At 34.1% G+C, this 57,341-nt stretch overlaps 3 protein-coding genes and 1 long non-coding RNA gene across 9 annotated transcripts in view; 3 read left to right on the top strand and 1 right to left on the bottom strand.

Moving 5' to 3' along the window:
* LOC125679522 (CD63 antigen-like) overlaps positions 1-20,829 on the top strand; it is a 21,448-nt gene extending 619 nt beyond the window's left edge. Inside the window, exons 3-11 of one of the 4 annotated variants that reach the window (XM_056156443.1) lie at positions 7,444-7,548; positions 7,878-7,958; positions 8,081-8,311; positions 10,506-10,580; positions 13,051-13,164; positions 13,591-13,791; positions 14,268-14,363; positions 14,892-14,956; positions 16,709-20,829. In XM_056156443.1, the coding sequence (XP_056012418.1) occupies positions 7,893-7,958; positions 8,081-8,311; positions 10,506-10,580; positions 13,051-13,164; positions 13,591-13,791; positions 14,268-14,363; positions 14,892-14,956; positions 16,709-16,724 (864 nt within the window). In that variant the 5' untranslated portion in view covers positions 7,444-7,548; positions 7,878-7,892 and the 3' untranslated portion in view covers positions 16,725-20,829. Of the gene's footprint in view, positions 1-7,443; positions 7,549-7,877; positions 7,959-8,080; positions 8,312-10,505; positions 10,581-13,050; positions 13,165-13,590; positions 13,792-14,267; positions 14,364-14,877; positions 14,957-16,708 lie in introns of all 4 variants that reach the window. The other 3 variants (XM_048918799.2, XM_048918800.2, XM_048918798.2) reach the window with 3 other exon arrangements.
* Positions 20,830-29,273: 8,444 nt separating this feature from the next.
* Positions 29,274-40,715, top strand: LOC125680181 (early growth response factor homolog 1-like). The gene is made up of 2 exons (XM_048919622.2): positions 29,274-29,321; positions 35,037-40,715. Exon 2 carries the CDS (start codon positions 35,061-35,063, stop codon positions 36,243-36,245), a length of 1,185 nt encoding a protein of 394 aa, XP_048775579.2. The 5' UTR covers positions 29,274-29,321; positions 35,037-35,060; the 3' UTR covers positions 36,246-40,715.
* A 2,182-nt stretch (positions 40,716-42,897) lies between these two features.
* On the top strand, positions 42,898-56,822 carry LOC125680180 (A-kinase anchor protein 17A-like). Of its 3 annotated transcripts, none has more exons than XM_056156442.1 (7): positions 42,898-43,017; positions 48,387-48,528; positions 49,814-50,454; positions 50,636-50,784; positions 51,919-52,159; positions 53,371-53,568; positions 55,454-56,822. In XM_056156442.1, the coding sequence occupies exons 2-7, from the start codon at positions 48,402-48,404 to the stop codon at positions 55,871-55,873; spliced, it is 1,776 nt and encodes a 591-aa protein (XP_056012417.1). In that variant the 5' UTR covers positions 42,898-43,017; positions 48,387-48,401; the 3' UTR covers positions 55,874-56,822. The 3 variants fall into 3 exon arrangements, with proteins under 3 accessions (XP_056012417.1, XP_048775578.2, XP_056012416.1); XM_048919621.2 differs by having other exon boundaries at positions 55,436-56,822; XM_056156441.1 differs by having other exon boundaries at positions 42,913-43,017; positions 48,391-48,528; positions 55,436-56,822.
* LOC125660024 (uncharacterized) lies at positions 45,248-46,804 on the bottom strand. Its single transcript, XR_008800560.1, has 2 exons — positions 45,784-46,804; positions 45,248-45,451 (listed from the first exon to the last, which is right to left on the bottom strand). It is a non-coding gene; the product is annotated as an uncharacterized LOC125660024 (long non-coding RNA).
* Positions 56,823-57,341: the final 519 nt, after the last annotated feature.

Genomic DNA, 57,341 nt, shown 5'->3' with positions numbered 1-57,341 from the left:
ATTTATCTGTATCTATAGTTGACTAAAACATCTTGGTATATTTGACTGGGCACTATAAGTGTATGTCATCAAGTCCTATTGGTGAAAAGATGAAGATAAGGAAAACAAAATTAAGAGTTAGGCAAACTCGGATCTCCGGGTATATCAGAGGCGGGATCAGATGCCTAACAGCAGTAAGAGTCCTGTGGGTGTGTTTGACTGAGTGTTGTGTGTGTAGTTGACTGAGTGTTGTGGGTGTATTTGACTGAGTGTTGTGGGTGTATTTGACTGAGTGTTGTGGGTGTATTTGACTGAGTGCTATGGGTGTATTTGACTGAGTGTTGTGGGTGTATTAGATTGAGTGCTGTGGGTGTATTTGATTGAGTCCTGTGGGTGTATTTGATTGAGTGCTGTGGGTGTATTTTACATGCTTCCTGTGGGTGTATTTGACTAAGTGCTGTGGGTGTATTTGACTGAGTGTTGTGGGTATATTTGATTGAGTGCTGTGGGTGTATTTGATTGAGTGCTGTGGTTGTATTTGAGTGTGTGCTGTGGGTGTATTTGACTGAGTGTTGTGGGTGTATTTGACTGACTGCTGTAGGTGTATTTGATTGAGTGCTTAGGGTGTATTTGACTGAGTGTTGTGGGTGTATTTGACTGACTGCTGTAGGTGTATTTGATTGAGTGCTGTGGGTGTATTTGATTGAGTGTTGTGGGTGTTTTGATTGCGTCCTGTGGGTGTATTTGACTGAGTCCTGTGGGTGTATTTGAATTAGTGCTATGGGTGTAGTTGATTGAGTCCTGTGGGTGTATTTGAATGAGTGCTGTGGGTGTATTTGATTGAGTGATGTGGGTGTATTTGATTGAATCCTGTGGGTGTATTTGACAGAGTGCTGTGGGTGTATTTTACTTGCTTCATGTGGGTGTATTTGACTAAGTGCTGTGGGTGTATTTGACTTGAGTCCTGTGGGTGTATTTGATTGAGTGCTGTGGGTGTATTTGATTGAGTGCTGTGGTTGTATTTGACTGAGTGTTGTGGGTGCATTTGACTAAGTGTTGTGGGTGTATTTGACTGTGTGCTGTGGGTGTATTTGACTGCGTGCTGTGGGTGTATTTGACCCCTCTGTGTAGTTTCACTTAGCTTATGTCTTTGACTAGATCTAATTCATGTAGATGTATTTGACTGAGAGCTGTTTGCTATTTGACTAAGACATCTTGATGTATTTAACAAGTACTGGTTCATCTAACTAGAAGGTAATTTGTGAAACATGAAGAGAAAAATTCTCTACTTCAGGAATTTTTTTACCCACATAAATGTGGTCAACAATTTCGTTTAACCTCAGCAGGTCACAAATTCTATGGTCGTTATATCAATCTCGTTTGACAATAAAACCTACCATTGGGTCAAATGGTGTCTGACGTGCTTCATACCAATTGTTAGGTCGTTCTTTATACACTGATTTTCACTACGGATTGCTCCGTTTGCCTGATCAAGATATACATATAGGGTTCACGATGGGTGTAACCGATCAACATGGGATGCTTACCCCTACTACACATCTGCTCCCACCTCTGGTGTGTCCAGGGGTGCATATTTGTTCAACTCTTAATGTTGTATTCCTCATACTAGTCATGAGATTGATCACTGTTAGTTATCTTCACCGTTTCATCTTTATGAATTTATCCTCCAGTTGTGTTTGAAGAATGCATTCCAAACTAAGCATATTTTAGAAATATGACAGGTGTCGATGACAAACATTTTGGCAAAGAATTGATTTGTACTACATAAACTGTGCTGCACGTTATCTGTGTTGTACTACATAAACTGTGCTGCACGTTATCTGTGTGTACTACATAAACTGTGCTGCACGTTATCTGTGTGTACTACATAAACTGTGCTGCACGTTATCTGTGTTGTATTACATAAACTGTGCTGCACGTTATCTGTGTGTACTGTCGTAAATGATTGATCATGGGGAAAATGGATTTAAATATCTATCCAGTTTGTTTTATGCAGAACATGAAATATGCTTAAATGCTGCAACATCTGTGTGAATTGATCGTGTTTTAAAATATAATCATTTTCTGCCTGTACTCAATTTAAAGTAATGCCCAGACCCGGTTGTGTCAACGCTTCATTAAATACCGTTGTATTAAACCTTCATTAAACTCACATTAGTTAATATGACATTAAATATCAAAACTCTCATTAAACCAACATTAACGATTAGTACCAATCCCATAATGTAATATCATGTTTACTTCCTGTTTATTACATTGTCTACTGTATTTTGTTTACGTGCATTCTTAGTGATTACAACACCGGCTTTGATGAAAGGTCTAATGATCAAAAAAATATAATGCAGAAATCAAGGAGAAAATTTCGACAGTAGACCGATTCGCGGGGTATAAAGAACTTTACCGAAAGAATTTCGGCGATATGTCGTTGTTTCCTTATGTTTTTTCATACCATTCCAGTCAGATTCTGGCGTTGATTTCACAAGACCAGAGGTTTTGCTTCTATTGACGATCTTCAGTCTTGCAAATTTTTATTGTCTCATTATCTGATTGGCTTGCGTCATCTTTTTAAAAAGGCTACACACTTCAGATACTCATGTTAGCCTAAATAATCAAATTTCAAATTAAGAATATTTTTAAAGTTCTATAAACTTCTATCAAAACTAGATTTTTACCATGGAATAATTTAGGTTGTCATTAATTCCTTCAATTATTTTCGTTTTTGAAAGCAAGCGCTTCCATATGTTTTCATTCATTGCAAAGAATACAGTGTATATTCCTTCAAACTTATCTACAGGGTATACAGTACATGGTTTTTTTTTTAATTTCCTCTCTTCACAGACAATTTTCTCAAATTACATTACATGAATTCATAATTACCAGTGTGATCACAAATTGTTTGAACATTGATACAATGATAGCCTTTTCTGTTAACGAATGCAAGCTCATTCTCTATGTTTTCGGATCTATGGTTCTTGGATTCTAACAGTGTTCCGTCTATAGATCAGATACATGTACAGTCTATCCCTCGTGGAAAACCAGCTACTTTGGGGAACAAAATCCTTCTTCGTGTTAAGATCCTCGCCATACGGCCATTTAATATCTTGAGGTGTATGATCGAGTCACCAACGCCTGTGAAACATAATAATCATTGTTAAACCCACCCATTCCGATTTCCACGCCTAACTAGCAAAAAACCATAAGTCAATTAAAATCTTAATTCAAAAGAAAGTCAAAGTTTAACATACTATTTTTTGTTTAACCCCCTCCCACACCATCCGATGATCACCTCGTTTTGAAAGTACATTTTTCACATGCAGTGCCTACCAAATATGTACGAACTATTTTGATACATGGTTAGGAATGTTCACATCTGAACCTATATGAATTAGAGATATATCCACTTCTGAAATTATAGTGTAATATAAATTTTTGAAAGTTTTTACTTCTAAAAACATAATAACATATAATATCACGGCAACCTTAGTATAAAGATATTAAAAGTGTCAGGTTTTAGGTCAGGTTATATGCATATCTTGATAGGGGGGGGGGGGGGTGTTGTTCTTTAAACTACATTGTGCGATCCATTTGCTTTTGTGTGTGCTATAGATGTATATCTTTAATTTGAATTGATGTGTGCATTTACCACACATATAACAAAAGTCGCCCTCTTGTTCATTGTTGTTAGATCCGCCTCGTCGTACGTATTATGACACACGAAATGACGTCACTCCTCGACTATGTATACAGAAATCGATTAGTATACATACATGTAGGCCTACATGTTTTCATATCTTTTGTTTGGAGTATTATACATTGTATTTAGCTGTTGTTCTCTGGACAGTGCGTGTGACCCATTTGATAGTCATCCACAGTTTTGCCGATTGACGCTTTGCGGAAAGGGTACTATCGTGTTTTTATATCATTCGAATTTCCTCGTCAGTCTCATTTTGGAGTAAAATTCGCTCGCGGAAGACTCCATCGTTTCATCACCTGCCCAACTTTCCAACCGCTATGTTAACCGTCATATTTAATGACCACTTAATGTACCCCCCAAACGAACATTAAAGTTGATGAATTTAATGTGCGGAATCGTACATTAAAACAATGATACAACAGAACTTAATGTCACGTTAAATATTTTGAATTTAATGAGGCTTTAATGCTCATTTACATTTTTCATTATACATAAATCAATTAATCTGATTTTAATCAGATTATGTTACCAAAGACAAGGTCACTGATAAAAATTATAGAACTTCCTGTCTACGTCATCAATCGTGTGAAGAAGAGACTATCGAAGTTTTGAAAAATTTGGTTCACCGAACGTTTATGGCCAAGTGATATGAAATGGCATTAAATCTAACTGAAAGTCACTAGTAAACTTTTGGTGAAGACCACCAGTAATCTTAAATCCTCTTCTTAACTATAGCTTTGTTATAAATATACAAGAGGCATATATTTGGTACGCAGAGTAATCATGAAATCAAAATGTGTGGTAACCTTAAGTCAACGTCCTTCAGCAAATGCCAAGGTCACCAATTTTAAAAGAAAAACCTGCGATAGATGTGATAGAGAAAACATTGCTATTCATACTTGATACAAGGAATTAGAACGCATGTTTTATTTAGTATTCTGAAGTCACGTTACGCCCATCTTGTAAAATATCTTACATATTTTCCCTCATTTAAGGTACAAGTAGTATCACACAAACAGATACGTAAATATTTTCTCAAGTTCAAACTCTTTGAAACTTTAATATTTTGTTCTAAAGAACCAAGCCTCTTATTGTGCATGTTATAAAAGAAATCTATCCTATCATTTTGTCTCCACATAGTTTCAAATATAGGGTATCAGACCCCAGTTACAAGAATGTTAAATTAACTTTCTTGATAAGAATGTGCCCTATGTAAAAATTATCTATATATATTTTACAAAAATTGATAATACGTTTTGTACAGTTGATCTTTTTGTTAATAAACCTCGACAAAATATACGATACAACATGCATGGTTCGTCAATAGGAAATCTTAAACGTGGAATTGCTATATATTAAGATCTCTTAAGGTAGTTCTACCATCATGAGACTTATCAAAATTCAACGTTCAAAGTAAAAAGGATAATTGATTCCCATTTGACATAGGTTAATTTAAGCAATAACAGAAGAAAATATATATTTGGCAGATTTTTAAAGAAGTCAGAAACACAAAAACAAAAGTTTAAATTAACATCAGAAAGTCACACATTTCCATAAAATAGCATGATAACAATACATAAAAATTGTTTAAAATGACAAAATTTTATTTCAACCGTTTCTAAAAACGGCTGCCTTATAAATATACATGTATATGAATTAATTGTAGATATGAAGGAAATCATTGTATAATAAACACACAATAGAGAAATACCAGCATAACAGTTTTTGTCCTTGACAACAATTTTGTAATATAGATAATTGATTATTCATAGAAAATATAAATCGTTTTCATATCAAATTGTTTGCGAGGTTTTTTTTATGAATACCCAGTGAATAAAATTGCTCCTTAATATATATTTCTATCATGTACACATTAATTTAATGAAATAAAGATTTTGTAAAAACCTATGACGTAACAGGAGAGTGGAATCACTTTAAAAAGAAATGTGTAATTCAAATTGTGAAAAAACTAATACATGTATAATGTACTCTTAACATATAATGAGAAACATAAGAGAAACGTGATACATTACATAACATATAACGATCTTCATTATATGTTAAGAGAAACATGTGTCCAAGTATCAGTATTCAGATATTGATGCAAGGCGAAGATAACGAACAATGATCAATCTCATAACTCCTATAAGCAATACAAAATAGATAGTTGGGCAAACACTGATCCCTGGACACACCAGAGGTGGGATCAGGTGCCTAGGAGGAGTAAGCATCCCATATTGACCGGTCACACCCGCCGTGAGCTCTATATCCTGACCAGGTAAACGGAGTTATCCGCAGTCAAAATCAGTGTGCCAAGAACGGCTTAACAATCGGTATGAAACACGTCAGACAGCATTTGGCCCAATACGAGGTTGTACTGACGAACTAGATCGTTATAACGACCATAGAATTTGCGAAATGCTGACTTCAATCGAGACTGTTGAAACCCCTGTACCATCAACTTGTTTGTCAGTAGCTTACCTCGATTTAAAAACTGACTATACGCAGAACAAGCTCTTGCATATCGAATCAGTTGAGATATATAAACACCATATGCAGGTGATAATGGAATATTGCTACACAAATATGGGAAGTTGACGATGGAGAAGCTGAAATCATCCCGTTTGTCATATACATTTTAAAATAAAGAAAATCCAACCTAGGATTTTTAATATTTTTGGACTTTTGAGAAAATATGATTTGGGAAAAATGACAAATAAGGCGAATGACGCATAGTTGGCCTTTAATCTTAAGATATCACCTTGATCTTCATTATATGTTAAGAGAAAGGTAGGCTTATACATGTGTCCAAGTATCAGGTCTCTACTAGCTATACAATTAAAGTTACCTGTTACTTTATAATATACAGTTAAATCTCACAAAGATGAAATACATGCATTCAAGATTTAGACTCCCAGACCTCCAACACATTGGATGAAAGGTGAAGATAACGAACAGTGATCAATCTCATAACTCCTATAAGCATGTATCGCATATATATTTTTCAGAATATATCAAATACATGCCCTGGCTTATATTAATGGCAAAACATTATTGAATATTAGTATTATGGAAATTTCACTTAGTAAATTAATGAAGGAAAGGTGAAGATAGCGAACAATGACAATCTCATAACTCCTATAAGCAATACAAAATAGATAGCTGGGCAAACTGATTTTACTGGTGTTTGGTATGTTATTGCATGTAATATTTGATTACATACAAAAAATTCGTCACCCGGGTCAATCAAGGATGTACGGAGATTTACTCCGTGTTACATTCCATAGAAGCTTCAGCTTGCGTCGTCAAAGTGTATAGAATACAACCCGGGTTGCATTTCCATACACCCTTGAAAACTAATATCTTTCCAACGTAGCTTGTGAGATAATTTTTATTGGTTGACAAGCCGGGTGTATATGTTCATGTGAAAATAACGTTATACTGGTCCAATCCCAGGTTAATTCCGGGTGCGGCCTCAATGTTTATTGAATACAACCCTAATGTTGTATCCAATTATAACTTTACATTCATCCGAATATATCACTAAATATTTAATCTCCATTTTCTTACTTCTTGCACAAGCAAAGCGTTTTTAGACTTTTTCAAGTTAATTTTAGACACGGATATTTTTTATTCACAAAAAGTAAAACAAAATAGGTAACTTCCGAAACTGTGTGTTAATCTTGGTTATATTTTATCAATGGGACTTCCCCGCGATCGATTTTGACTAGCGTTTGTTACCGTTTCAGGAATGCATGTTTCCTGAAGTGTCTAGAGCTTTCGGGATATCGTTTTATTACTGCACATGATTTAAACCTGTGTATTCCAATTTCTGACCGCTTTTTACTGGAGAGGTAACGGTTTAAAGATAATTCTATTTCTGGAGGACTGTTAATGTGTGTATACATGGAATGTGTGAACTAAATCTCTGAACAGCAGATATTATGTCACACGTTGTGTAAATATAATACACCATTCTTGATAGCCATAAGTTTTGCATATTTCAACATCAGATAAACGAAAATGTTTAATGTGCGCAAGACGAACTAAAGATGTCATTTCTTTTGTAATAAGTATTTGATCCAGTACTCCTCTTTTAAATTCTAGTACTAACTCATATAACTTTTATATAGTAAAAATATATTAAAACCACATAAATATCCTCATTTTGTTTTCCAAACAGATTACAATATTCAAGATGACTCTCAATTGTGGTGGGAAAATTGGGCGGCTGTTTCTGATGTCCATTAACATTGTATTCATGGTAATTATTTGTCAACTGCATCAACACCTTTCCTAAAAGAAATATTTTGGGAGAAAACAAATTGGAGTACTTTTTAAAAGCAATAGTATGAAACAATGTTAACAGCACGGTTAATGTTTCAGGTCATTGGACTTGGTTTACTGGTAGTTGGTGCGCTGATGAAATCAAATGTATTGGGACTTAAAGACGACATCAAAGCTGTTCTGAACGGTATAGTTGTGAACGACTGGAAGTTGGGAAACCTAGTGGGCAGCCTGACAATTATATTCATCTTCATCGGTGTTTTTCTCTTTTTGGTGGCCTTTCTTGGATTCTTTGGTGCTTTTTTCCAAAATAGATGCGTGCTTGTTACGGTAAGTATTTCAAGTGGATATTGTGTCCGATGAAATAAAATTAAAACCGTTTATCAGCTTTGGTAGTTTAACTATCTGTTCAACATGTGAACTACTTTACAATGGTACATTGGCATTTCGTGATGTATAATACCAGGACAATACCGAACACTGTATCCATAGACGAAAAAGTAAAGATAATGAAGTGTTCAATCTCCTAAATACCATAAAGAATTACACATTTAGACCACAGCAAACACGGACCCCTGGACACACCAGAGGTGGGATCAGGTGCATAAAAGGAGTAAGGACCCCTTATTGATCAGTCATGCACACCTGCTGTGAGCCCTATATCATGATCAGGTATACGGAGTAATCCGTATTCAAAATATGTATGTACAGAGCGACCTAACAATTGGTATGAAACACATCAGACAGCATTAGACCTAACAATAGCTTTATATATATATATATATATATATATATATATATATATATATATATATATATATATCCAAATTAGATCAATATAACGACTATAGAATTCATGAAATGCTGAGTTTAATCAAGGCTATTGAAACCCTTATAAAATCAACGTATTTATCAGTAACCTGTCTCGATTCAAAAACTGTTCATATGCAGAACACACCCCAAGTGCCAAATCAGTTGAGAGACAAAAACCCCATATGCAGCTGAAAATGGAATGTAGCTACATATATGAGGCAATTTGACGATTGAAAAGCTAAAGTAATCCCCTTTATCATAAAGTTGAGTTGTTAGTGTGCCGTTAACCTCTATGTTCAATAGAATATCTGAGTATGAAGCAGATTTGAAAGACTCAGGTGGCTTTTATTTTGATTTCACTGTAATATATCCAATCGACATATGAATTAAAATGAGCATACGTCGTCAATGTATCCAAATGTTGAGTTGAAGGCCACAGTAAGAGATTTTTTCTGAAGTAGAAGCTTTCCAATAATGTCTGCCTCATAAAAATACAAAAAAAATAGGTCAGGTAATAAAGTAATGCAATTCGTGCCCATTGGAATTCCAACATACTGTTGGAAGACCTGATTATTAAAAACTTAGATATTGTTAATAAGAAACTCCGCATCTTTTTAATGAAAAGATGAAGATAAAGGAGAGTGATAAATCGCCTAACTCCTATAAGGAATGCAAAATTAAGAACATACACTCCTGGACATACCAGAGGTGGGATCAGGTGCCTAGAAGAAGTAAGCATATCCTGTCGACCCGTCAAACCCACACTGAGCCGTTTATTTCCATCAAATAAACGGAACTTCAGAGTATTTGTAGGTGGAATCAGAGTAGTGTTTAGCAAATTGATTTTTATGACTGAGAGTATAAATGATGATCTCCCTGGATTTTTTAATTCTGGTTCGTCCCTGGATAGGCATTGGCGGCAAATTAGAAACCTCACTTTACGCAGCTTCTCCGTCGTCAACTTCCCATATTTATCTAACAATATTCCATTACCACCTGCATGAGGTGTTTATGTCCCCCAACTTCCTCGATACGCGAGAGCATGTACTGCGTATGATCAAGTGTTTATATATAAGTCAAGATAGGTTACTAACAAATAAGTTGATGCTACAGGGATTTCAATACACTCATTTAGTCAAAGTCAGTATTTTCAAAATTCTATGACCGTTTTAATATTATTTGCAAACACAACCTGTCATTAGGTCAAACCTTTCTGAATGTTTCATACCAACTGTTAGGTCGTTCTTTATATATGACTTTTGACTACGAATTACTCCGATTACCTGATCAGATGTTACCGGTCAACATGGAAGACTTACACAGATCTTGCCTCTGGTGTTTCCGGGGTCTATGTTTTCCCTACTTTAGTTTTTGTATTCTTAATAGGAGTTTTAAGATAGATCACTGTTTGTTATCTTCACTTTTCAAACTTTAATGGCAAATTATCAAAATGTACACATAAATGAAACAAGGTATAATCAAATGTGTGTATTTGTTGTGAATTTCTATATAATTATATAAACTAAACACTTGCTAAAATCGCAACTATATTGTTATTTTGTATTTCATTGATCAGATAGGCTGAAAAGCACAATACATATATAAAAAAAAAAGAGATAGTAAGAAGGGAGGGGGAAGAGAAGGGAGGAAGAGAGAGATAGGAAAAGAAACGTGTAACTATTATACTTAAATTCTTAATCTTGCATTACAGTACGCAGTCTTGGTACTATTACTGTTACTAATGAAGATAGCGGTTATAATCCTGTGGTATATCATGAAAAATGGCGTAAGTAACAATGAATATCGCCATTTGGTTTACCCAGAGAAATATCGTAAGTATATAGTGGTTTAGTTTATTCTGTAGTTTATCCATAGAAATATCGTCCGTATATAGTGGTTTAAATTATCCTGTGGTTTACCCATAGTAATATCGTAAGTATACAGTGGTTTAAATTACCCTGTGGTTTATCCATAGAAATCTCGTAAGTATATAGTGCTTTAAATTATCCTGTGGTTTATCATGAGAAATGACGTAATAACTAACAATAGTTATACTCCTGTGGTCTACACGGTACCTTGAGGAAAGTGTTACTGAGTCAATACACAAAGTTCCCGAGTTCCAGAAATGTGTGTGATATTTTATATATGTCACATTCCAGAAATGTGTGTGATATTTATATATGTCACATTCCAGAAATGTGTGTGATATTTACATATGTCACATTCCAGAAATGTGTGTGATATTTATATATGTCACATTCCAGAAATGTGTTTGATATTTATATATGTCACATTCCAGAAATGTGTGTGATAGTTTATATATGTCACATTATATATTTTAGAACATCAGAAACAGAGAGCGCGTATCACATTTGCAATATGTATGAAAGCCAGTTTTACTACCAGATCAAAATAGTTGATAAAATTTCAAAATAGTTTTGTTGATAAATGTGAATTCTGACAGGGAAGATATGAACTACAATATGGAAGCACTAGAACACATTCCATGTACAGTATTTCCTTGATAAAATGAGTCATCGAACAAGTTTATGTATGAAAACTAGTATTTATGAAAGCAACTACATTTCTGAAAATAGAAATACACTTGCTTAAGATCACTCAATACATAAAATATCCATGATATATAATTCTACCAAGGTTATTGCAAAGATCAAAATAATGCCGCGATCATCATTCTGCGATATACCTTCATTTTCTCCCTCATGCATAGCTCTTATCCTTAGACGAATTTGACTCCACTTTTTTGGCACTCTGTTTTTCCCTATAATAGTTCTAAAAGTTTATTGTTATTTCCGATTTCAAACATTTCGGTTGAGCATCACTGAAGAGACTTTACTTGTCGAAATGCGCATCTGGTGCATCAAAATTGGTACCGTATAAGTTTTACATTATGACCCCTGGATCGAGGCCTCTGCTGGTGGACTGTTAGTCCCCGAGGATCTCTACAGCCCAGTAGCTAAGTACTTCGTTACTAGCTTGAAAATACGGATGTATATTTAATTGCTGTTATAAAATTTAGAAATTCATTTCAAAATTAAGGATTATCTCCCTCATGCATAGCTCTTATCCTTGGACGAATTTGACTCTACTTTTTTGGCACTCTGTTTTTTCCTATAATAGTTCTAAAAGTTTATTGTTATTTCGGATTTCAAACATTTTGGATGATCATTACTGAAGAGACATTACTTGTCGAAATGCGCATCTGGTGCATCAAAATTGGTACCGTATAAGTTTTACTTCATACGAAATAACTGATTATGAGAAAATTGATACACATCTCACTTGCACTTCTTCATTTTGCTAATACAACAATAGAGTTGACAAACAAGTTAGCCCTCTTCCATGCATGTGTAGTTTTCTTGTCCACGCATGTGTAGTGTTCATGTCCACGCATGTATAGTTTTCTTGTCCATGCATGTGTAGTTTTCTTGTCCACGCATATGTAGTTTTCTTGTCCACGCATGTGTAGTTTTCTTGTCCAAGCATGTATAGTTTTCTTGTCCACGCACGTGTAATTTTCTTGCCCACGCATGTAAAGTTTTCTTGTCCATGTATGCATAGTTTTCTTGTCCACGCATGTGTTGTTTTCTTGTCCAGGTATTTGTAGTTTTCTTGTCCACACATGTGTAGTTTTCTTCGACTGTGTAATCAAAGCAGTTGACATAATCTGTCAACATCAAACTAAATAGTTTTCAAAATATTTCTAATATACCCTACCACCTCACCTTCTTCGTCAGAAAAAACATGTAAGCCTAGTCCGTTTCTAAAACTGCCATGACGTCACGATGACCTAATTTGTTGCTGTATAAGTAAACGGTTGGCTGTTATGTTTCTGAGTCGTTGTAAAATACAAATAAAGTTCTTACTTTCGTGGATGATGCAGGATAAGCTCCTCGGTCTTGAAATATTTTAAAACAGAATTCTTAATCACATATCATTGTGTTTCTTCGTATTTTCACTCAATCATAAATGCATGGAAATATCAATTTCATGAACACCTATTTGGTTGGGGGTTTATAAATTTCAAGTTATTTCATTTAATTTGAATATAGAAGAAGAGCAGAGGAATTTCGTGACATGAACGCGGTTTTAGAAATAATAAACCATATAAATAAGTTCGTGACATATTTCCTGAGTATCGACTATCTTCCTCCATTTTGTCACTCGGTAGTACCTGTAACCCTTTATTTTGTACTTGCATTCCTTGATGAATCACGCTTGGTTGATATTTTCAGATTGAAAATGAGATTAAATCTCATCTTCTAGAGTCCCTGAAGACAAAGTTTGTGGATGATTCGACAGATGGAGGAAACGACATATCTAATGCATGGAATATCATGTTTATGTCAGTAAGTTTGAAATTGTTAAATTTTCTAACGAAAAGAATAGCATGTTTCATTCCGATTGTTAAGCCGTTCTTGGCACACTGATTTGACTGCGGATAACTCCGTTTACCTGATCAGGATATGGGGCTCACGTCGGGTGTGACCGGTCAGCAGGGGATGCTTACTCCTCCTAGGTACCTGATCCCACCTCTGGTGTGTCCAGGGGTCCGTGTTTGCCCAACTATCTATTTTGTATTGCTTGTAGGAGTTACGATATTGATCACTGTTCGTTATCTTCACCTTGCATACTGCAATGTATTGAAATGTATCAATCCTCCATCATTCTCTATTTCGGGTGTAATGACTTCTTCTTTTTTCAAATCTTCTATTTGGAGTATTCGGCACTATTCGGCAATTTACAAATAGTTTCATAATTTTCACTGAATATAGCTGGACTGCTGTGGCGTAAATCCTGTAAACTCTACAACAAATGATTTTGACCAGACTACATGGTGCACGACTAAAGGAGACTGTCAGGAAACCAACGCAGACATTCCTAAGACCTGTTGTATCGGGGTCACAGAGAGTACTTACAAATCCGCCCCGACAAAATGTTATTACTCTCTCCAAAGAGAAACATATAACAAAAAGGTATTAACAATGACTATACGAAACTGACAAGAGAGGGAATCATGCATGGGAAACATTCAAATTTCTCTCTATTCCTCGCTATTTTAGCAATCTCATTCGGACATGTAAAACACACTATGATAAATTAGAATATAAATGTTGCTGAGTTTATAGGTTTTATCAATTTCTTTCACAAAATATGTCAATTGACGAGAGATTAACACATCTTTTATTAATTTTAAAAGAATGCTCTACATACTGTATCAAACTACTCTGTTTTCGTTGGAGCGCATCTCATCTTGCCATTTATGTAAAACATCAGTATGTAAATTGATAATGCTTATTTTAGAGAAAGAGAAAGAGAATGAAAGAGTTCATCTCGTCTTTCAGAGTGAACACTTCTTACGTTTCAAGAAAATGCTTTGTAATATTCTGAACATCTTTTCCCATTAACATTGCATCACAAGCTACTCTGTTTTGATTGTTTTTTTATTAAGGGTTGTTATCAAGCTATAAAGGACCTGTTGAATGACCAGATAACGGACAATGCCCCTCGTGTCCTAGCTGTTGCGATTACTATTTCGCTTTTAGAGGTAAAGATGATGGGAAGCTATTTATGATTGTTCAGAGTTTCCTATATTCTTCAGTCTCCATTGTATACCATTGCTATCTCTACAACAGTTCTATTAATTACCTAATATTAATGAAGTGAACTTACATGCCCATAACAAGATATAATGCACAACAAATGCACTTTCAGATTTTGAAATAAAAGCATGACAGGATATTACCTCTAACCACTTCAAGTGGCGTATTGAATTTGAAATATAGGTCGGTGTGAAGGGCTTGAGATATATCATCACAATAAAAAAAAATGCACTTTAAAAACTGAAAGACATTACTTGTGATTGCATTTCGATCATTTGAATTCTATTTTGATAATAAATTCGTGTTGCACTCCTTTGGTAAGGTTTATTCATACACAGTGATCAGTCTACTTATAAACTTAAAGTTTGTGAGATGTTAACCTTCAGTTTCAGTCAGTAAGAATGTTAAGGGAAAATGGAATAAATGTGAATCTTACAAGATTTACAGTTTATATTGTAGGCTACCTTTTTCAGGTCTTCGCAATTATTTCTGCTTTCGTTGTTGGCAGACAGTCTGGAAAGAATGAAAAGCTACATACGTGAGTAGTTTATTTCTCTTTTGGAGAGTATTTTTCTTTTCAACTTTTTATAAATTGTTTCTCCCAAAATGAAAAATTTACGAGAACTCAAAATCCTGGTATTCATGTGATTAGACGTGCATTTTCTCTATTTGCAATGCACTCCATAATCGATTTTGATCAATTCATAGTCCGTATGTATTTAGCTAGGTCGCTATGGGGCCTGAGTTTATGAAATGGAAGGGTTTTGGCATTGAAAAGATTGTAAAGATGATATTTTAACATTTACTCTGGGTTGCGTATCTAGTCAAGGTAAGGCTCCATGTGTGTTGCATAGATAATCACCTCGATACACTTGAGAATATATGACACCATAATGAAATAATACGTCACGATAATCTACACTTCAGCAGGCATGTTCACGAAGCTATCTTAGGACTAAGATATGTCCTAAGTATGTCCTAGGACACGTCTTAGTCTTAAGTCAGGTTCTCGAAGCTTTCCTAAATTTAGGACACTTCTTAAGTTCATCCTAACTTTAGGACAGCATAACTCTTGTCCTAAGATCATCCTAAGTTTGTATAAACATGGCTACAGTCATAATAGTGAAACGAAGATCTCACAGTGACCTTCAAAAGACATTTAAAGACATTGACAACCCACAATATTATCTAATTTATTCATAGCCTCCTTGTGCTATTGGGAATAGGAAGGACTGTGAGTGGATGAACGAATATATATATATATATATATATATATATATATATATATATATATACGCATGTATCTTCCCAGAAATTTTATCACTCTTCCCTGCTGTATTTGTAACGATGATAGATAGTTTATTAAATTAGATGGGGTTTTTTTTTTCTATCTCATCAAGTAGAACTTCCCCTTCTTACATACGATAACACACTAATCCGCACAAATCACAAATTAAATTCAGACCAGTTGGATTTGTGTCGGCAAAACAATTGTTGAATTATTGGTATCAAAGACCTTGACACGAGTACATATCGATTGTAAGAGCTATTTTAGGGGAAAACAGAGTGTCAGAAAGTGGAGTCAAATTCGTCTAAGGATAAGAGCTATGCATGAGGGAGATAATCCTTAATTTTGAAATGAATTTCTAAATAAATAATGGCCGTATTTTCTCTAGTTGTATGTGTCTAGATTTTAATTGTTTACTCGGAAATATGTCACGAATATCATGTGTATAAATACATGTAAAGGAATAAGAATGTTCCTGAGTAGTCAGGACGTCCTATATGATTTCGTTGAGAAGCATCTTAGGATTTTCCTAACTGTTTTCATGAGTTATATCTTAGGACATATCTTAGGAAAGTTTCGTGAACATGCCTGCAGGTGTCTCCTGTTGGGAAAAATGTTCCAAAGACCCTATTTTTCATTCAAAACAATCCTTTTTTCCAAAAACAACTTCTCAACTTGCAATATTTTTCACTTCGTTATTAAATTCTTATATCTCTACAATAGTCAGTTATAATATAAAAAAAATATTATTGGTGTTTATTGCATCAAAACTGCCAGGACAGTGGCTTCAAGGGAACGTTTGAAACAATTTGGTCTTGTATGAAAGAGAGAAAATTTTCTTTGGGAACTCACTTTTGTCATGTGACTGCATTCTAGCATTGTTCACCACGGACGAAGCTTAATAAAATCTAATATTGCATTATGATATTTCTATGAATCTGTTCATTATCTTCACCTTTCATATATGTATCTTAAAATATGACATGTTATTTCTTTTTTCAGGTCAAAGCCTATCTAAATGTCTTATTTAAAACACCTTTTCCTCTCGATGAACACCATGAGAAGGGGGGGGGTGTAACAGGACGCCTCCACAAGGAGACTGTATTTACAATGTAGGAGAACGCATACAGTCTGCTGGTATTATAGGGTATAAAAACAATGGTAGCATAAGTGATGTTGAATTCATTTATTTCTTTTTATTGTATTTTTATTCATATGTTGATGTTTAACTTCTTTTTTGTGTCAAATTTCTATGTCCCACCTGCAACATTTCAGTTGCCTACTGCAGTGTTGATCCAGAGCAATGAAATAAAAAAGTTTTTTTTATATTTATAACACATTAATACAGATATAATTGAACTGTAAAGTGCAATTTCCTCTTTTATATATCAATTGGAAATGTTTTCGTCTTGTTCGTAACTTTCAAAACAAATTTTACGAACTTGCATAGACACTATCCAGTGACGTATTGACAAGTGCTCGTCTTAAATTCTTGGAAAAAAAGTCCTCATTAGAAACGGGAATCCAGAATACCATTAAAAGGCATTTGATTAAATGGGTTTTCTTTTTCGAGGTTTCCTTTAATATGACTCGTATCTGATTTAGACTTGATACGCAATTGTTTTCCATGGTCTTTTACTGTTCGTTATCTTCACCTTTCACATGTTATCCAAGGCTATTTTTATGCCCATACTTAACAGGATATAAGAAATTGATTACTTTTTATCATCGTCACATCTTGAAATTCATATCAAGTTATTGGCCACATAATCATTGAAAGCTGAGACAAATAAACATGTATCGAATGTACACTAAAACGGCTTTTAGATCAGGACCTCTCGTAATATCTGAAGAGTGCGGAAAACAAAGGAAATCAGAACGGACGGTTAAAAAAGAGATTTGTATCGCCCTAGTTTCAACAGTTGTGACTAGTAATTAAATGCATTGCTAAGACTTTCATTGTAATACAAGCAAATAACGATAACAGATTAAAAAGCTGATTATATACAACAACTTCAAAACAAGTCACTAACAATACATGAAATGAAATGAAAGAATGTAAAATATAAAGAATGCAAAATTAAGAGTTGGGTAAACACGGACCCCTGGACATAACAGAGGTGAGATCAGGTGCCTAGGAGGAGTAAGCATCTATTTTTGACCGATCACACCGTCTATCTAGATCTGGTAAACTGAGTAATCCGTAATCAAACTTAGTGTCACATAGCCATTCCTCACGATAAATTAAAGACTATGCATTTTGACATCATATACAGCTGTTTCGTCACCAAAATGGAGCTCAAAAATATATTTATCTCATTAGTCGTTCAAAATTATTTTGTTAAACACCATTTTCATTCTATATAGTACTATGGCTCGGGTACTCTGAAAACAATATAAAAATGTGCTGGAGTTCCTCATTAACGATTACTACATAGTCTGTGGGGATCAGGTCTTCCAACAATTTGTTTTTAAGGTCATATCCAAAAGACCCGTGATTTTCACTTTTAAATGCAAAGTGGTGACCCGTGATTTTCACTTCTAAATTCCAAGTGTTTAGCGAAGGAGCAATCACTGTACTATATTTACTTCTTAGGTTTGACGCTGCCATGACACGAAGATGGGGGGGGGGGGGCTAAAACTGATGATCTCCCGGTTTCTAAGTAAACGCTCTAGATACCACTGAGCCACCATGACTGAGGACGATCTTTTCATATAATAACCACACTTCGTTATTTTACCATTGGCGTACTTATACGCAACGACATTATCATTCTTACCAATCTGCTTTCCGGATTGAACCAGAACATTTCAGCTGATGGAGAAACCCCACATTTCACTTTCACTTCGTGTTTTGTTAATACAGCAATAAAGTTGATCACTGATAATTCAATTGATAATCATAAGAATTAAGAAATATGTTTTAAACAAATTTGGCGTGAAATCCACATCTAGTGATTGTACTTATACCCCAACTTCCCTTTCAAAAGATGAAAATCTTTGAAACCATGCTTCAAGTTTATATAGACATTTAATAGTCCAGTCAATGAATATGAGTTACCGTACCTATACTGGATTCCTAAACTTCACAAAAACCCTTACAAACAACGATACATCGTTGTATCCAGTAAATGTTCTACCAAGCCCCTATCTTTGCTCCTCACGAAAATATTACCAGCTGTGAAGAAAAACCATAAACTTACTATGGCACAACATAATATGACAGACGTGGTGTAAATCAAATGTGAATTCTAAAACAATTCTTAAGAGCTTTCAGTAAATTTGAAATCACAAAGCTTTTATCAAATCAACAGCATCAAAACGTGCAACTTTTCAACACTTCACACGACCATTCCTCACGATAAAATAAAGGCTAGCCTTTTCGACATCATAAACAATTACTTCTTCAACAAAACTTGATCAATGAAATATTCATATCTGGTGATCAGTCATCCAAAAAATTACTTTCTGAAACACCACTCTGATTCGACACATAAGTATTCTGAAGTTGAAATTTAAAAAAAATAAGCTGGAGTTCCTCATTGACAATATCTTCGTGGTCTTTGGTGATCAGGTCTTTCAACATTCTGTTGGAATTCTCATGGACACGAAATGTAATTCCTTGTTAGCTGACTTGTTATATATTCTTTTGATTCAGAATTTATTTTAAAAGCTTCTAAATGAGAAGAAAAAATATCTTGCTGTGGCCTTCTACTCGACATTTAGATATATCAACGACGTTTTATCCATTAACAATAAGCATTTTCATTCATATGTAGATTCGATATATCCCTGTGACTCGAAATAAAAGACACCACAAAGTCATCCACATCTGCGTCATATTTATATATTGTATTGAAAATAGATATTAATGGCAAACTATCAACTAAACTTTATGATAAACGGGGTGATTTCAGCTTCTATATCATCATCTTCCCATATTTACGTAGCAACATTCTAATATCGCCTGCACATGGTGTTTATATCTCTCAAATGATTCGATACGCAAGAGCTTGTTCTGTGCACGACAGGTTTTTAATTGAGGCAGTCTACTGATAAACAAGTTGATATTACAGCGGTTTCAACAGTCTCGTGTAAAGTCAGCATTTTGCAAATTCTATGGTCGTTATAACAACCTGTAATTGGGTAAAATACTGTCTGGCGCATTTCATATCGATTGTAGGCCGCCCTTGGCACACTGATTCTGACTACGGATAACTCTGTTTACCTGATCAAAATGTATGGCTCACGGTGGGTGTGACCGATCGACAGGGGATGCTTACTCCTCCTAGACACCTGATCCCACCTCTGGTATATCCAGGGGTCGGTGTCAGTCGAACTCTCTATTTTGTATTGCTTATAGGAGTTATGAGATTGATCACTGTTCATTATCTTCACGTTTTCATGCTGCAAAACACATTTTTAAATGCAATTGAAGAATATTGAAAACAACTGACAATTTAAGCCTATTTACGTACTTGTAGTTTTCTTGGACTGTGTATTCAAAGCACTTGATGTAATCCATCAACATAAAACCGAATACCTGAAGCATTTTTCAAAATAGATTTAGTATATTCTACTATCTCACCTTTTTCGTCAGTAAAAAAAAACCATGTAGGTCTAGTCCAATTCGAAAAATTCCATGATATCACGGTAATCGAATTCCTAGCTGTATAAGTAAACGATCGGCTGTATATTTCTGAACCTTAGTAGAATAGAAATAACATTCTTGTTTTCGTGGATGATGCAGGATAACATCTTTGGTTACCAATTATAAAAGCCGTTGCGTTTCAAAAGACCTCGGCTAACACGGCTTTTATACCTCAAAACAACATATCTCGACCTCGGAGGTTACTCTGTATTATCCACGAAACTGCGGAACCTTACTTCTTAATTATACGACAGAAGTTCAAGTACTGCATAGAGCTGGGTATTCTTTACAACAAGGACGATATGTTAATCAGAAGCAGACTTTAATGTCCCCCTAGCGTCAACATTCGTGCATTAAAGACCCCATTGAAACTTTCATGGGAAATGTAGTATTTATGTATGTATATTTGTGTGCACATTTATGTATATACCGAATAAACATTTGTTTGCTTCAACAAATTCATCATAATGAATGATTCTATTTGAGTTTTGAAAATTAAAAGCTGTGTTAGCAGAGGACAGAGTACAACGCTAATACAACATACCTGTACATAGTTAATCGTAGCGAAATGATCTCAACAAAAATCCAGGAATAGAACTGGTCAGGATTTCTTAGTTACATCTTATATATACATTGTGGATTACATTAAAAAGATATATAATATGTGGTTTTCGCGAATAACAACAAAACATATTGATTTATTGAATGATTGATTGTATATTGCTTAACATCCCTTTCGAGAATATTTCGCTCATATGGGGACGTCACCATTGCCGGTGAAGGGCTGCAAAATTTGCTAAGGCTAAGGCTCGGGGATAGAAAACACACAACTCATTGAATATAAATCATATCAAACCATGGGAGATCCTATATTTATGTAAAGTTTTTCATCAGTTTAGGTTCTTTCAGGAGCATTTAAGTTTTAAGAGCACATCTTCTTTTATAATGCTGCTGAATGTTAAAATTTTGAATATAGTCCATGAATTCTTTTCTTTTTGTACAATTGTAATATATAGAGGGCATTCAAAGATAAAAGAATCATCTTCTATGAAAGTTTGGCCTGATACACTGTCAGGAATGTTTTATGCCTATCGACTTCAATTGGTAATTCATAAGAGCAAATTCAAAGATTTTAAAGTACATGTAGATGTTTTCTTTATTACCGAAAAAAAATCTTATTTTAAATAAGACATATGTTCATAGTTTGACTTTCTGATTTACAGCATATTAAGATAAGTTAGTACTCCATTGATTAATAAATCTTATTTTCAACTCATTGTACGCTTTTGACGGGAAGTTTGTTGCATGAATATTATCACGTTTTTCTCCATAGAAAGTAGGCAATACCGAGCTAGCAGCTACTTTTGTTTTCAGATAACATTTTGCTCTCTTGAAATGCATTTTCAGGTTATAAGTCACAATATGTTGCAAATATTCTACAGCATTAGACAATGTCCTCACATGAAAGGTGAAGATAACGAACAGTGATCAAAACATATAATAGATGACTTCCAAGTTCATTCTTGATTTGAAGCCCACAAATACATCAAATATAGAACTCTTATATGTGACATACCAAATACATATTTATATCCACAATTTTGCCCAAAAAATTCAAGAAAAACAATTCTGGTAGTTCTCAGTTTGTTTATTGCTAATGAAATTTTCAATAACATAACGTGTTCGTTTAACAGCTGTAAGTTCTGTGTCACTTCTATGCAGAACCACTTGCTATGCTGTGTGGTCAAAATGGTGAATTAAGATATTCGCATTTGGTTTATCGTTACCAAAACACTTGATTAACTTAAAGGAGGCCTTCAAACCACGTTTATACAAATCGTGTTTACAATTTATAAATAAGCCAGATACATTATATACATGTTTTCAAGATATCTATAAAACAACTAACGTTCAATTTCTCTACCTTTGTACGAAAAAGTTAACTTTGACAACATTTGTTAATTGTATTTTGTACCTCATGGTTATCCCGAGCTGTTTGGAAGCTTCAGACAGAATCTGGTAGATCACTGTTCTCAGACTTCCTGTCATGCGCAGATTTGTGAAAAATGGCACTAATCTGACATGCACGTTCCTGTAAATGTAAATCTACTAAACTCCTGTTGAAAAAGCAGCATCCGTTGGAGAAAAAGGACCCCCCCCCCAAAAAAAACGTCTTGAGTGATCTGACAACCCTGGAATATGCTGATCATGCACCTTGAAATACAAAACATTACTTGAAAATGAATTTGATATCAAAAGTAGTTAGCCACTATTTACATTGTATTGGAAACATCTAAATTTTCATTCCAATCCTCTACAGTGCTATCATTCAATCAATGTTGATCGTGTGATGTGCAAAACCAATCCAAGCTCTTTCCCTCTCACTAACAATACGACCATGACTACATCTAAAACTTAAAAGATTTTCAACATGTTCAAAGAAAGCTGGGATGTGAGGATCTGAATGTCTGTTCTTTATATCGCAGTTCTTGTCCTGGCATTTAGATCCCCACAAAAAAGGATATATCCTATGTTGTCGTACTTTACAGCATCATTTTCTAACATAGTGATGAAGTCTAAATTATTTCACTTGACATGCAATGAATTAGACGGTGTTAAATCTGTGTGCTATACAAAACGTTTCGGAGTATTCTTCAAAGTTTCAGAGTTTTCAACTTTTTCAGTGTCATTGCACAGAAGGTGACAGACAACAACATCTGATTTCATCACGGCATCAGCTCTGTAGTTCTGGCTTTATCAGTGGTGTATTTCGTCTCTTTGTGAACATAGTACTTTTTCCCTGCAACATGTCTGACGTGTTTCATACCGATTGTTAAGCCGTTCTTGGCACACTGATTTTGACTACGGATAACTCCGTTTACCTGATCTGACTATAGGGCTCACGACGGGTGTGACTGGTCGACAGGGGATGCTTACTCCTCCTAGGCACCTGCTCCCACTCTGGGGTGTCCAGGGGTCCGTGTTTGCCCAACTATCTATTTTGTATTGCTTGTAGGAGTTATGAAATTGATAACTGTTCGTTATCTTCGCCTTTTATCTGTAGTTCACGTACTCTATATTAGATGTTCAAATAAATAAACTTGTTTCCTTGTGTGTTTGTGCTGCACAGGACTTTGATTGTTTTTCTGATTCTCATGGTTGCAACATGTACATTTCTCTGCTCCGCTTTTGAGTGTGTACTATGTCCTTTATATGTGTTCTTCCTTGATTGGATGTTTGGTTCTGCCCATCTGTTCTTCCTTGAATATTGATATTAACAGCTGTAAAGGAAAACTCCAAACGTGCTGTGCAACAACATATGCCAGAAGTGGTGTAAATCAAATATGGATTCTAAAAATAATCAAACAACTTTAAGTAAATTTGAAATCGCAAAACTTTTCTCAAATCAACAACATCAAAACGTACGACCTTTCAACAATTTACACGAAAATTTCTAACGATAAAAGTTGAGAATTTTTGACATCATGGACACTTGATTCTTGAACAAAGATGGAAAAAGTAAATATTCGTATCCAGCGATCTGTCATCCAAAACATTACCACTCTGATTCCACACACAAGTACTCTGAAGTTGAAACAAGAAATATGCTGGAGTTCCGCATTGACAATATCTTCGTAGTCTTTAATGATCAGGTCTTCCAACAATATATTGGAATTCCCATGGACATGAATTGTGCTCCTTTGTTATCTGACCTGTTTTTATATTCTTATAAAGCATAGTTTATTCAATAGCTTCTACATAAGAAACAATTTCTTGCTGTGGCCTTCGACTCGACATTTAGATAATCGTCGACGTTTCATCTATCGCTGTTCGTTATCTTCTCCTTTCATCAACAATAATCATTTTCATTCATATGTCAATTCAATATATTCTTCTGAACTCGAAATAAAAGATACCACAGAGTCCTTCACATCTGCTTCGTACTTCGATGTTTTACTGAAAATGAATATTAAAGGGACTGATTCACGATTTCCCCCAAAATTTTCTTTTTCACTTTTAATGATCAAAATCGACTGTCTAATGTGTTTAAAAGATTTCACATAAAAAATTAAGGTTATACATTATCAAATGAAGCACATTTTAGAGAGTTCATTATTTGTTTTGTAAACAAAGATTGCTGTATGTTATTGTTTACAAAATTTTCAACAGAAATGGATATCGATCAAAGTTTATTATATCTTTCACATTTCAAGTATTTTTGGAGTAAAATGTGTCATCTAAAAGTTAAAAATTTGTGACTACGTAAAATTAAGATGCTTTATATTACAAAAATTATATTTCACTTGTTTCTTTGTATACATAAAAAGACTTGAGTCTTTGTTTACATATCACAGATTCAAGGCTAAAATATTGCTTTTATTCTTGCATTCAGAAGGTCAAAATTTGGTTGTCAACATTAAATGAGTTATATTCTAAATGTTTAACATCAAAAATGAAAAAATATTTTTATCAAAAATCGTAAACCAGTCCCTTTAACGCAAACTAATAACTAAACTTTATGACAAATGGTATGATTTCAGCTTCTCTATCGTCAACTTCCCATATTTATGTAGCAATATTCCATTATCATCTGCATATGATGTTTATATCTTTACACTGATTCGATACGCAAGAGCTTGTTCTGTGTATGATCAGTTTTTAAATCTAGGCAGGCTACTGACAAACAAGTTAGTGTATCAGGTGTTTCAACATTCTCGTTTAAAGTCAGCATTTCGCAAATTCTATGGTCGTTATAATGATCTCATTTGCCAATACAACCTATCTTTGGGTCAAATGCTGTCTGACGTGTTTCATGGCGATTATTAGACCGTCCTTGGCACATTGAATTTGACTATGGATTACTTTGTTTATCTGATCAAGATAAAGGGCTCACGGCAGGTTTACCAGTCGACAGGAGATGCTTACTCCTCCTAGGCATCTGATCCGACTTCTGGTATATCCCGGGGTCCGTGTTTGCCCGACTCTCTATTTTGTATTCCTTGTACAAGTTATGACATTGATCACTGTTCGTTATCTTCACCTTTCGTTGTCCTGTATAAAACTTCTACTATTGTTGTTCCCTCCCAAGCTGCCTTGACTATTTTGCCTGTCCTTTGGTTGTGTCTTAATATTGAACATATACATCAAAGGAGACTTTGGTGTGGGGAACGCGACAGTGTCATCCATGAATAAAGAGGCATCTATTCGAATTGTGTGTAACTTTTCCTAGATCAGCTGATCTTGTAGTTTGAAGATGCCATAGCTAAGATTTTTAATCCAGATACCTTGGTCTACAATGATTTCATTTTTTGCGGAGATAACATGTTGTAATGTAGCTATTTCTGATTGCATGTTGGAACATTCAACTGTGCATTCAATATTGAAAGTTGACATGATAGTATTGGTTGTGCAATGTATTTGTCCCCTAGTTCTCTCTGTAGCTTGTTACACCAATTTAATGTTCCAAAGTAGTGGATGGAAAGTGGAGGATATGTACAAGAATAATATTTTGAAATTTTACTTTTGTTCGTGACAAATGCAATTTTAAAGAGGAAAGAACCCGGATAAAAATTCGAACCCATTATAATTAAGCAGTATTATTGGTAATTTCAGTCACGGTCTACTATAATCAGCATTATTTATTAGTAATTTCAGTCATTTCTTTGGTAATTTCGGTGAATGACAGTAATTTAAGTCATTATGTGGACCCATTCATTTCAGTTTCAAATTTCAGCCATTATGACGATTATTCCTCTATAAGCATAGATCTACTTCATTTTCAGTGTCCCAGTGAACATCCGCTACAGTATAAAATATACACGAGAATGTAGGTAATGAAACGAAATATTGATATAATTTCATTACATAATTCATCGTTCTTTAGTTCATTACATAACACAAATAGCATCGTAAGCCGTTCCATCCCATTCATATTCGTCGATGAACACTGATTGGCAGAGAGAGGAAAGTGAAAGGTCAGTATGTGGTTTTTGTAGGGGTGGGGGTTGGGTTGCAGTGGGCGCGATTGGGTGATGGTTGTAAATCTTGTAAGTTGCTTTACTGGTTTTGTTGCTATAATTATGAATAGCAGGATTCGCGCCAATTACACACACGTGCGCCTGCGCAGAGGACAGCACTCCCACATGTACCCGGACAGTGATTCTTTTTAAAGCTAAATGCCATAATCTTTGGATATTATCGTAGTAATAAAAAAAAAACATGTTTCATATCAAGCTATATAAGTTATACACTTTACAAATTAACTCAATCAGATTAAAAAGTAACCAACCAAACGAAGTCACTTTAAAAACTCAATTTTACCGCAGTTTCATCCCCCCCCCCCCGAGTTTACGATCATCCCCCACAATGTAGAATAAGGATGCAAGGTGAAGATAACGAACAGTGATCAATCTCATAACTCCTACAAGCAATACAAAATAGATAGTTGGGTAAACACGGACCCCTGGATAAATAAACAGCATTAAAGAACCCAACCACCAACACAGTGTTTTGTTTTGTTCTTTTGAGTACATTGAGATGGTTAGCTATAAGTTTGAATAATTTCTATGACACGGGAACAAAAGTGTTCTCTGGTATGTAACGATAAAACTTAAAGTACATTTAAAAAAAAAAAAAAAATCGGTGTATTTGAAGGAATTAAAATACAATATTTATCTAATAAACTCGTTACTAAACGAGGAAGGGAATATAATGACTTCCAAACAATATTTAATAATAAATCTTTTTTTTTAATTTAAATTTTTTTTTGGGGGGGGGGGGGGGGATTTATCGGAGTAATACAAGCAGTAGAGATTATATAATATTGATCATCTGATTAAGGAACAAGAACCAATTATTCCCTTCCACATAATACCATTACTATTTAATAAAACTGACGATAGAAAAATTTACAGAATATTGAAATCTAAATTTAATAAAGATAAACCAACTGGACCCAATAAAAGGGATAAACAATATGCAATACCACATGAAAAGTGGAGAAGAATTCATAGGATTGTTTTATGAACAAAAAAGATAGCAGATTACAATAGTTGCAATAACGAGAAAATCATAAAACTTTAACTACAGCTATTTTCTTATTTCCTTAATTTGACGATAAAATGATGACCAATATATATACATGTATTTGTATCGTTGCATAAGTGATATGTTCGAGAGTGTCTTCTGTCTTTGTATTGTATATGTCGTCCCTATGGTTTTTATTGTTGTCATGGGTTGTTCCATTATTTCCCATTATGCCTTGAGTGGAAATATAAGAAACTCAACCAGTGTTGTGTGTTTTAAGAGTAATTATCTTAGAGATTATCACCCGACTTTTTAAGCTTCATTTTGTTCCTATTTGTCTTACATTCATAATTATTTCTTAAGTTTATATGTATTCTACTTCTTTTAATCTGTGTTTATTTTACTAATATCTGTCTGTATGTATGTTATGTGCAGGACCTAATATCACTCCTCTTCACTTTGATAGTTGTAAATTAGTCAAATATCTAATATAAACACAAATTTCCTTAAGATATCTACGAAAATTTTGAAATTTCAGGTTACCAGGAATCAAAAGGTATAAGTAACTGACTTCCGTAATGGTGATATCTGAAAATTGATGGCTTATGAAGATATCTAATACCACTCCTCTTCACATGTATATTGGTAAATTAATGAGATATCTAATACAAACATAGATTGCCTTAAGATATTTGCGAAAAACTTGAAATTTCAGGTTATCTGCCACAAAGGTATAAGTAGCTGACTTCCTTAAGCGTGATATCTGAAAATTCATGACCTATCACGATACCCAATATCACTACTCGCCATACGTATCGTTGGGAAGTTAGTTAAATATATAATATAAACATTGAGTTCCTTAAGGTATTCACACAGATCTTGAAATTTCATTGTACCGATAATCAAAATGTATAAGTAGCTGATTTCCTTAAGAGCGATATCTGAAAATTCGTGGCGTATCAAAACACCCTCTATCACTTCTTGCCAAATGTATAGTCGTAAATTCGTCAGATATCTAATACAAACACAAAGTACCTTACGGTATTCACACCAATGTTGAATTTCAGAGTAACTCGAATCAAATTGTAAAAGTAGCAGATATCTCAAAATGTATGGTATATCAAATGAATGAAGGTTTGAATTCAATCCGTATCATTTTTAAAGTAAATACTCAGTTGAAAAAGTTTATTCGTATTTTGCATTGCAACGTTATGTAATTGGGGATAATTGAGCATGAAATTTCATACGACTCCTCGTACTCTTTAGAAATAAATCTGATAGATAATAATTTTCGAACTCATTAACCTTTATCTGGTAGCTGGCTATCAGTAATTATAACTTTTATATTTTGTACTAGCTAGCTACGATTAGCTAACTTTTCTTACTTTTAGTAGCTGGCTACTAGTAACTGGCTACCAGAAGCTAACTTTTCCAGGTTCAAGTAGCTGGCTACTAGTATAGCCAACTTTTCTCTTTTTAAGAAGCCAGTTACTAGTTTTTTACGGTCTAATACTTCTAGCCTTTGTTTAGAAGGAATATCTGTCCGTGAGAATGTGTGCGAGAGAGGGAATTATTCAAACCCTATTACCCCCGGTCAGGTTGAGTTGTGAGGGTTATGTTCAAATCCTGACTGAGAAAAACCTGAGTAAATGTTGTTTAAAAACAGAAGGAAAGAAAAAGAAACGGGCAGAAATACCCGTAGTGAATTTTCTTTGAAAAACTACAATTTGTCTAGTACAAGTTTTCCCCCCGATTATAACTCCACCCACACTCCAATCCCCCATTCCGTGTGTAAAACTGAATACGAGCTGATTCCGAGTAAAGCGTTCTGCCGCCACGCTAGAGGGTGCGCAGAAATTCGTGTGTATTGCGATCACGCAAACTCAATTTCTTTTCAAATTCAAGATGAAGGCGTTCGTAGCGAAATAACTGAGCGAGGTATTTTTCTAATGAAATTTAGTGCTTGTCAACAAAAGATCATGCTAATTCTATGGAGATTTCATTATATTAGTTTCACTTATCTCACTGCAGCTAATGGGGCTGGTTTCAGGAATTATATAATTATGTATTTGGTTTCCAACATGATATTCCTTGTATCAATCGAGGAATTTCGAACTGAATTAAATTTCTGTTCTTTTTTTTTGTAAACATTTGGCACTTTTTCGTTTTTATCAATCAACGGTTCGAGTCTTTACCTTGGTTGGTACGATATAGATGTTTGGAAAATAACGAAATAAAGCTGTGTTGATAGGTATTTCATCTGATGATGGAACATAAAGTAGTTGTATATAGTCTCAGAGACTTATATAACATATAATATGTATGTTATTTAAGAAATAAATTTCATTTTCAAAATTCATTTGGGTATGAACTGCTGCATTTCACACTGTGTATACCTCTTGAAGCACATTGGCACTTCATGTGTTAAAGTCAGCACTGTGTACAAGTGACAACAAATAACAGTAGCTCTACAGAGCTCTTAAACCGACTATCACAGACAAAATAAAATACAAATATCACAAGGTAAGCATGCAAAACAAAATTTTAACCGAAAAAACCCACATATTTACATGCATACTATATAGATAGACAGTTTCAGAAGTTAAGAATTAAATACAAATCAAACAAAAGTCTTTCACTATAAAATTTAAGCATTAAATTCAAACCACAGCATTAAGAATTGTTAAGAAGCACTATAAATGTTATAATGTAAAATAAGGAAAAATATAATAAAATAAATAATATATAGCAGGGTGTAGTAATATAATAATGATAAAATAAATAATATATAGCAGGGTATAGTAAATATAATAATAATAAAATAAATAATATATAGCAGGGTGAAGTAAATAAGTTACAAGGGATACAAACGAAGATGAAATAAAAATGAAACTTTTGAAAGACAGAACAAAAAATAAAAATTAAACAAAAAGCAAAAATTGGTAGTAATGCAGATGAAAGGCTGCAAAATTTGCATAAAAGGAAACAGCAAACTAAAACAGTATATGATATATTGGAAAAAAGATATTTTCATTCAGCCATGCACCACTTCCACACCGTGCACTCGGCAGGAGCTGCATCTGCAGTCCCCCCTCCCCCCCGCCCCTTCCAAGTGTACTGTATTCAAGTATGCTGGTGTGAAGCACTGCAGTTCATTTTTTGAAATTTCTGAATTTTTTTTTTTTTCATATTTACATTCTACAATCATTTTTGTCAGGATTTCCAGTGGTGTTGCCATCATCTTGCAAAAGCTGTTATCGTATACTTATACACACTATACTTGCACAGCCACAGGAACAGTAGATCTATCTGTGATTGTGTTAAAAATTGTGCATGCCGGGGGAAACGAGAAATTATTTTTATTGTTTTCGTAGAATAATCCCTCATTAATAATGTGACTGTATAAAAGTTCTGAATAAAAAAAAAATTAAATGATATTTAAAGATCAGTATTAATACATTTCATTTTCATTCATTAATGACCAGAATTATTGATTTATGATCTTTGATATGAAGTTTTTGCAAGATTTAGTACTCTCAGGAATGGCAGTGTGTACGATAGAAAAGCAACTTGGTATGAGTTCTGGGTATTATAAAAAGAAAAGTTATTCTTGTCACAGCTACAAATATCTACATATATAAACAGAGACTTATTTACCACCTCTCATATGTATGTATAATAATATGTATATTTTGGTTATACTGTGATGTATTAATCAGACATACATCAGTGATTTTTTTAGGCCCATTTTGGGTCCGAATTTCGTCCCTTTCCCCTCCTAAAAATTACCAATTTTTTCCCAATTTTGCTTGCATTTTTCCCAATAATAGAATTATGAAAGGAAAACGTATTTAAAAAAACATTCGATGTGAATTATATACATAAGAGTTATGGGAATGATGATTTGGATAGAATAGATGAAAATTTTAGAAGGTTAAAGAAAATTATATGTGTAAAATAAAGATAATATAATGTTTGATATGATTTTAAAACTTATTTACGATAAAATTGATTTTTCCCAATTTGACTGAAATGTCGACAATTTTTCCCAATTCAAAAGCCACAGGACCCTTGTTAAAAATGTAGAAAAATCACTATACACCGAATAGCCAGTCTAGCAAATAGGCCTAATCGACATCGTGTGCCATAGATCACGATACAGGTCATGTACTCTATTCTAATTACCGTATATACTCACCTATAAGTCGGATTTTTGGGAGTAAAATTTTGGTCCAAAACTCTATGTCCGACTTACAGGAGTGTCTTAAGAAGATTGGTATTTTTCTGGATGGCGTAATGTATTGACAAAAACATGAACGAAATAAACAAAATAGTAACTGTTTAATTTATTGAGAATAAAAAGTGAAATATCGATGTCATATCCCTAAACATTATTGGAACACAGTTAAATACATAAGAGTATTGATATGAAATTGATTTGTTGGGAAAAAATATCATTAGACAAATATCTGCGCATTTCTCAAAATATTATTTGAAACACAAGTAAAAACATTAGAGCGTTGATTTGAAATTGTCAACCGATTCTTGAAAAAAAGATAGACCAACTTATAAATGGGTCAATGACAATTCCCTCCAAAATAATATAAGAACTATACAACCGACTTATACGCAAACCAACCTATAGGGAGTATATACGGTATTAACCATATTTCTGAAGCATGGTTGGTTTCCACAATCCGTTGAAATTCAAAATCTAATGATGTTAATGTTTGATTTAATTTGCATACATATACCTTGACACCAGCATTTTATAAATTATGCCTCCCTGCTTCCAGGGGAGACATATTGTTTTTGTAATTTCTCTCAATCTGTCTCAAAATCTTTGGAACGCTTCTCCTCTTCTATGGCTTATCAATTTGTACAATACCAAAAGATATAGTGGGTCTAAGAGCGATGGAGGATGTAAAATAGCTTGTGAACACTTCTCCTATTATATGGCTTATCTGATAGATTTGAAACATTGTACAGTGCTTCATTGCCATTTGTAAATGTGCATATTGTCAGGACATGAGAATCAATTGATACCCTTAAAGTTATAGTGGATCTTAAGAGAGGAGGATGTAGAATAGCCTGTGAACACTTCTTCTATATGGTTTGTCGGATAACCTTGAAATTCTGTACAATACTTCATTATCATTTAATGAAATTTACATTGTTCTGACCCAGGGATTTGATATTTTCCTAAAATTTACAGTGGATGTAAGATATCCAGTTTGTATTTCTGTTCATTTCTATCATCAGAACAAATCCCTTGTTAGGGTTCCGTCTACATGCAGGGAAAAGCCTATAGTTATCAACCAGTTCAAAAATGTGCCAATGCATTGACAGTTTTCCCCCAGTTTTTTACTATCTCTGCAGTGATTGATTTGAAAATTTATACTTGAACATATATGAATGGGTCTCAGATCAAGTTTGAGTTTGGGTTTTGTTGCCCCCCCCCCCCCCCCCCCCTCACTTTTTTTATTTTTGATTTCAAAGAGTTGTGGACCTTGGCCTTAGCAGATTTCATACATTTGAGAGTTTTCCCGACTTTTTGGGCTCTCCCTGCAGCTATTGAATTGAAAATGTATAAATGAACTTGTATCAATGGGTGTCAGATCCTCTCAAGTTTCAGTTTGGGCTCTGTTGACATTTATTTGAAAGAGTTGTAAACTTTGAATTTAGCAAATAATTAATCCCACAAAGTGGGGTTCGTTTGTGATGCTTACAGTTTGAATATCACAACTGCATACAGTACTGAGACAAGAGTTCACAAACAATTCACTTTATTTGATACAAAATCTTTTTCAAACAAAAAAATCCCTATAAGATATTTCTAGATCAGTGTAGATAAATAAACCCAACATTCCCAGAAATGTCGGTAGTTTTTTTTTAGCTCACCTGAGCTGAAAGCTTAAGTGATCTTTTCTGATCACCTTTTGTCCATCCATCCATCCATCTACCTACCTACCTGTAAACTTTTCTCATTATATCTTCTTCTCCAGAACCACCGAGCCAATTTCAATCACTCTTGGTACAAATTATCCCTAGCTAAAAGGGATTCAAAGTTGAAATGAAGGGTCATACTTCCTCAAAAGGGAGGTAATCATTTAAAAATCTTTTTCTCAAGAACCACTGAACCAGAAAAGTTGAAATTTACATGAAAGCTTCCTGACATAGTGCAGATTTAAATTTGTTTAAATCATGGTCGTTGGGGTAGGGTGAGGTTACAATAGAGGATTAAAGTTTTACATGGGAATATCTTTATCTTGACAAAAACAGGGGCATGATTTGTCATATTAATATGCAAGCATACCCAGGTAATGTAGATTCAAATTTGTTCAAATCCTGATTCCAGGGGGTATGGTGGGGCCACAATACAATTGTAGATGGGAATATATAGAAAAAAATCTTCTCAATAATAACTATGATTTCTCATAGTAATCTGCAAGCATCTCCAGATTCGTTCAGTGTACTTTAAGGGGCCTCGGTGGTAGGGTGGGGCCATAATTGGAGATCTAGGTTTTATATAGGAGTATACAGGGAATTAATTAAACAAATTCTTTTCAAGAGTAGCAGGGCCACAGTATTTTATCTTATTTAACGTCCCTCTCGAGAATTTTTCACTCATATGGAGACGTCACCAATACCGGTGAAGGACTTCAAATTTAGGCCTATGCTCAGCGCTTACGGCCTTAAAGCATGGAGGGATCTTTAGCGTGCCACACCTACTGTGATACAGGGCATACACTTTTAAGGTCATCTCTGAAGACCTGTGACATTCACACCTGATACCGAGCATTTGGTGATGGAACTCTCACTACTTGTTATAACGACTTGGGTCTGTTGCGGCTGGGATTCGAACCCCGACCTTTTACATGCGGGGCAAATGCTCTACCTCTAGACTACAGTCGCAGTCAGGGCCACAATAAATCATATCAAAATGCAAATGTTCCTAAGTTGTGTAGATTGAAGCTTTTTTTATGCCCCTGCGACTAAAGTTGGGGAAGGGTGTGGTTTTTCAGTTTCTTGTTTTTATCCTGTTTGTCTGAAACTATAACCTTGCTCATAACGAGTGATGAAACGATTGTCGCCGACAATCGATTGTAGATCGTTTTTGGCTCTTCGATTCCGATTATCGATTCTATTTTTCATAATCCATTTTCACCTGTACACTAATTAATATCTAATCCGAGATTCATCTGACTGTTAATCCCGCTTTTATATCAAGATATATGTGGGGGAGAGTCAGAGTGGACTCCACATTGAAAAGTGGGAATTCAGTGACACCAGCTAGTGTGTATGCTGCACATATCCATAAAACTAAATAGAAATAACCCCAAAAAATAATAAACATTTATTAACTACATGTAAATACCGATTATATCGATCATTAATCGATACAGTTCTTCCGATTATGATCGATTATCATGAAATTTATCCGATTTTTCATCACTTCTCATAACTTTTGAATGTTTCTGTAATTCTTAGTTTTCATTTCTTGTCTCATTACTATATATACAAGCATAATTTAGAAATCCATTTTTGATATATGTACATGCTTATTTAAAGCCTATGATTTGTGAACAAAAGAGTGCACATTATGTACAAACATTTTTCAAACTAACAATATACAAGAATTATTTTTTTCAGGTAGATGCTGAGAGTTTAGCAGTCATGGATGAAGACACGGGCCACCCCAGAGGTGATGTCTGTCGTATGCTACAATCTGTCATCTTACAAATCTGTAAAGAACACTATCAAGCTTGTGGTGATGTGGAAGTAGATGCCATTATTTGTTTGTCAACACTTAACTCAGAAAGTCAGGATGTAGTGAAAATTCACAAGATTTTGCCTTCAAGCAATTTTAAAAACAGACGGAAAAGGCTAGCCAATCCACCTCTTGAACAATTTCACAGAGAACAAGATAGCATTCCAATTTATATCTCAAAGGAATCGGACTCTAATCCTTCCACTAATTTTCAAATTAAAGAGGAAGTTGATATAGAATTTATTGCACAACAAAACAATGCTCATTTGGATGAAGGTGAATTGAAATCTGAGGAAGACCCAGACAGCCACAATTCCTCCCTGGATCACACCTATAATGAAAACCTCTCTACCATCGAAATGGATCAAAATCTTTTCATTTTAAACCAGGATGAAGAAACAGAATCCACTGTTTCCCAACATATAGCCATTAAGGAAGAACATCAGGAAGCCCAAGAAACAAGACCACCCAACTACTCGAGTCGACCAAAGAGGAAGCAAAATCCAAAGAGAATTGTTCGTGTACAATATTTCCAAAACAGTTTTGAAAAAGATCATTGCACTCATGACAATGAAACTGAAAATTCTTTTCCAGATGAAACGGTTAATGAAAGTGAATTTATGAGTCAAAAATGCGTAATTGACGGCAGTGAGGATGGAGTTGAATGTGAGGCTGCGTACTCTGTGGATGATAAGCCTGTATGTAATTACGCGGACTCAGAGATCGATTTAGATCTAACAACTGAAACAGAGCCCAGTCTGCCAGAAGTGGAAGTCCTCGATCTGTTACCAGAACTTCCAGAAAACACTCGAGGTGAGAAAATTTCCAGGCACAGGAATAAAAAGATTTCTTTGAATGCGATCCACAACAAAAGCAAAGTCTTCAAGTGCAGTAAATGTGGATCAGGCTTCAGCAGCAAGAAGTCGCAGATGCGACACGAGCGCTATAACTGTGGGGACATTCCTCATTTTGAGTGCAATGTGTGCGGCAAGTTTTATTCCAGGGCAGACAGTAAAACAAGGCATCTCTGGAAAATACACGGCATTAAGATATCAACCCCTGATAAAAATAACCCCATGGACTTCCCATAAAATATGCAAGGTGCAACTGTGTCAAATTTATAAATGTATATTGGAAAAGTCATGATGATTTCATTTTATAAGTAATGTAGATGAGTAAGCACAATGTCATTATAGATATTTTCTGTTGTTTCTGAATAAGATGTGAACATAATTGTTTAGGATAGATTTTGTAGAAATATTATAAGATTGTAAAATATTATTTATACTGCAAAGTAAGGTTTAAATTTTGTGAGATTTTATTTATGTGAATTTGCTTTGCCAGGTCTTTTAGCGAAACATAATTTCTGTGAATTTTGATTCAATTTATACATCACTGCTTGCAGATTTTAAAAATAATTCGTGGGAAATTAAGAAAATAAAATTTTTGCAAATCAGATGTTGAATATTGACAGTAGTTTGTACATACAGGATTTTGTCAAGTGAACAAATTGCCATGGAATCAATAAGAATTCAGGTGGTTTGATTTTGAATTTTTAGGCTCCTGTATGATGTCATGGGATTTACACCCCCCTGCTAATTGTACTTGTATACATTTTTCACCTTGTAACTTTTGCCTAGATGCATTGAAAAGTAGTTTTAGTCTAATTCAGATTCACTCAAAACCATGTACTGTCGACTTATGTATAGTTTCCCGGAGTCATAATTTTGCAGATTAATTTGGTTTGGTCTGTGTGTGTGAAATTCCGCTGGGTTGTATACAGCTTACGTAAAATTAGCTTACATGCTTTAAATCCACTGGTATGGAATGACACAGATATCATGGGACTGTGCAGACTTAACAGAAATAAATACTGCACGTAAAAATTATGTTTACCAGGGCTCGAAATTAACATATGCCTGTCAGTCTGTGACTGGCTAAAAGTCTGGCGGACTGACCGACATTTGTTTTAGTCAGTCCGATGGGACTGGTTAATTTTCTAAAGCATCATTTTGGAAAATATACTTAATATGAAATTTTATACACATTTGGCATGCTTCGATCTGTAGATATCAGACGAATCAGAATTTTTTTATTCTGATTCGTAAGTATAAATTCCATATTTGAGTGTTACAATATTGTCTGAGGCATATTGAGTTGGATTTCATTTTAATAACATCAACGAAATATGTTTAATTATTTCTGGAAAACTCTGTGTTGGACTGGTAAATTTTTCTGCGGACTGGTTGAAATTATACCCCATCAGTCTGGCTGGACTGGTGACATAAAAAGTTAGCTTCAAGCCCTGTTTACAGTAAATAAGATACTTTGTTATTGTCTTGATATATAGAATATATTTGAGCAAGGGTAATAAAGTATGATAGTTGACAAGACTTGGGAAGCCCTCTTCACATTTTGGACCTGATTCCTAATGTCACCTATATATTGAAACAGTATCCATGTGTTCATACTGGAACATAATGCCAAGTCATACAAGATTTGTTGTACCGAAAATTGCTCATTGTACATCAGAAAGGTAACACAGAAATGTTGCTTTGGTGCGTGTGTCTCCAACATCACAATATGAACAGTGAAAAACATATGACAGTAAAATAGAAGACAGGAAGTGACATGTATATCAGGGCATTGATGGAGTATAAATGTGGTTTATTGGTTTACCTTTAATGGGTTGGTGAAGAGGGTAGTTATACTCCATGCAACGAGTTGTGGTGGATACATGTATAAAGTTTATGACCTGTTCTTGTTGGTGCAACTCATCTGAAACTGCTTAGCAGAATTTAAGTTATATGCACATTTGAAGGAAATTCTGATTTAATTGTTTTCCACTGGGAGTCATGCCTGTCTTAAACATAGAAGTTTTGCTTAAATCAAATATTCCACTGAAACAACTTGTCAGTGCAACTCCTCTGAATTGAATTTCATATAACTTTTTTTTATGGTTATAGTATTGCACTGTATTGCAGTGTATATGTGCAGGAAATTCTTATTTGATTTTTTTCCTGGGAGTTATGCCCCTTTTGAACATGGCTCCTTTATTGACCACATATACAGAAAGAAAAATGTATATGATAATAAAGTATACCAGCTCCATAAGCCCAACATGTTGCCATTCAAATAAACATTAAGATGTAAAAGTGATTTGTTGTATTTGGTGTATAGCAATGCCATTCATTGTGGGGGCAATTAGGATATATGAGCTTGCTCACTTTTTCTCTTTGAAGGATAAAAAGTTAATGTAGAGTAAATTTAATGAGTGAATTTATTTCACCGAGTTTTAAATTTGCCGTTTTAAGATAAGGGTATTAAGTGGTGAAATTTTGAAATGTTTCGAAGATATTCGGGTATATAGTTTTAGTAATACATGAATTATATAATGAAAAGAAAATCTAATATTAATCAAACTGGATTTTTTCTCAGAAAATTACAAAAACTGGTTCCACGAAAATACTGCTAACGTTATTTGCTGAAATATAATGTGGTATTTTCGCTGTGACCATGGCAATTCTGGTTTCATTGTGACCAGTTCTGGTTTTACTGTAGGCCAAAACTGGAACTAGAACTGCAATGAATGATCATGAATACTTTAAATTTGTGTACGGTTACTATGGTAACTGATTTCATAGACTGTGAATGCTAACTACCTCAGTGTCATTTCCTTCAGAAGATGTCCTTGACCTGTGTAATCAGAGAGGTGTTGAGTCAAATTAAGAATGTCCTCTTTTTATATTCTCGTTTGTAGAACATTTTGCATGTGATTTTCTTTTTTCTTTCATTAAATACATAATAAAATTGTAAAGACAGCATGATACTTCCGAGAACAATATGTCAGTTTGCAGATTTACAGCAGACATGTGACTTCTCAAGATAGATTTACAGCAAATGTCATGTGACTTCTTATTAAGAAAGATTTACAGCAGATGTCATGTGACTTCTTGTTAAGATAAATTAACAGCAGATGTCATGTGACTCCTCGTTGAGATAAATTAACAGCAGATGTCATGTGACTTCTTATTAAGATAGATTTCAACAGACGTCATGTGACTTCTCGTTAAGGAATCTTGTATCTATATACAACTTAAAGTTTTCTGCCTGTACTAAGACTGTGGTGTGTGGTGTGTATATGCTGGGATATATTGAATAATGTTATGAAAGTCTTACTTTTCTAAATGCTCAAACAGGAGTACACATATTCCTCCACATCCATGACAAAGGGGAGCCACATTGAAGTCTGTTTCTAATCTGTACATTACATGTTTACACTTCAAGTCTTCTTTTGGGTTAAGATGATATCCAAAGTTGAATATATATGTTTATGATAGTATTTCAAGTTTTGTGCCAAAGTGAATGGCTGCAAAATCGTGCATACAGTTTATAAAATATTTGAAATGCAGTACCATCACCCTGATTTTGTTGTTCATGAAGCTGTCAATCTACAGATCTTTATATGGTTTGCTATATCCATACAGATCTTTTAGCACATATATATTTTGGTGATCATATCATTTTATTTTTTATAGACATAGAATTTGATTTATAGATAGGAATTTTCGTATTTATATTGTTGTTTTTCGTTTGTAAAGAAATTGTGCATAATGTTGCCATTGTGTTGAAATGATTATTAAATCTTGCATGCTAGGTACTCATTTCTCCAAATATTTTCAAGAAGTACCAAATATGAAAATATGATATATGAGAATATCTTATTCAAAGTCTGCCTTGAGTTTAGAATTAACTGTTGTATGAAATATTAATAATAATAATACCATATTTATATAGCACCCTTTTCATACACTATGTACGCTCAAAGGTGCTTTACAATGCATATATACCTTACAACAGAATGTTATACACATAATACATAGAAAATAAATAAATAAAACTTTTATTAATTATTGAAATGCAGTACCATCACCCTGATTTAATAAAATTAATGCTATTTAAGATGTGTATCATTCATTATGTATCGTGATAATGATTATGTTTCATGATAATGAATTATTGATAGAATATTTGTTTTTTAAGTTGCTGTGATGACCACATGATTATATTTATTATTTTCATAAACTTAATTATCTGTTATTTGATATTAGAATTCCTTCTCACACACCAGAGTCTTGGTCTATAGATAACATGTACATTCTGTTGACTGAGGCTATGGTAGCAGCAGACCAGTAGCTCAATGGTAAATCTTAAAAATGGGTATGAGAGAATGTTGTACCAGGTATATCATGACTATAGGTTGCAAAAGGTGAATTTCTTAAATTTTCAAGGTTTTTATTTTAGAGAACCTCCCCATTCTGTTTAGTTTTCCATTGTCTTTACCTGAATGCATTATTTGAATGAGAAGATGTACAGTATGATGCAATGCCCCCACAGTGTACATTTATTTATTTACATCAATTTAAATATCATTCTTGAAAATCTGTTGTGATTCTTATGATGGACATTTTTAGCATGTTGTATTTATGTTTATAAACATGTAACTGTGTGTTCTTTATGTACAAGGCCATTCCATAATATTAAATTGCTATTACATGTAATTTACAGGTTTTTTAAAAATTTATTCTACATTTCACAATCAATGAGTGCCAGTGGAGTGAAATGATAATTCACAAAGCAGTTGAATCACAAATCAGGGTCTTGAATTTGATGGTTGAATCATTCCAGGTGAATCATCTTTTTTTCAGTATGGTCAGTTCTCAGATTTGCCAATTCAGGTTCAATTAACATGGTTACAAAATTGAGGCTGCACAGTAATTGGGGGTATTGTTGAATTGCTCCTCAGCATACAGACCTATACTTTTCTTTAACCCTTTCTTAAAATAACAAAGAGCTACATATGTAGGTACATGAAACCTCATATCTTTGCCTCAAAATTTGGGTAATCCTAAAATGTTTCACTTGGTTTAAACATTATGATTATGCACTATGGTAATGATCGACCCTCATGATACATGTGGAAATTGGGGACATCAAATGCTCTTTGACATCATCTTAATCTGTGATAGACGTGATTTTCTGCCTTTACAACCATTTCTAATATATAGAGTGTATGGATTAACCATCAACATGTTTCGTATGCATAGGAATGATATTGAAATCAGTAATGAGCAAAAATTTCAACATGGTTAATAAATGTGCTGGTCATTTTGTGACTACCACTTTTATATTTGAGGTGGGGCCAATGATATCACTGCATGTTGTGGACTTGTGTCCTCATTATCTGACCTTGAGTCCTCGTTATCTGACCTTTGTTTCCTCATTACCTGACCTTTGTTTCCTCTTTATCTGACCTTTGTTTCCTCATTACCCGACCTTTGTTTCCTCATTACCTGACCTTTGTTTCCTCATTACCCGACCTTTGTTTCCTCATTATCTGACCTGTGTTTCCTTGTTATCTGACCTTTGGGTCCTTTTTATCTGACCTTTGTGTCCTCTTTATCTGACCTGTGTTTCCTTGTTATCTGACCTTTGGGTCCTCTTTATCTGACCTTTGTGTCCTCTCTATCTGACCTGTGTTTCCTTGTTATCTGAAAGGGAGCCCACTGCTGTGGAAGATGCACCTAATCCTGCACATTAATCGAAATGCCGATGATGATGATGATGATCGATGATTTATGTGTGAGTGTGTATATGAAATAAGTTTAGGGTAAATAAATTTTCAAATTCTTTCAAAGATACCAACAATTGCGGATATGTTGAATTAAAGATATCTCTTTTTATCTCTTATCATATAGTTGCTCTCTCTAAAAGAATTATTGCTACATGTATGAGCAATTCAATGCGTAATAATTAATAATTGTTGTAAGAATTATTTTATTCATGCAAAAAAATATTACATGAATAGGATCAAACAGCAGGTGCAATGCCTAATATTGTTCTCTCCTTAATAATTCAGAATTGAAGTTATTAATTATTTGAAGATATATTTTTAATTGAATTGCGAACATGCATCAAATGAATTTATGATATCTTTAAATAATATACAATGTATATATGATATGTCATATCTTCAATTACTTGAGTTTATGTTCATTTGGCGCCCCACCATCTACTGATCATACTGTCTGGTTTGTGTGTGCTCCATCGTTCTAAGATTTGAAAATTATCATATTATCATTTTCACAATATTCGGTTCGAAAATAAAATCTGTTGAGAAAAGAAACGTGTTTCAAATAACGTACATTTAGTAATAATTAAATCACAGATTAGTTCGGCATTAAACCGTCATCAAAACATATCTTCCTGAACAAACACGAAAAAAATACGGAGGGTGTGGAATTTCCCTCATACCTCAATGGTCAACGACTATCCCAACATTTTTTAGCACTTCGATGACAATTTCAATAATGATCGATAACTTCAAAATTCCACACATTTTGCTTACATTGCAATTCACTTATATTTGAAATTAGGATGAAAACAGATTTTAATATCTAGAGCAAATATCTAAGATGTTTTTGGATAAGTTTTTAAATCTAGTTTTCAAAAAAAAAATTAAATAAAAATATTCAATGGCCTATGGGCCTGGTTAAAGGCACCCTCCGTACATCTATCTAACCAAATCAGCGAATATCTATAAAGCCAGGTAACAGATATGAAAGCTTTCATCGGAACAATATTTTGATAAGCAGAATTTTCATAGGGAGGGGGAGGCAACCCAAAAAATAATGCGATTTTAGTGACCCAAATCAAACCGGGAATTGTGACTATGTCGGATTTAACATTTAGTGTGCTACACGTGTTTTCCGGTCTTGACTCGTTGCTTTGAATCGGAGATGACTTACAGAAAAGCTTTGTAGATAGGCTACCAGATAACTTATGGATAGTCAGTTTGCTAGTGTAAGTATTGTGGGACAGCTTGTTGCCAGAAATAAATTAATGACTGACGAAACAAACACAGTGATTGAATAACTGGTTAAACTGTTGATCGCGGCTGCGTTCAAGATCGTCAGCTGATCGTAGGGGTGCATAGAATCACCGAAATTACCAATAAAAAAAATGACCGAAATTACTCGTAATGGGACCGAAATTACCTCAGTATATGTTCATCTATATACCATCTAGTTACAGTTGAAGATTGGTAACGATTTGAAGGAATTGTTTCCATAAAACCAATTATTGAGAAGTGTGAATCTGAGTTACTTTTCATTACTGAACTCTCGTACACAGTAAAGCTAACTATAAATAGGGGCCTAGCCAGTAAGTTCCAAATGGCAATAACTATACATAAATCAGGACAAATATTTCATTGTATTTATCACACTTTATTGTATAAATCAATACGATATATAAAACATAAGGCACGTGGTGTATATATCAATATCTGATATGCAAAGTGCAGATCTTATAAGAAAAAATCGACGATATATATTTGTTGATATTTAAAACTTAATAAAGTACTGTATATACTCGCCTATAAGTCGGATTTTTGGGAGTCAATTTTTGGTCCAAAACTCTATGTCCGACTTATAGAAGACCTAAGAAGATTGGTATTTTTCTGGGCGGCGTAATGTAGTGTTTTTTAAACAACTCCGATGATTATCATGGACTACCACACAAATGATTATTGTTCACAAATATCTAGACACATAGTATTGTTTATGTATTTTAAAATTATATATACAGTACAAGTATTTACATATTTTCATAATTTTATCTAGTTAAGTGTATATTATTTATTTTACAATTTATTTACATACCACCGGTAACTAATTCTTTCATTCAATTTAATTAATTTATTGTTTATCGGTTAAATTGAATTGCGAACCCGATGTAATATTGAAGTATTCATATGTATACCGGCTGAAATATATTTCATAAAAGATTGAATATTGTTAACAGATAATTTAGATCATCATTCTTGACTCATAAAAACTCGATTGTTGACACAAGAAATTATACCAGGATCCCACAATAACAGTTTTAGTGAGGCGCATGCCACTAAGTAAAGATGGTGTCAGGTACTGGTAATTAGGAAACCGTAATTACTTCGGTAAACAAGTGATCATTGCCAATAGTAGATCAAGGGTTGCGTTTAAACCCCAAACAGATATGGCTTGATATTGATCACCTCATAATTATTAATTTCTCAAAATATTTTTTGAAACATAGGTAAAAACCCTAGAGCATTGACTTGAAATTGTCAACTGATTCTGACAAAAATTTGTACCTACTTACAATCGGGTCAATGGCAAATTCCTACAAAATAACCTTCAAAAATACAACCGACTTATAGGCGGACCGACTTATAGGCGACTATATACGGTAGGCAATGTATTCCAAATTCAACACAATATCAGTGCATTGCATTCTAACGACCGCGCGTGAAATAAATTGTTTCATGTTTGTGTACGCGAGGTATGTAAAGGGAAATAACTCATATAAAATTTACGCTTACATTAAGCAGTTTAATGGCCACAATTCCTTTAAACCGTTATCAATCGTCATGAAATTTGATGTGTGACTAGATAGTATCTAGTTGAACATACATTGAGGTAATTTCGGCCCTAGCTTTATTGGTAATTTCGGTCATTTCTTTGGTAATTTCGGTGATTAGCGGTAATTTCGGTGATTCTATGTACCGGATCGTAGCGACCTTATTTCTGTGGGGATAGGAAAGACCGGATATAAATAACCCCCTCGTTTCCACAGAAATTAGTACATAGTAGCGATCTGGCTACGTAGTGCTGGATAGTGCTATAAAATTTAAAGGGAACGTAGGGTATAAAAAAATAATTTCACATTTCAAATACTAAATATTTAGTAATTAAGTCCACTGGTTATTTCCATTTGATTGTAATCTGTTGTGTAGAAATCGGCTATTAAATATAGCTACACATCATCTGCTGGAGGCTGCCATTTTGCAAGATAAAGTTATCGCTCTTTAAGATATTTCCCACAATCCCATCTGTTTATGACGTATACCGGGCAATTGCCTCTCAGTGAAAGCATCTGATCATGTCTGACTGCAAAGGATATCAATATGAGCCTGATTATAATGAAGAGGAATTATTAGCAGCTTCAAATGAAAACACTAATGCATTGGGATAAATTGATGAAAACGACACTCTTAATTCTTAAACTTTTAATTTTGTATTCTTTATACAGGATTGTTCATTATCTTCACTTCTTCATTCTTCACTTGAACATTCCTTAGCACATATGATGGACAATGACTGGGCAATTCTATCTGTTTATGTTGCACAAAGTTGATTTATTCTTCAATATGGATTGAGAGTGGGATATTTTTGTCACTATTCATGTCTTCATTGAGCTGAAAATATAAAAATGAAATCAAACCATTACTTTATAACTTTAGTAATGAATTTTCATGAAAGTGCATGTACATGTACATGTATTTCACACAACAAAGAGTTTATTTTTCATAGTAGTTTTCTCTCTTTCTGATTTATTAGTACATCTGTTTACAAGAGAATCTAACAATGTGAACCTGTATACAGCACAAATCAGTTGATTATCACTACACCCCTGCAGTAATTACCACATAAATGTCAAGAATTGAAAGATTAACTGCAAAGGGGGAATTCAAATGACCTTGGTTGTAAAACTTTGTTAATCATTTAATAGAGAAGTGCATCAAATTACCTGTTTCCTTAGATGCTGATAGTCCAGGTTGGTCAATAGGTTCTGCATATGAGTTTTCATTGGTTTCCAAAAGAAAATGGATTAGCTGAAAAATAATGACTAATTAATTATATATACTTACTTCATATATACTATACTTCATATATACTATACTTCATTTGTTTACTTGTACATTTTCAATTTCTTTAAAAACAATAGTATAATACAAAATGTGCTAGTGATGTGATGATTTTTGAAAGTATTACATGTATCCTGCTTTTCCTCATCTTTTTGAGCTATTTTCTCTTATTTCTTAGGCTTACTGTCATCAAATATTTTAGTTACTGCATCTTCTTTTTAATAGGTTTTGGTGTGTATCCCAATATCTTAACTTAAATAGATATTAATTTAACTTTGAATATTTAAAAAGCAGTGTTTACCCATTCCTTCATATTTAGCCTGTACAAAATGTTCATTGGATAAGGATAGATTAAATTAGAAAATTATTATATATTAAGTAAAAGTTAGTTGTAAATAAACTCTGGTTATACACATTAAGAATTATTAGTATTTACTGAGTAAAAAGCAAATATAACCGGTACTTACCCTGATATCCTCTTTAAAAGACTCTTTCTCAAAATGCCGTTCAAAAACAAAAGATTCACTTCCAAGGTTATATATATGTATCCAATTATTGCACAATGTTCATAGTTTTGGGGGGAGATCAGGGATGCTAAAAGGTAGATACATGTATTCCTTTTTCTTTGACCACAGTGCAAAATTTCGCTTGAACTCCCGATATTTAGATTATAGATACTCTGTAACCCATTTAGTGCTATAGGCACATCAGTTGTAATGAATTGCCGCATACACGTCATCAGCCGCCATGATAAGAGATTCTCCCATTCAGCTCAGTTTTCAGTGTAAATGACAGATTAAATCTTGTTATCAGCAGCAATTATTTTTTCTATGCTAGATTTTGTTGTCTGCATGGTACCAGTTTTCACATATCAAAATTTTATTTTTGACCCTACGTTCCCTTTAACGAACATCTAAAGGCTAGTCATACAGTGCGTTCAGTAGACCTAGATATCTAGCCTAGCAGCTCAATTTTGAAATAGAGTAGGTGCGTCTATTATTGGACACCCCTAGACGATTTTCGTCATTTACAGTCACTCGATAACTCACGGCTTCCATCAACTACTTACTAGGCACAGTTGTGCTTTCTTGTTTTATTTCTTTCATTACACCTCGTAATTTAACCACTCTTATCGTATACAAAGGAGATCAAACTGCAATAACTGACATCGGCATGTATCGGACAGAGCGCGGGTTATATCGTCCTCCAGATTCGGCATATTTCGGACATGACATTTGGGCATCGAGTATTGCTTAAAAATAGTTTTTAAAATTAAAATGAGTTAATTTTAAAATGTCCTGAAATGATACAATGCTATTAGAAACATTTTCACCCCCTACACCCTGTTGATCAAATAGAATCATCCGAGTCCCCCCCCCCCCCCCCCCCCAATTTCTTTTTTTACTACCGTATGTATAGATCTGATATACATCTATTACAGATCAATGAATATATACGTTGTATAGATCTATTTATTAACAAATTCAAATGAAATATCAATCTACAAAGTAATAATAATAACAATAAACACAAAAATGAGGATAAAATACCGACCAGCCCTCAAATAAATTCATAAATATAAACCGTCCGGAATAACCTGACCTCTAATAACATATATATAAATTATAGGTCGGGGTTTACCAGACATTACTTTTCTTTAAATTTAAATATAATTTTCTTACAAAATCACATTTATCAACACATTTTTACATTAATATGACTGATTTAATTCATATATCTGTTATCTTTTGATTCGGGTGATTCCATTAATATGACTGATTTAATTCATATATCTGTTATCTTTTGATTCGGGTGATTCCATTAATATGACTGATTTAATTCATATATCTGTTATCTTTTGATTCGGGTGATTCCATTTACGTGCTAGAAAAGGTAGATCAACTTGCGTCATGAATTCGTCGAAGATTTCCTGTTTTCATCAAGTAATCAAAGAAGAAAGTAGGAAAGCCACATGTGTGAATCTCAATCAATCACGATGATTGAAACAAAGAATAATTTTTAATAATAATTTAATAATAATTTTTATTCTTCAATTCATATTCTTTTAATGAAACGAATATTATAATTACTGTTTTTTGTTTTTTTTTTACACTGTTTTAGATATGTTCAATTTTTAATTGTAGTTTATTGTTGTTTTAATGTAAAGTGCTTAGAGTAATTTTTTTAATATTATATAATGTGCTATATAAATACTGTAAATATTCATAATAATAACCGATAACAGTAAGGATAGAGTAATACGAACGTAGCAAAGTGAAACAAGAAATTTTTTTTCGGAAGTGATAATATTTTATTCATAAAAACTATAAGCAATAATAGAAACTGTCCGAAGATCCCCGAACATCCGATAATAGACACATCTACTCTATTTACATGTATAATATTACATTGGCATTGCGTTGTTGTTTCTTTTTATTCTTCAATTTAGATACTTAGGCCTAATTATCAAACTGTTAAAATTCAGACAGATTAATAAGAAATGGCTGGGACAACTTTATGCAGTGATACGTCGGAAGCTTTGGAACTGTACAAAGCTCAGAGCCTGTATTTGAAGCCCATTGCCAAATTGACAGTATGTGTACAACTGCCAAAGCTTAAAGAGATGGGTAAGTATTCTGTGTAAAAACAAGATAGTTCATTTTATCAAGAAGTACTTAGAGTTTTAACACAGTGCATGTCACTGTATGACCCAAAGGAGAGTACACTAATGACTTTTTGTCAAAACCCTGACTACTGTTTTGGCAGAGTATATAAAGAATGTCAGATTATTTTAGTAAACACTCTTATAGCAAAGTGTTGGGGATGAATATTTTTTATTAATTATAAACACAATTCGTTATATCCAATAAGTTCGTAATACAGAAAAAATATAAAGGAATATATAAAAAATGGTTTGGTGCATCGATGTTAGATTAGATTGACCTAAATATATACATGTACAAATATGTGATATTAGATTATTATAAGTGGAACCCACTGTATATTTCTTATGCTAAGTAAATTTTTTGAAAAGTGAAAATAAATTTTGCTTCCCTTAGGTCATTCTTGGTATTAATCCCTTTTTTGATAACTAAGTACTGTATTACTGAATAATTTGTATTGGTTGTGCATGTTTTTCAATATGAGGAATGTTCTAGCTGGTTCACTTAATGTAATGAAATGTGTAAAATTGATACACCCCACTTTATTCAGTGAAATGTGTAAAATTGATACAACCCACTTTATTCAGTGGAATGTGTAAAATTGATAAAACCCACTTTATTCAGTGGAATGTGTAAAATTAATACACCCCATTTTATTCAGTGAAATGTGTAAAATTGATAAAACCCACTTTATTCAGTGAAATGTGTAAAATTGATAAAACCCACTTTATTCAGTGAAATGTGTAAAATTGATACACCCCACTTTATTCAGTGAAATGTGTAAAATTGATACAACCCACTTTATTCAGTGAAATGTGTAAAATTGATAAAACCCACTTTATTCAGTGGAATGTGTAAAATTAATACACCCCATTTTATTCAGTGAAATGTGTAAAATTGATAAAACCCACTTTATTCTGTGGAATGTGTAAAATTAATACACCCCACTTTATTGTGTGAAATGTGTAAAAATTAAATCACCCAGTCCCTACTTTATTCAGTGACATGTGTAAAATCTACTCTGTGAAATGTGTAAAATTAATACGTCCCAATTTATTCATTGAAATGCGTAAAATTAATACACCCCACTTTATTGTGTGAAAGATGTAACATTGACCTGGATTTTATTTACTGAAATAGACCTCCATCCATATAATGAAATGTGTAATATTAATAGACCCAATTTATTCAGTGAAACATGTAACATTAATTGACCCCTTTTATTCAATAAAAATGATATTAATTTCAGGGAAGTCCATATCCAACTGGGAAGTGATGGAAAAGATCAGGCACATGGCCAAACCACATACATTGGTTTCCTTGAAAATTATCAAAAGTACAATGGAATTCATGAGGATGGAGGGAGAAGCTGAGACAAAGCAAGAAATCAAGGCTATCGTTCAGTGTTTGGACTCCAAGACAATAAAACTCAGTGGCTACTCAGAGGTGTTAAAGGTCAAGGCAGCAGAGGCCAAGGTCAGTCATCCTTCTCAGCATGACTGGGACTCCTTTTTCAGAGATGCCAAAAACATGAATGAAATGAAGGCAGGCGAGAGACCCGATACAATTCATGTGAAAGACTTGCCAACAAAATGGTTCACCAACCGACTTAAGGACAGACCCAACGAACAGGTGATAAAAAGGGTGTTTGAAAGTTTCGGTGAGGTACGGTGTATGGATATACCCATGTTGGATCCCTATAGGAAGGAGATGACTGCAGTGAAATCCAGCGGTTTGCAGACTTTCAATTTTAACACAGGCATTACTTTTGATGTGTATATACAGTATAAAGAGTATATAAGTTTTGTGAAGGCCATGGACTCTCTTCGAGGAATGAAACTAATGTATATGATGGATGAAGAAAAGAAAGCTTATACTTCTAATATCAAGGTAAGCAATCTGTTTTACTTTTCCTGCTTATGTCATCCACAACCAAGCTTGAGCTTTGTGGAGTTCATCTTTTAAATAGTATTTGAAATTAGTATTTTCTTGCAACATCTGTACTGTTAGGTGATTTGAAAATCTTTAATGTCACATGTACTTATTAATATTATTCTAATAATTTTCCCAGGTGGACTTTGACCGAACAAAGCATTTATCTGACAAATCTATTAAGAAACGACGGATAGAACGTGAAAAACTAGAACAGTTAGAGAGGGAGAGGGAAGAGAAAGTTCGAAAGGAAAGAGAGGAGGAAGAACAAAGAATAGAAGACGAAAAGTACGTATATTTCGTAATATTCAGTCTCGTGTATGTACAATACCAAAGTGACCCATGGTTACAGAAAGCTGGCTCAAAGGCTTTGAAAAGTAAACCCTGAGTCCATTTTCTGGGTTTTCTTTTGGTCAGCCTTAGTGAACTCAGAACTTGGCAACGCTGATCCACAAAGAGGAATCAGAGAGCAAACACAAAATTTGAAGTGAATTCATAAAGCAAATCCAGCAGATTTAATCCTATGTAATAGTCTAAAGCAAAGTTTGTCGTTTTTATCATTATTTTCAATTCAAAACGAAAATTATTGCCAAATGTATGGAGAAAATTTTGCGATGGAAATTAATATAATATTATTTGGAATATATGGGGGGGGGGGGGGGGGGCTAAAAGCGAACCCATCAGACGCTACAAACGCTTGACAAATCTGACTCCAAACCAGGGATCTGTTCTAACACTGACCTGACTCAGATTTAGCGGGCTCGAACTGTGAATTGGCTTCAGTGCTAGTTTTGATCTGGTCGCTAATGTATATAAATAGGTTCGCGGATCATCAGGATTATGAAAAATGTCTTTGCTCTTTCTGATTGTTCATACATGTAAACGGACATATTAATCATTTTTATGAACCCATAATTGGAGGTTCAGGGGCACATAATTTTTGGTCTGTCTCTCTGTTGTCCACAAAACTTTAATCTTGGCCATAACGCTTGAATGGATGGTGGTAGGTCTTTCATATTTCACAAGTGTATTCCTTGTGACAAGACCTATTTCGAATGTTACCAAAATTTTTGACACCTTGACCTTGGAGTTTGGCCGTACAGGGGCATCAATGTTTCACAAACACGTCTTGTTTTACTGGTATGTACAAAATCATGTAGAGTCATACTGTCTTGACATACTGTATTGTCACACATATTTAAAAAGACGACATTTTTAAAAACAGAATTGTCATTCTAGCATGTACCGGCACTCATTCACAGCCCAGTTACCATAGTTATCACAGTTTTTCTTAGATTGAACCAGGAATAGCAATTAATAAATAGAGTATTACGTGAGCATGTCAAATTACATTTATTTTTTATGTAAAATAAAAAAAAAATGATAATTTAAAATTAACTTATAAGAATTTTGTATTTGAAGGAGGATGAGAGAAGAGGAAGAAAAGGAAAGAGAACGGAAACGATTAGAAAAAATAGAGAAAAGAGAGAACAGACGAAGGGAGAGGGAGGAAAAGAGGAGACAAAGGGCACAGGAGAGGAAAAGACTGGAGGATGAGAGGAAATACCAAGTGAAGATTCAGACGGAGGAAAGAAGATTCCTATTAGCTCAGAGGAAACTGGAATCCATCCGTCTGTTAGGAGAACTGTTTAACAGAATAAAGGTCATTAACTAGATGTACTTGTAAAGTTAGATCTTATGGATTGATAGGCCACAGGGTTGTCACAGCACTGTTTAGTACAGGGACCGGGTCCCCTTTGATTGGGAAAATCATCGGTTTTTGATAAATTTGGAAAATTGAGTGTGACTGTCTTTTCCATCCAAATAAAGTTTAAAACATAAGAATGATAAAATAATCAGTTAAACATTTACATTTATTCAGACTTGACACTATTTATCAATTGTTCACCGGCCTGCCAGTTTACTTTTTACAATATATTTTCAATTTATAGTTTGCTCATAATATTTAGAAAATGGGTTACTTTTTGTGATTGGGAATGGGTCCGATATTCGGTCTAACTTTGAGGGGATGACGGTCCTGTAGGGTTATAATCAAGAGGCCCATGGGCCACACTGCTAACCTAAGTAGTTGCATTTTCCCCATTTTTGTCTGGCATTATAGAAGAAAATTCCACCAGTAGAAGATATTTTGAAAGTAACATGGATATTTTGTAAATATTCTCTGTTGAGTGTCTGTATATTGCTTTATTAGTCAAAGAAGATGCAGACAATGGGTAAATCCAGCATCATTGCCTTTTCAAAATTGTGCGATTTAGTTGTTGGTTGTAAGCCACACAAATGAAGTCAGATAGATATATAGAAATCATGCTGTCTGTCAGCCTGTCCTAATTATCAGATATCTCACTCCACTCCAGTTAAAACTTAAATGAGCTCACTTTTGATTGATCTATTAAAGTCTTATTTTTATAGAAGGACCATATAATGAGAAAATGAGATTTAGATCGCAAGTGAGCTCATCTAGGTTTTCATGGCCCTGGAGCCTGAAGTCAGATAAATACACATACATAGGAATCGTGCTGTCGGACAGCCTGCCGTTCCAGCAGACTTTGGCTGTTATTTTGTAATTTACACACGTCAGAAATTTATACTTTACAAAGGTTGCTTATGACCAGAAAGAGTTTACTATGACCTTGGTGAAGGTCACTGGGGAAAGAGTGGTAATTGTCCCATAATACATAGGAACATCTAGTTTTTATTTCACCTACATGTATGTAGACATGTTTTGATACAAAATATTAGATTCATACATGTAACTGGCATTATCACTGAATACCTGAAATATGTCAATGAAATTATTTCTGACAGTTTAAAAAAAAAAAGATAGACATCCATAATTTGACTTGATATTCACAGGCTGCAAAAGTATCCAAGGACTTAGCTCAGCGTGAGATAGAACTGGAGGAGGATCGACGAAGACAAGTGGAGGAAGAGACGAAACTCGCGGAGGAAATTAAGAGGAAGAAAGTGGAGGCCAAAAAACGAAGGAAGGAGGAACTCCTTCATCATGAAACAGAACTCCGGGAAAAAATCCTGAAAAACTGGAAAGATAAGGTAGTGATATAATTCTTACCGGACATCTCCTCCCTCAAGTTCAGAATGATAAGTGGGGTGGGAAGATCTGAAGTGGTTTTAAGTTCATAAGATGGATACCATGGTCATTTATTTATCAAAGTTTAGATATGTTGTATACTTAAAGAATGAGATTAAAAGTCTTTGTTATTTGTGTATATAATATATGGTTTAAAAAACATTACTACCATGAAGGTAACTCCATTCTCATGTGACTCAATGTGGAAAAACTGTATTAATTTCCAATGAATATAGATTGATTCAAGTCATAAATTATAAAAATGAACATGTTGCCACCCTTTTAAAAGTGGCAGACATGCATGTTAAAACAGTAGTACGTGTATATTTCAACATCAGAAAACTGCACAATTTTGTTAAACAGCATAAAAGAAAATACATAAAAACTGTTTAAAATGACAGCATTGTGATGTATACTATTCTATAGATACATATATAAATCAAAATCCGGGAAATCATTGTACATGTAGTTCTCGTACCATAGAGATCGTACCAGCATAGGAGTTATTACCCTTGACAACATTTTTTAGATTTAGACAATTGATTTTTGTTGAAAATATAAACTTTTTCAGCATCATTTTTCATTTAATATTTTCAGCAAATAAAATTCTTACAATAGATATATTTCTATATGCTCAGAAATTAATAGATTTAAATATTTTGCAAAAACTTGTTGGAGTAGAATTACCGCAAGTGTCAGCTGGTATAGTGCACACTCGTGTATTGTCATCTCACAAGTCAAGGGTTATCGAATCGTTACCTCACACTAATCCTTGACATCAATCACCATTCAAAACATGGGTTCGAGACAGAACAAGTGATTGGTGTTGTAGCCTGTTGTGCTTAGCCAATCAAAAACAGCTTTTAAAATCAGCCGAAAACAAAACTAAACACACATTGCAACGGCAACATGGTGTAGAATTTGTGGCCAGTTACCAGCAAACAGATACCGTCGACTGATTTTCGGAAATTTTATTTCTTTGAAGAAACAATTCGACAAAGTTTTAAGTGCTTTTCACTTACCTTTTCGTCAATAGACACCATCTTTTGCTTTCTGGTTTTGTTCTTAATTTGCATCTGAAGCAAGGAATATCATTGGCTGATTTAATTTTAGTGTATTGCACCACTGAATGGTGACTGATATCAAGGGTTAGTCCGAGGTAACGAAACAATAACCCTTGACTTGTGAAGATGGTGTATTATGTGTACATGTACTTTAATGTTGAAAAATAAATTCCTAAAAGCAGTAATCCTATATAATGTACAAACCCACAAGATGAGAAATTAGCATTGCAAATTCCTTGAATATATCGATGTAAATAATTTTTGAAGGATTGAAAAGATTTCTTTAAATTTCCCTTGTAATATTTTCAAAAGTACTGGTACTGCAATTTAATCAAAATTAAATGTTTGATCTACTTGCATACTTGTTAAAAATAGCTTTATGGCAGTTATGAAAGCCACTGTTGTAATGATGAAATTTTGATATTTGATTGTCATATATATGTAGTAAATCTATCGTTTGTAAAAGCCTTTTACATGCAGTATTTTTAGTTTTCTTATACATATATATGTCGTAAATCTAGTGTTTGTAAAAGCCTTTTACATGTAGTACTCTGATGGGAATTAAATTTGTATGCATCCAAATACAATGTAAAAAAAAAAACGTTTTATACAGTACGTACAGCTCCACAACAATATTGAAATAACTGAGTGATTTGAATAAAGAACATGCATACATGAAGAAGTTATTCCCCTTGTACTGTTCATGAATTTAACATAATGAAATCATATTCTATATAAGATAGAAGATGAAGCTAATGTTGTGTAGTTTTGTGTATATACACAGGAGGAGAAGAAAGAGGAGGAGATGAGAGAAAGGCTCAGAAAAAGAATTCAGGGAAGAAAGACATTAAAGAGCGCAGCTGTCAAACCAAGTGTTCAAACAGGAACTACAAGTTCAGAGGTCAGGCCCGCCCCCTCCCCTCCGGACTGGAGGCAGCGCGGGGAGGAGTGGATCCGAGAGGAGTATCAGAATAGAGTTCTATCAAAGGACAGAAGAATGAAAAAACATTTAGGGTACAAATTTCATAAAAACACACATTTTAATCCACATATGGAATGGAAGAAGCGACTGAAGCGGAAGGAGACAGAGATGAGACGATGGAAGGAGTGGATGGAGTGGAAAAAGCAGTTCCTGTACTGGAAACGCAAATTCTCCTCCCCGGTACATAGACTGACAAATTCTCCTCCTCCATACCTAGACTGACCATCTGTACTGTAAACACAAATTCCCCTCTGTACCATACAGTGACTGAATTGTAAGTGGCTCCGTCTTCCCACACCCACCGGGATACGTTGTTGTGCTCCTTTTTGTCTCTCAATATAACGTGTTGTGCTCAGCTAGAATTCAGATTCGATGGAAAAAACTCAGCATCTTGCGTAGTTTAATGTAATACAGTGCATTTCTTTCATTTCTACATTAGCTACAGTGTGTCTCTTCATAACAAAGGACCGTGTTGATTGATCTTGGTTTGCTTTTACAGCAGTTACACGTTTTGTATTTTATATTATTTTATCTGATAAGTATAATCTTAAGAATATTTTAAACTTCCATTGCTGAAAGGACCAGTAGCTTTTTTCACAAATTTTTTAACAACCAAGATAAAAAAATATGCTCCGTCTTCTACTATGACAGTAGAGTGCAACAAAATGTCTTTAGAAAGACTGCATTGCGTAGAAATACATGTATATATATATTAGATTTGCTCATTCAGCAAAACACGAGTGAAGATGACGTGTTTCAAATTTTTTTCTCAATTTTTGAACTTGAACTTTGAACATTTACTCTTGCTGTTGATGGAGATTTCATGTGGTTCACATGTTTTGAGTTCATGTTCACAACAGTCAAGATTTTCATTGCACTGTAAAAAGTTACATGCTATATTCTATGCATTGAGGGGGGGGGGGGGGGGGGGGGGGGGGGGGGGGGGGAAGGGGGAGAGATAGATATCACACCATTTGTTTTTTATGTGAAATCTATTGTTGAAATAACAGAGTACTGGCACATTATCAACATAAATATTTTTTACTTGAAGCTTTTAAGAATAGTTTTGTTTTACATTTTACTGGGTCAGGTGATGTTAGGAAATGACATTTTTCGTTGTTGAAGTACAGATATATGGACCAAAGCAGTTTTCCAATAAAGTTGAACGCCTTCCTTGTGTTGTTATTGTAGGAAGAGTTTTTCCCAAGTATGCAGAAGATAGCCCGAATACTTTTGATAATTTGTTAGTTTCCAAACATTAATTTTCTTGGTTGAACAGGACCACAAATCAACATTGATCAACAAAGAACAAATTCAGTGTAAAAGGAAAAACCATATTAAGGGATATATACTGCCTATCCAGTAATATGTAGATGAAAACCTGTATTATTTAGCAAAATCACGTATTTTGATGCCCTAAAAAATTAACAACTTGCAGAAATAATATCCCCAGTAGGGTTGATCATGAATGAACAGAAATAATATCCCCAGTAGGGCTGATCATGAATGAACAGAAATAATATCCCCAGTAGGGCTGATCATGAATGAACAGAAATAATATCCCCAGTAGGGCTGATCATGAATGAACAGAAATAATACCCCCAGCAGGGCTGATCATGAATGAACAGAAATAATACCCCCAGTAGGACTGATCATGAATGAACAGAAATAATACCCCCAGCAGGGCATA

This window comes from Ostrea edulis, chromosome 2 (assembly GCF_947568905.1).
Source record: "Ostrea edulis chromosome 2, xbOstEdul1.1, whole genome shotgun sequence".
Taxonomy (NCBI): Eukaryota; Metazoa; Mollusca; class Bivalvia; order Ostreida; family Ostreidae; genus Ostrea; species Ostrea edulis.
The sequence above is the reverse complement of the archived record's forward strand: the minus strand, read 5'-3'. Positions and strand labels throughout refer to the sequence as shown.

Excerpts from the sequence above, each read along its gene's own strand:
- LOC125680181 (XM_048919622.2), top strand. The coding sequence starts at position 35,061 with ATGGATGAAGACACGGGCCACCCCAGAGGTGATGTCTGTCGTATGCTA.
- LOC125680180 (XM_048919621.2), top strand. The coding sequence starts at position 48,402 with ATGGCTGGGACAACTTTATGCAGTGATACGTCGGAAGCTTTGGAACTG. Across the intron at positions 50,455-50,635 it reads CTTATACTTCTAATATCAAG|GTGGACTTTGACCGAACAAA; the intron begins GTAAGCAATCTG and ends TAATTTTCCCAG. Across the intron at positions 50,785-51,918 it reads CAAAGAATAGAAGACGAAAA|GAGGATGAGAGAAGAGGAAG; the intron begins GTACGTATATTT and ends TTGTATTTGAAG.